This window comes from Panthera onca, chromosome C1, assembly GCF_046562875.1.
Source record: "Panthera onca isolate mPanOnc1 chromosome C1, mPanOnc1 haplotype 2, whole genome shotgun sequence".
Taxonomy (NCBI): domain Eukaryota; kingdom Metazoa; phylum Chordata; class Mammalia; order Carnivora; family Felidae; genus Panthera; species Panthera onca.
The window spans coordinates 197,397,900-197,469,988 of record NC_138346.1 but is presented as its reverse complement, the minus strand read 5'-3'; the positions used below and the strand labels follow the sequence as shown (position 1 = coordinate 197,469,988).

Sequence of the window (72,089 nt, the reverse complement as noted above, 5' to 3'; positions counted from 1 at the left end):
TTCGAGCCCCACGTCGGGCTCTGTGCTGACAGCTCGGAGCCTGGAGCCTGCTTCCGATTCTGTGTCTCCCTCTCTCTCTGACCCTCCCCCATTCATGCTCTGTCTCTCTCTGTCTCAAAAATAAATAAACGTTAAAAAAAAAAATTTTTTTAAAAAAAAAAAAGATTGAAAGCGAGAAGGTAGAAAGATCATGTCATGCAAATACTAAACAAAAGAAAGCAGATATAGCCAGATTAGTTGCAGAATTAAATAGACTGTAAAGTCAAAACCATTTCACAATGGGAAGGTAGAGGTCATCTCATAATGATAAAAATTCCCTTTAAGAAGATATAACAATTCTATGGGGCGCCTGAGTGGCTCAGTCAGTTGAGTGTCTGACTCTCGATCTTGGCTCAGGTCATGATCTCATGGTTCATGAGATCGAGCCCCGAGTCAGGCTCTGTGCTGACAGCCCAGAGCCCGCTTGAGATTCTCTCTCTCCCTTTCCCTCTGCCCCTCTCCCGCCCCCCCTCAAAATAAAGAAACTTAAAAAAAAAGAAAACATAACAATTCTGAATTTGTGTGTACCTAATAAGATGCCTTTAAAAGGTATAAAGCCAAAAAATGGTAGCAATGACAAGGAAAAACAGACAGATCAACCATCATAGCAGGAGATCTCAACATATCTCTTTCAGTGATTGCTAGGACAAGCAGACAGAAAACAGTAAGAACATAGGAGATTTAATGATTAACAAGTCTGACCTCGCAGGCACCTGTAGAACAGGGTATCCAGCAACTGTTGATTTCGTGTTCTTTCTCAGGACATGTGGAACATTCAGGACACGTCAGAAGTCAACCATATCCGGGGCGCCTGGGTGGCGCAGTCGGCTAAGCGTCCGACTTCAGCCAGGTCACGATCTCGCGGTCCGTGAGTTTGAGCCCCGCGTCAGGCTCTGGGCTGATGGCTCAGAGCCTGGAGCCTGTTTCCGATTCTGTGTCTCCCTCTCTCTCTGCCCCTCCCCCGTTCATGCTCTGTCTCTCTCTGTGCCAAAAATAAATAAAAAACGTTGAAAAAAAAAAAAAAAAAAAAAAGAAGTCAACCATATCCTAGGCTATTAAGTAAGTCTGAACAAGTGTCAAAGTATTGAAATCATACAGATTATGTTTTCAGGCCACAGTGCGTTTGTTACAAACTAATGAGGGAAAGGTAACCAGAAAATCCCTATATACTTGAAAATTAAGAATTATGCTTCTGGGGGCACCTTGGCTGGCTCAGGCAGAGGAAGCATGCAACTCGTGATTTCGAGGTTGTGAGGTCAAGCCCCACGTTGGGTGTAGAGATTAGTTAAAAATAAATTCTAAAAAAAAAAAAAAAAAAGAATGATGCTTCTAAATAACTCATGTTATCCATTGACGGCATACAATCATAATAAAAATGTCTTCTGGGGGTGACGAAGAAAAATAAGACTATAGAGGCTAGTTATTGGAGTGAGGGTGTTTTAAGGTTGTTGTGCCCGTTCCAGGGGGAAAAAAGGCATCGATTAATTTTAGACGTTGATGGGACGTTGACGGCAAGGTGAAAGTTACTAGGGTAACTACTGTAAGAATAGGATCAGAACGTACTTCTTCCGGACTGATGGAAGTGGGGAGAAAAAGAAGAAGATGAAATAACAGACCTCTCGTAATCGATAGAAGAAGCAAACAAAAGTATAAGTAACAACACGTCAGATTTGAATCCGTCTGGAATCCCACGTGGGTGGCAAAATGTTTCCAGCTGTTTCCGGGGACTGGGTGGGAAGGTGGCGCGGTGTGGGAAGATTTCGTTGCCAACAGAGCCCTGGCCCTGGGAGTACTGGCACCAGGATGTAGCAGACATCGCTGATTCCCCCTCCCACACCGCTCGGAGGGGTTTCTTCAGACGGCACCAGCCAGCTTCCGGTTTCCGCGTCACGTTATCTGAAGGCTTTTTCCAAACCTGCAGAAGACCCCTGTGCCCTGAGAGTGACGACAGGGTAGGTATATAAATACCCCAGCTCCCTCGCCCCTCTGATGAGCTCACTTAGCTCTGGTTGCCCAGTGTGGTAGCTGGTGATAACATACCCTTCCCTGGCGGCCTTCCCAGCCCTGTGGTGGGATTTCCCCCACTCTTCTGTTGGTGTTTCTTGCACTTTCTGAAAAACTGTGTGCACTTAAATCCATGTTTCAGGGTCTGCTTCTGGGGGAAGCAGGTACTGTGTTAGAGAGAGGCTACTGGACCCAAGTGGCTTTTGGACGCAAGAGCCGCCTCTTAGTGGCTGCTGTTCCCAAGGAAACCATGGACCGGGACCCGTGGGAGGACCTTGTCTTTTTGACTGGGAAGGGCAAGACTCAGGGTTGGGCTGGTCAGCGTCTAGGCCTCAGCTGGCAAGAAAACCTGGAGGGTTCAGGGCGCTTCTCCTGGGGGCAGAGAGGACAACAGGTGAATCTGCCTCTGAAGAGCGCATGGCCTCAGGCAGCCTGGGCCTGCTCGATGACAGGGATGGTCCAGATCAAAGACTTTCTGGACACAGTCCCCAGGGAAGACTGAGTGTCTTTGTTGGCAAGTACATAAACTTTCTTAAGGGGAAATGGATCCAGGGCTGTGGGGCCTCCATTTATGTTTCAAAAGAGCTAGATGGGGGACCTTCCAGGTTCCTTTCCTCCTAGGGCTGCAAGGAGCCCCCAAAAAAAGGATTTTATTTATTTATTTATTTTTTACTTATTTTTGAGAGAGAGACAGAGTGCGAGTGGGGGAGGGACAGAGAGAGAGGGAGACACAGAATGCAAAGCAGGCTCCAAGCTGTCAGCACAGAGCCCAGTGCAGGGCTTGAACCCACGAACCGTGAGATCATGGCCTGAGCTGAAGTCCAGCACTTAACCGACTGAGCCATCCAGGCACCCCTGGAAGAAAGGGACTATAAGGAGTCTTATTTTAGTAGTTGGGACACAACACAACTGAGAGGAAAGAGAGTGGGCTATAGAATGAGCAGAGCTCCACTCAAATCCCTGTGTTGTCACCTGCTGGGTGATGTAGACAGGTGACTTAACCTCTCTGAACTGCAGTTCGCTCACCTGTGATACCGGGATTACAACTGTATTACCTTATAGGATTCTTGCAAAGATTAAATTAAATATTGCTTATAAAGTGCTTGGTGTAGGGACCCCTGGGTGGCTCAGTTGGTTAAGCATCTGACTTGGGCTCTGGTCATGATTTCAGTTTGTGAGTTCGAGCCCCACGTCAGGCTCTGTGCTGACAGCTCAGAGACTGGATCCCACTTCCTATGCTGTCTTTCCCTCTCTCTCTGTCCCTTCCTCCACTTGCACTCTCTGTCTCTCTCTCTCAAAAATAAATAAACATTTAAAAAAATTTTAAGTGCTTGGCATAGTACCTGGTACATAAGTAGTAATCAATAGATCGTACCATAATTATTATATTTGCCACAAGCTTGCTTATAATAACGAAGAAGAATGGAAACAGCCTAAATATCTACCAGGAGGGGATTGGTTAAATAAAGATATTACATCCATATATACAGCGGGTTGCTGTGCAGCCATTAAAAATTATGACGCAGATCTATACTTGTTAATGTGGAAAACTGTTCCTGTACAGATGGTCCCCAACTTGCAACGGCTCGACTTTACGATGCTGGGAAAGTGATATGCATTCAGTAGACAGCGTATTTCAGATTTGAAATTTTGATCTCTTCCTCAGCTAGGGACACGCCGTACCATACTTTCTTGTGACGCTGGGCGGTGGCAGCCACAGCTTCCAGCCACGCGATCAGGAAAGGGAATAACCAGCCCATTTACAACCATGCTGCGTCCGTACGTCCATTCTGGTTTTCACCTTCAGCACACCGTTCAATAAATTACATGAGAGGGGCGCCTGGGTGGCTTGGTCGGTTGAGCGCCCGACTTCGGCTCAGGTCATGATCTCACGGTCTGTGAGTTCGAGCCCCGCGTCGGGCTCTGTGCTGACAGCTCAGAGCCTGGAGCCTGTTTCAGATTCTGTGTCTCCCTCTCTCTCTGCCCCTCCCCTGTTCATGCTCTGTCTCTCTCTGTCTCAAAAATAAATAAATGTTAAAAAAAAAATTTAAAAATAAATAAATAAATAAATAAATTACATGAGATAGTCCACACTTCGTTATAAAATAGGCCTTGTGTCAGAGGAGGCCGCCCGACCGTAGGCTAAGTATGTGTTCTGAGCACGTGTCAGGCGGACCAAGCTAGGCTATGATGTTCGTAGGTCAGGTACATTCAGTGCGTTTTCAACTGTACAATATTTTCAACTAACAGTGGGTTTTTTGGGATGTAGCGTCATCTTTTTTAAAAAAAAAATATTTTATCGGGGGGGGCGTGCCTAGGTGGTTCAGTTGGTTGAGCATCTGACTTCTGCTCTGGTCGTGATCTCACAGATCATGAGTTCAAGCCCTGCTTCGGGCTCTGTGCTGACAGCGCAGAGCCTGGAGCCTGCTTTGGATTCTGTGTCTCCCTCTCTCTCTCTGCCCCTCCCCCACACACACTCTCTTTCTCTCTCTCTGTCTCTGTCTCTGTCTCTCTCTTTCTCAAAAATAAATAAACATCGGGGTGCTTGGGTGGCTCAGTAGGTTACATGTGCGACTTCAGCTCAGGTCATGATCTCATGGTTCGTGGATTCGAGCCCCGCGTTGGGCTCTGTGCTGACAGCTCAGAGCCTGGAGCCTGCTTCGGATTCTGTGTCTTCCTCACTCTCTGTCCCTCCCCTGCTTGCTCTCTCTCTCTTTCTCAAAGATAAATAAACATTAAAAAATAGTTTAAAAATAAATAAACATTTAAAAAATTTTTAGGATATTATTTTTAAGTAATCTCTACAACCCAACGTGGGACTCAAACCCACAACCCCAAGATCAAGAGTCACAATGCTCCACTGACCAAGTCAGCCAGGCGCCCTGAAGATGTAACCCCGTCTTAAGTCAAGGAAGATCTGTATTTATTACAGAGGAAAAAAAGCAGGTTATGTCTCAGCATATATCCTTTGACCTGATTTTATGTTTATACCCAGCTTTGTATAACTGTGTATGGATGAATATGGAATGCTAGGTAGACGCACTTGGAAGGATGTTAGGAAAGAGATACACCAAATGGTTAACACTGGTTATCACTGCAGGCTGAGTACCTGAGTAGATTTAATTTTTCCTTCTGCTTATCTGTGCTTCCATCTTTTAAATAACTACCGTGTGTGATGTATGCAATAAAAATAATAAGAAGGGAAAAGATAAAAAATTTCTGGTCCAGAATAAGGGCTCCAAATGAGGTCTGCCCGACACAAAGCAGAGCCAAAATGGAATGAGGTTTTTGGGTTTTTTCCAAATGAAAGGGAAGCTTTATCCAGCTTATTTATTTATTTATTTATTTATCTTTGAGAGAGAGTGACAGAGACAGAGTACGAGCTGGGGAGGGACAGAGAGAGAGGGAGACAGACTCCGAAGCAGGCTCCAGGCTCCGAGCTGTCAGCACAGAGCCCGACGCGGGGCTCGAACCCACGGACCGCGAGATCATGCCCTGAGCTGAAGTTAGACACTTAACCAACTGAGCCACCCAGACGCCCCAACCCAGCTTGATTTTAATTGTGACAACGCATAACATACAGTTTACCATGTTAACCATTTAAAATGTACGGCTCAGTGACATTAACCATTTTCACACTGTTGTGTAACTACCACCACCATCCATTTCCAGAGCCTTTTCATCGTCTCGAGTCGAAACTGAGCCCCCACTAAATTCATTCCCTCCTCCCTTCAGCCCCTGCGACCCCCATTCTAATTTCTGTCTCCAAGAATCCGACTGCTGTAGATACCTCATAGAAGTAGAATCATACATTATTCGTCCTTTTGTGGCCAGCGTATTTCACTTAGCATTCCTTATTTTTGGAGGCTAAATAATATTCCATCGTGTGTCTGTACAGTTCGTTTATCCACCCACCTGTGGATGGACATTTGGGTTGTTTCCACCTTTTGACTGCTGTGAATGGCACTGCTACGGACAGCAGTGTTTTACCAGCTTTTAAATAAAAGGTCACCGTCCATCAGTCTCTGGCTGGCCTCTCTCCAATTGCTGATGAGGTTGAGACTCAGCTAACATTCAACAAGTAGCTCTGAGCTCCAGGAACGAGGCTAAGTGCTTTCAATCCATTGCTTTATGTAAATCCGCAAAACAGCCCTGTGAGGGAAGTAAGCCACAATTATTCCCATTTTATAGAAAAGGATACTCAGGCTCAGAGAGGTCCAAGTGTCATGTCCAAGGCCACCGTATCAGGATGGGCTAGGTTATGCTGTAAATACCAGATGCCTCTCCCCCCCAGTTCTCAGAGACAATTTTTCTTCTTTGACAAATATTTATTTCTCACTCGCGTTACATGTCCTCATAGGTCAGCTTGTCTGTCCTCCATGTGACCTTCAGTCCAGGCCTCTCAGGGCCATTGCTGGATTTACGGCAGAAAGAAAAGAAAAAGATGGCAATCCACAAGCTAGCTCTTAGCGTGGCTTAGCTGAGAAGCATCGTGGCCATTTACACCTGCAGTTCATTCACCAAATCAGCTAATAATGTGTAACAAATATATATAATATATATGTAAATGTATATATACAATTGTATATATATTTATAGATGTATATAGTGTGTGTGCATGTAATGATGTTGCCTGCCTACATTTTACATATATATACGTTATATGCTATATATGTTATATATTCTACATAACATATACTAAGTGCATATTATGTATATATAATATACGGGTGTGTATATAAAATGTAGGCAGACAAGACCAGTGGAAGAAGGTCAAGAAGGTTGTTTGCTGGTGATGTAATTATGGATATTTTGATTTTATGGATATATAGATATTTAGAAAAAAAATATTTCTGATGTGCCTTGACATGGGCATGAACTCCTAGGGCTCCTGCAGTGAAAAAGGAAGGCAATGAACAAGTGATTTCCATAAAGTGTTACGGAGTCCCAAGAACCTGAGAGTAGTTAAGAGTTTTCCCAAAATTGCCCAGTGACTCAGTGGTTAAGGACACTTAAACAGAGTGTTTAAGGCCAATAGCCTTAGGTCTGAATTCAAAATCTTGGTTCCATCACCTTAGCCATGTGAGCCACCCCTCCACTCCAGGCAAATTACTAAACCTCCCTCTCGGCCTCGGTTTTGCGCTCCGTAAAATGGGTGTTTGTAAGATTCGCTGAGATAACGCTTGTAAAATCCTGAGCTCTGTGCCTGGCGCACAGTGAGTCGCTGATATTTAAGAAGACGTTCGACCCAGGACTTCCAAATCCAAGTTTGTTGCCCTTCCCAGACCAGGGCCCTGCCTCTGGGGACTGGGCCTACTTCCTCAGTCACCACGGTGCTCCCTGCCTTGCGGTAGGGGCTTCATGTCTCTTCAAAGGTAATGACTGACAAGAAGCTGTTGTCTCGAGAGAGAGAGGGAGCTGGGAGGCAGGAGACAGGATGCTACGTATCCTTCTGAACTGTTCCAAAAGACCATTTACTTGTTCCCGAATTCCTTTCAGATTTAAAAATATGAGAATGAAGTTATTTTAATGATTTGAATTCATGAACTATTCAGTGATTCCTTCAGCGGAAAGCGCTTTTCCCTCTGCAGAGCACGGTTTTCCTCAAAGTTTATAGTCTGAGGACCCGCTTGTGTTAGAATTCTGTGCTCCCCCCACCGCAGGCTCCAGTGAAACAGAGTTTCTGGGGCGGTGAAGGAGAAGGAAGCCTCCTTAGCCTCACTTTTAATTAGCTCCCCTGGTAATTCTTAAAGACACCAAAGTTGAAGAACCACTGCTTTACGAATCCTCTGGCATATCAAGGGCTTAGAAATGTTACCTCCCCTTTAGTCTGCCCTCACTGAGATTATGTTACAGTTTGGTGGGCCGAGAGAATCCACCTGTAACTTTGTCGTTACCTGCTGTGCAAGCTAAAATTATTCACTTCCTCATCCCATGGTCCTACCAATACCAGTGGTCAAATGCTGCTGGACTGGTTAAATAATGGAATATTATGTAAACATAAAAAAAAAAAAAAAAAAAAAAAGAATAGGCAGGCCCTTTCCACTGTAGTGTGGATGAAGCCCTAAGATATGTACAGGGGAAAAAATCAAAGTGTACCACAGGGTGCTTAGCCTGCTAGCACTCGTGTAAAAAGTGCTATACGTGCACACACACACATACAAGATGTACACACGCCTGTGCTCATACACGCAAATCTTTGCACCTGCAGATCTCTGGAAGAACATACAAGGGACTGGGCGGGGGAAGGCTGTGGTTGTCTCTGGGGACGGGAGCTCAGTGGCTAGGGATGTGGGTAAGAGAAAGGCTTTTCTTTTTGTTTACATTTGTTTATTTTATTTTATTTTATTTTGAGAAAGAGTGCGGGCAGAGGAGGGGCAGAGACGGAGAGAGAATCCCGAGCAGGCTCTGCGCGGCCAGCACAGAGCCCCCACGGGGGGGGCTCGAACCCACGAACCATGAGATCATGACCTGAGCCGAAATCAAGAGTCAGACGCTTAACCGACAGAGCCACCCAGGCACCCCGAGAAAGGCTTTTCACAGCACTGTGTACCCACCCTCGCTCTTGGATTTTGAACCATCTGAGCGCATTCCTTTTTCAGAAATAAATTAAACGCCAGTGTAAAAACGTGTTGCCCAGGCAGTGCCGTCTTTAAGCTCTGAATGTTCGAGACTCGTTCTCAGCTCATCCTATGGCTCCCTGTCCCTCAGACCCTTTTCATCCCAGGCTGTCCTTGCCTGGAGTCCATCACTGTCGTCGTCTGTCCACAGACAGATGCTGATCGCACTGTTATGCCAGACGACTCTGCCGGCACTTAACATTCCAGTCCGGTGGCAGCGAGAGCGCGCTTGAAAAAGATTCCCTGATGTTAGATTTTGGCAAAGAGCAAGAGGTCAGTGTGCTTATGTAAGCCAACATTGCTCTCAGATGTGACGTGCCCAGGAAGCCAAGGTGTTTGCTCAGCCCGGTGCGACAGCAGGGCTTGCACAGGACCAGAGGCAGCGCAGGGGGAGGCAGGAGGGAGGGGACTGAGTCCCAGTCCTGCTGAGGGACCTTGACCAGTCCTAACCAACTGGCTTCAGCAAAAAGAGAAATATATTATTAAGAATAACCTAAGGATGGGGCTTACATCCTTACCTAAGGATGAGCCTGGGTGGCTCAGTCAGTTAAGCATCTGAGCATCTAACTCTTTCATTTCGGCTCAGGTCATGATCTGGCGGTTCTTGGTGGGGCCGAGCCCCGCATCCAGCTCTGCGCTGTCAGCTTGGGACTCTCTTTCTTGGGATTCTCCTTCTCTCCCTCTCTCTCTGCTCCCCATCCCAGAAAGAGAGAGAGAAAGAAAGAAAGAAAGAAAGAAAGAAAGAAAGAAAGAAAGAGAAAGGAATGAAGGAAAGAAAGAAAGAAAGAAAGAAAGAAAGAAAGAAAGAATAAGGAAATAAGGAATAAAGAAATAAGGAATAACATAAAGATACCATATGATCCAGCAATTCCACTCCTAGGTATTTACCCAGAAGAAGAAGAAATGTTATGTCCATACAAAGACTTGTACAGGAATGTTCATAGCAGCTTTTTATCTGTAATAATCCCAAATGAGAAACAACCCAAACGCCCATCAATAGATAGATGGATAAACAAATCATGGCATATCCACTCAACAGAGTACTACCCCGCAGTAAAAAAAGATACTTGCCAGAACACGGGTGAATCTAAAAGCAATTACACTGAGAGGGGAAAAAAAAAAAAAAAAAAGCCAGACAAAAAAGAAGGCACACTGCATAATTCCATTTATATAAATCTCTAGAAAACGCAGGCTCATCTACAGTGACAGAAAGCAGATTAGTGGTTGCTCAGGGGTGGGAGCGCAGGGGGCCGGGAGGGAGGGATTACAGAGAGGCAGGAGGAAACTCTGGGGAGTAGTGGAGATAGTGGTGATGGCTTCATGGGGGGGGGGGGGGGTCACGTGTGCCAAAACTTACGAAATGACTTTACATAGGTGCCGCTCACTGTATATCAAATACACCTCAACAAAGCTGTTTTTAAAAAAAGAATCTTGGGGTTACCATGTGAACTCCAGAAACAGGTTATGCATTTTGGGTTGAAGGAAATGTTCTATATCTTCACGGAGGACTTTACATTTGTGGGGTTTTGTTTTGTTCCGTTTTGAATTTTATTTTTAGGCCACCTCTATACCTACCATGGGGTTTGAATTTACCACCCCGAGATCAAGAGTCGCACGGTCCTGACTGAGCCAGCCGGGCGCCCCTGTGTATTTGCGAAAGCCCTTTGAATTGGGTACTTAAAAATCAGGGTTTCGTCACATACACGTTTTACCTCCACGAAACTGATTTTTAACCAACAGGACATACACATGAGCATGTGCACACACCCACCCAGAGAACAGGTTAGCAGCTGGACCCCAGGAACACCTGATACCCACCTCCCACTCCAGCAAACGTGCTTTCCCTCCGTCTTTCTCTCCTGTGTCTGGTTCTCCATATGCCCACAGCATTCTTCTCTCTCTCTCTAATCGTCTCACCCATCGATTCTTTTCCCGTTGTCTGGCCTAAAAGGTAGAACCTTTAGCTGCCAATACTCTCTGAGCTTTCTATGCTAAGGCCCAGGCATTTAAAAAAAAAAAAAAAAAAAAAGCTACAAAATTCTTGGGGAACGATTTGAGGTTGTACGTTGGGCTTTAATTCACTTATTCAAAAAAATATGGAGCAGGGACGCCTGGGTGGCTCAGTTGGTTAAGTTTCTGACCCTTGATCTCAGCTCAGGTCATGATCTCACAGTTCCTGAGTTCGAGCCCCATGTTGGGCTCTGTGCAGACAGTGTGGAACCTGCTTAGGATTCTCTGTCTCCCTCTCTCTCTCTGCCCTTCCTCTGCTTCCACATGTTCTCTCTCTCACTCCCTCCCAAAATAAATAAATAAACTAAAAAAAAAAAAACAAAAAACCAGAGTGGGGCGCCTGGGTGGCTCAGTGGGTTGAGCGTCTTACTTCGGCTCAGGTCATGATCTCAGGGTTTGTGAGTTCGAGCCCCGCATTGGGCTCTGTGCTGTCGGCTCAGAGCCCACTTCGGATCCTCTGTCCCCCACCCCTCTCTCTGCCCCTCTCCTGCTCATGCTTTCTCTCTCTTTCTCTCTCTCTCAAAAACAAATAAACATTTACAAAAATATGGAGGGGCGCTTGGGTGGCTCGTTCAGTTGGGCGTCCGACTTCAGCTCAGGTCATGATCTTGCGGTCCATGGGTTCGAGCCCCACTTTGGTCTCTGTGCTGACAGCTCGGAGCCTGGAGCCTGCTTCGGATTCTGTGTCTCCCCCTCTCTCTGCCCCTCCCCCTCCCCCACTCACACTCTGTCTCTGTCTCTCAAAAAATGAATAAATGTTAAAAAAAATTTTTTTTAAAATACAGAGCATCTCTTGCTGGCATTGTGCTGAGTCCTGGGGTCCCCTGGCGAACGACACCAATGAAGTCTCCGCCCCCGTGTGCCTTCCAGTCTAGTGAGGAGACAAAGCAAACTTCAAACCAGGATCAGCGCTTTAAAGAACAAAAATGAGGGTAAGGGCATAGGGAGTGATGGGGCATGGGGTAATTCTAGATAAGGTCGCCAAGGATGGTCTCTAAGGAGGTGACATCTGAATAGACATGGAGGATGAGAACTCAGTTCTCCGAAGATCTGGCTGAAGAGAAGTTAGGTCCGGGCAGAAGGAACAGCAGGTGTGAAGCTCCCGAGACAGGTGTGTGAGTCACTGCGGCTGGAGCTTCGTCAGGAGAACGGAAGGGGATGAGGGCAGATCTCTGAGGGCCTTGAGGGCAGCGAGAGGAATTCGCATTTCATTCTCTGTGGGTCAGAAAGCCTCTGGAGCCGCTAAAGCAGAGGGCTGGCTTGATGTGATTTTTTTTTTTTTTTTTTTTTTTTTTGTCATGGGTCAAGAGAGGAAGCAGGGAAACCGTAGTGGCAGGTGCTGGAGGGTTTGGCGAAGGGACTTGTGGATGGGTTGGGTGTCGGGGATGGGATGGGATGGGTTGGGATACGTTGGGAGGGAGAGGGGAGAAAGGTGGTGTGTAGGCAAAGGCAGGAATAAAGTGACTTAATGTGGCCAGGGCGGAGTCCCGCTTGCCAACAAGGCCCTTCCCACGGTGATCATGTGGCTGAAGACGGAGAGATGGGGCGAGCAAGCAATCAAAGGAATATGTGCCTGTTTTAAATTCTCTCTCTGAGTCCCAGTAACTAGGTCTGGAAAAGGAGATGGTTGGAATAGCTTCAGCGGTTCTCAGCGGGGGTGGAAACACTGGCATTTAGAGGAGGGGGCTGGGGATGCTACACATCCAGAAATATGTAGGACATCCCACACGACAACGAATGGTCGGTCCCATGTCCCACTTTCGAATATATGTCCCACTGCAAATTTATGAAGATGAGAAGCCTGTAAAGCTATCTGAGCCTAGAATCGAACTCCATTTTACATACTAGGATGGTATAAATTTTTTTTAATGTTTTTATTTATTTTTGAGACCGAGAGAGACAGAGGATGAGCAGGGGAGGGGCAGAGAGAGAGGGAGACGCAGAATCCGAAGCAGGCTCCAGGCTCTGAGCTGTCAGCACAGAGCCCGACGCAGGGCTCGAACTCACGGACCGCGAGATCATGACCTGAGCCGAAGTCGGACGCTTAACTGACTGAGCCACTGAGGCGCCCCAATACTAGGATGGTTTAAAAAAATATTTCCCAAGGGGGCACCTGGGTGGCTCAGCCGGTTAAAAGTCCGACTCTTGATTTTGGCCCAGGTCAGAATTTGACAGTCATGAGAGCGAGCCCCTCGTGGGATTCAATGTGGAGTCTGCTTGGGATTCTCTCTCTCTCCCTCTGTCTCTGCCCCTCCCCTGCTTGTGATCTCTCTCTCTCTCCCAAAATAAATAAACTTTTTTAAAAATAAAACAAAATACATTTTATAAATTACTTGCCTTTTATTTCTCTCTTTTTTTTTTTTACTGTTGAGATTGCACTCCTGAACACATTATATATGTCAACTCACTTACTCTTTAACACACTAGGATGAAGTAGACACTGTCATTGCCCCATTTTATGGATGAAGAAACTGAGGCACAGAGTAAGACCCCCCCCAGCTCACACAGCTAATAAGCAGCTGAGCAGGGATTCAAACCTAAGAAGTTTACTCCAAATTTTATATGCTCTAAAGCACAAGCACTATATCATATAGACTTTAGGTAGGTTTTCTGTGGATTTTAGTTCAGGATAGTAAGGTCGTTACTAAATATTGATAAGGATGAAACCCAGAGGGCATCTGGGCCCCTCCCAGCTCTAAAATCTGTTCACTCTGGCTGTGCTGCTACAGAAGTTCTAATTCAACTTAACCTTATGCTTGGAAGCTTGAGGAACTTCCTGAAGAGGAACAGTGTTATGTCAAATTAGTGAAGCTGGCTGGTGACCCGGCAGTGAGTGACCCCTTCTCAACAGAAGTTCGGTGCTATACTACGTCCTGTGACCCAGGAAAATCTTTCCTTGGGAAATATTTTTTATTGTGGTAAGACACACATTACAAAAAATTTGGCATCTTAACCATTTTATTTTATTTTTTAATGTTTATTTGTCTATTTTGAGAGAGTGAGAGCACGCAGGGTAGGGGGAGGAGCAGGGGGGAGGAGAGAGAGAGAGAGAGAGAGAGAGAGAGAGAGAATCCCAAGTAGGCCCCACACTGTCAATGCAGAGTCCCACACGGGACTCGATCCCACGATCCTGGGATCACGACCGGAGCCGAAACCAAGAGGCAGACACCCAACCAACTGAGCCACCCAGGCACCCTGCTCCTCCCTCACTCATGCACGCTCTCGCTCTCTCTCTCTCTCAAAAATAAAAAATAATAATAATAAAAATAAAGGGTACACTGCAGTAACGTTTAGTACCTTTACGATGTTGTGCAACCAGCACCACTGCCTTGTTCCAGAACATTTCATCACCCCACAGGGAAACCTGACATCCCTTACACAGAGCCACTCCCCCATCCCCCTCTGCCCCAGTCTCTGGCCACCATGAATCTGCTCTCTGTCTCTGAGAACTTATCTATTCTGGATATCTCCTAAAAGTGGAATCACGCAACACGTGACCGTCTGCGTCTGGAGTTTTCACTCGGAATAATGTTTTCAGGGTCCGTCACGTGTTGCAGCACGTGTCGATATTTCATGCCTTTCACAAATCTTTCCGTTGAGGTAAAGTTCACATAGCAGAAAATGGCACATTTTAAAGTGTACATTTCCGTGTCGCGTGTTGCTAGGTAGAGGAACTACCACTCTACCTAGTTCCAAAGCGTTTCATCGCCCCCAGATGAAACTTGTGCCCATTAAGCGGTTGACTCCCATTCTCTCCTCCTCCACTAGCCCCGGGCAACCATCCGTCTGCGTTCTGCATCTACGGATTTATCTCTTCCGGATATTTCTTATGAACGCAATCACATAGTAGGGGACCTTTTGTGTCCGGCTTCTTTCACTAAACATGATGTTTTCAAGGTTCATCCACACTGCAGCATACATCGGTACTTCATGCCTCTTTGTGGTTGAGCAACATTTCCTGGTATGTACAGACCACATTTTGTGTATCGTCTTCGTCCATTGATGGACACCTGGGTCATTTCCACCTTTCGGGCATTGTCAATAGTGCTGCTACAGAAAGATATTCGTGTACACGTTCTTGTTCGAACACCTGCTTTCCGCTCTTTGGGGCCGATACCAAAGAGTGGGATTTCTGTGTCATCCAGGAATTCTATGTGAGCTGCTAAGGAGCCTCCATCCGGTCCACCATATTGCACATTCCCAACAGCAATGTTCCGCCTTCTCCATCTCCACACAACCCCCCCCCCCCCGCCCCCGCCTAACAATTTTTCAAAAAAGTTACTATGGCTATCCTGGTGGGCAGGAGGTGGTGTCTCATTATGGTTTGGATCTATATTTTCCTAATGACTGGTGACATTGAGCATCTTTTCATGTGCTTATTAGCCATTCGTACATTTTCTTCGGGGAAATGTCTATTCAAGTCTTTGGTCCGTTTTTAAAAACTGGGCTGTGTGTCTTTTTGTTGCTGAGCTGTGCCTAAGGAAATCATTTTAAATTTGCAAAAGCATCTAAACATAAAGATACTCACCACAGTATTATTTGCGTTAGGGAAAAGATTGAAAGTGACACTAATGTCTGACAAAAGGGGATACGAAGACAATCCCTGTCCTCCAGGGGCACACTGTCCTGTCAGCAGACACAAAAAAAAAACCCCAATAAATTCAGCAAGTCCCATATTCAGGGTGTGCACCGGGTACCAAAGGAACTCGGGAGAGGGGTGGAGGGTGTCAGACAGGGGAAGAAATGTGAGGGTAGGTGAGTACAAGGCAGAAAAATGGTACTCATCCAGAGCTGTGAAAGAGAAGGATACAACTAGAGAAACACAAACAATTTGGGGGTTTGTGGTGTAAGTTTCAGGCAGAGAGGCAGGAAGGAGCAAGAAGGTCTTTTGTGCTAAACATTTACCTGAAAACTCAGGGAGCTTTCAAAGGGGGTGAATTCCAAACATCAGCTTCATGTTTTGGAAAGATCATTCTGACAGCCACATGGAGGATGTGCGACGGTGGGGCCAGACCAGGGTCTCGTCAGGAGGGGTGTCACAAGACAGAATGAACCAAGCAGTGGCTATCGGGAGAGAGGAGGTGAGAAGGCTGGGGATCAGATATGATTCCTAGATCATCGTTCCTGCCTGATATGGGTTTGATCAGGGCTTCCCCAACCCCTGCCCCCCCCCCCAAAAAACCAGATATGTTGAAATCCTAGCTCCCAGGACCCTAGGATGTGACCTTATTAGGAAGTTAGGGCCATTGCAGATGGAATTGTTAAGATGAGGTCATCCTGTACTAGGGTGGACCCTCATCCAATATGGCTAGTGTCCTGATAAGAAGACAGCATGTGAAGACAGAGACACACAGCGAGAAAGCGACGTGGTGACGAAGGCACAGACCAGGATGTGCAGCTGTTAAGCCAGGGAACACCAAAGATTGCCAGCAAACCACTGGAAGCTAGGAAGAGGTGAAGAGAGAGTCTCCCATAGGTTTCCGAGGGAACATGGCCCTGCCGACACCTTGATCTCGAACTTCCAGCATCCAGAACTGCGTGACAATAAATTTCTGTTGTTTAAGCCACCCAGCCCGTGGGACTTTGTCACAACAACCCTAGCAAACAAATACATTCCCACCTGTTCAGGATACCATCCTGGCATAGTTACTTAGCTCAATAAATACCAACAGCTAGCATTTCTTGAGTGCTTATTCCGTCAGGCTACGTTTTAAGTGTTCTGCTCAGAGCAACCCATCCCATCGCCTTAGTTCCCCGTGAGGAAGAGTCCATTACTATTTTCACTTTCTATTTAAGGAAACGGAAACCCAGAACGGTCGGACAAGTTTCCCAAGGTTACAAAGCTAGGTAAGTGGCAGAGCCAGGATTTGATGCTTGGTAGGCTGACACCAAGCTCTAGCGTTCTTGCACAGTATGCTACACAGCCGTTCTAATAAGTATTTGCTGAAAGGTTCAATGGATGGATGAATGAATGAATTAGTAAATCTGGATATAGTACCAGCGTGAAAGACGGGGATGATGAAGAAACGAGAGGGATCGAAGATCACTCCCTGGTGTCTGGCTCAGATGACTTAGTAAATAAGGCATCTCCGTTGTAGAGGAAGGAAAAAAAAGGGGGGCAACGTCAGATTTGAAGGGTGGAGGTTGAAAGCTGAAGAAGCAATGAATAAATACAGTCTTGAAATGCTGAGTTTGAATTGCTGTGAGACCAGCGAGTCCAATAGGCTGCTGGACAAAAGGCTCCGGCGCTCCAGAGAGAGATGTGGTTAGGAATTACAGATTCAGGAGCCCTCGGGGCTCTTCGTGTCAGGGAGTTGGATGAGATCACCGAAGCAAGCTGTGTGGGAAGAGACAAGCAGACCACCCACCACGGAGCCCTGGGGAAAACTGGAATTCAGGAGGCCAGCGCAGGAAAAGGAGGCTTCACCTACTAGCACAGGGTCCGTCACAGAAGGGACAGAAGTCAGCTCATGGTGGATTGAGGGTTGAATAGAAAATAAACCAGAGGGTAAACAGATGAGCTGCAAGTGAGAGAACGCCATGGCTTTGTGGTCTGGAGTTCACGAGTAGATGCAGAAATGACTTTCCACAGTGCCGTGCTGGAGTAGCTCCTACCCCGTGACTGGTAAATTTCAGGAATTGGGCCATTATTTAAAATTAAGTTGCAGGGGCGCCTGGGTGGCTCAGTCGGATGAGCGTCTGACCCCGGATTTCAGCTCAGGTCATGATCCCAGGGTTTGAGCCTCACATTGGGCTCCATGCTGAGTGTGGAGCCTCCTTAAGATTCTCTCACTCTCCCTTGGCCCCTCTCCCCTGCACACGCACATGCACTCTCTCTCCCGCTCTAAAATAAAAAATTTTTTTTAATAGTTTAAAAAATGTTTAAGAATAAGTTGCAAAAACTTACAATTAAATAAATCATATTGAAAGACAAAGGTCATAAACTCTTAACTCATCTCTTCCTAATTAGTGCATTTTACTTCTATCTGTGCTATTTTCTTGTCTCTGTATGGTGGAAATACTGTAACAGTGTGCCCCTGCACCTCTCTTTCCAGCTCTATGTTCAGTGACACCTATCGATAGCTTGAAAGTGGCCGTGGTGGGTGTATTTATACTGTGGAAACCAGCAAGTGCTACTGATCAGAGCTTGATTAATTTTTTGTCAATTGTCTACACTTAAGAAAGTAATAGAGGGATGTTTGGTGGCTCAGTCAGTTAAGTGTCAGACTCTTGATCTCGGCTCAAGTCATGGTCTCATGGTTTATGAGATCGAGCCCTGCATCAGGCTCTGCAAAGAACCTGCTTGGGATTCTCTCTCTCTCTCTCTCTCTCTCTCTCTCTCTCTCTCTCTCTCTTTCTCTCTCTCTCTCTCTCAGTCTCTCTCTCTCTCTTTGCCCCTCCCCAACTTGTGCTGTCACTCTCAAAGTAAATAAATAAACTTTAAAAAAAAGAGAGAGTTTGGAGCACCTGGGTGGCTCAGTCGGTTAAGCATCCGACTTTGGCTCAGGTCATGGTCTCGTGATTCATGAGTTCGAGCCCTGTGTTGGGCTCTGTGCTGACAGCTCGGAACCTAGAGCCTGCTTCGAATTCCGTGTCTCCTTCTCTCTCTGCACTGCCCCTGCTCATGCTCTGTCTCTCTCAAAAATAAATAAACATTAAGAAATTAAATAAAAAGAGTTTGGCAAAAGTCAACAAATCATTCTGTGAGAACCAGTTGGCTCCATGGAATTTACAATAAAGAGCAAAGCACATTTTATCATTTTTAAGTTATATGTTACACCCTTTATATCAGTAAAATTTACAGTAAATTATTGTACGTGGGGGTATACACACACACACAAACACACACACACACACACACGTTGTTCAACCTCCTGACTCCACAAGGGGCAGAGAAGTCTCACCCCTCTAGGAACGGATCATTGGAATTAAGGTAGCGAAAGCCTTCAATGCTGAGGGGCTAGAAGATGCACTGAATTTTCCCAGGAGGATCATGACTAGGGGTGGCCTTTAAGGCCCAAAGAACTCCATGCACTGAGTGATGGGGAGGGTGACAGAAGTCAGTAGCAATGAGGGGTAGTGGTTGTAAGAGTCTGATGGTAAACGGTCTCAAGCTGGTATTACCCAAGGGCAGAAGAGCAATGGTCTGAACATGGCCATGGATTGCCAAGCCCTCATCTCCCACTGGCCTTTGTAATACAAGGGTCATGGGAGAATGAGTAGCCTCCATTTTTGAGGTCCCAGGGAAAGCAGTATCCTCAGGGGATAACTTGGTTTCAGTTAATAACAGCTTTCTCTTACTGAGTGCAAGGGCAGTATAGTGTGGTGATATGATCAGGGTTTCTGAGTTAGACATTTCAGGCTAGAGTTCTGGGTCTGCCACTTCCTAGACACATGATACGGGGCCAGCTACATACCCTCTGAGCCTTCATGTCCTAATCCATAAAATGGAGATAATACAACCTCCCACTCAAAAGATAATATCCCTAAAACACTATAAGCACAGCTCCTGGCACATGATAAAGTTTCAATAAATTGCAAATATTTTTGTGGCTATGCACGTGAAAAAGCAAAATAGTCATAAAATTACAATTACACATGGCAGGAGGCGGGAGAGTGACAGGAATACATCGTGATATTAACAACAGTTGTCCCTGAATGGCAGGACCATGGGGTTTATTTCTTCACCTCCTCTGTATTTCCCAAAACTTCTACAACAACCCTACTTTGGCTTTCATTCGGAAAAAAATATTTTTAAGTTTATTTATTTATTTTGAGAGACAGCAAGAGAGCGCACCCAAGCAGGAGAGGAGCAGGGCGGGAGGTGGGGGGGAGAGAATCCCAAGCAGGTTCCATGCCCCCATCAGCACAGAGCCCAGTGTGGGGTTCCATCTCACAAATCCATGAGATCCTGACCTGAGCCAAAATGAAGAATCTGTCACTTAACCGACCAAGCCATCCAGGAGCCCCAGAAAAAAATACTTTTTTAAGCAAGCAAGGACAGTGTATAGCAAGGAAAATCCTCATTTAAAAAAAAAAAAAAAAAAGACCAGTGTTGTCTCAGGGCATGAGAAAAATTTTTTAAAGTCTTCTGTGGTATACACAGGCCTATCACCCTAGCAAATTATTGCAAAGGGCAGAAAAAATATTTGCAGAGTTTAGCATTCCCAAATCATCTTTTTTCACCAGTAAAGAAATGAGTAAGTTCAAAGACTGTCTCCTCTTCTCTATTTTCTGTCTCATCCTATGATTTTTACATTTCAGGAGGACTTTTCATGAATAAAAGTGCTATAAATTAATCTAAACATGATTCAAATCTTTAATTTATGTATTCATTAAAATTTTACCTGTTATCAATCTTAGGGTTCCAGGTGTTAATGGCAATTCTAAATGAAAGTCAAATGTAATAATTTGCATAAAAGCATTAGAAGATGATTAATTGGTATTTTCATACAGCTGTGATCCATTCGGCACTTCAAGAGCTGAAAAAAAATTTCCCCTAAAAACATTTACCTACAGTAATCCTCATGAAATTGCAGAACACCTTTCAGTTTTTCATGCACTCAGCTACATTTATAGCATGTTCATTACTGGAGTCACATTTCATATTTCCTGATTTTAAAAGACATTACAATTGTGCACCCTTGAAAATTAGGCTGATTTCCACACCATTCCTTGAATATTTATGTGTTCCATTCCTACAGGAAGATAAAGATTAAACCTACTTGTATGAACACATTCCCATTTGTGTGTTTTAGCATGATCTGGGGAATATATTCCAATTTCAAGGAGCCTAAACTTGACGGACCCTAAAAAAAATAAGTCACAGGGCTTAGGTAGAAAAGTGTTTTCAGAAAAGTGATTCATCTCTGCTGAATAAAAGCTGTGACCCTGGCAGCTCAGATCCTGTTACGATCGCTAAGGCATGTCCAGGCTGGTTATCTAATGCCTCTGCAGGAATTTAGGCCACGCATTAATGCACTGAAGATAAAATCAATTTAAAAATTTCTTAAATCAAATACCAATCCTGGAGTACGACTCTATGTGCAGGGGAAGCAGCCAACAGTAATAGGAAGCCAATTATAAACTATAAACCACTCTGCTCAAACATCCTGGTTTGTCACTGGTAGGGCCCATTACACAGTTTGTACAAGTTAAATCCACTGACTAGACAGAATGGCTTGCTAGACACACACATACGTGTGCTGCACACGCACACACACACACACACGCACACAAAGGTGCAGCTCAATTAACAGGGACTCATTGAGTGCAAAAACCCACAGCAACATCCTGAACATAAATATCGTCCCATTTTGCTATGGCAGTATAGGCAAGCATTTTAGAAATCAGGCCCTAATTCAAATACTGGCCTAGCCAATTACTTAGTATTTCCCTCCTCAGTTTCCTCATCTACAAAATGGGGTTAGCAATGAGTAGAAGCCCATGGAGATTACATGAGAAAATGCACGTGAGATTCTGAGCACAGCTGTACTCGGCCGATGTTGGCTAGGATTCACCCCGTGTTCCTTCATCATCCTGACTGCCCTGACCCCAGAACAGCAAAGGCATGGCACTGTGGTCACACGGGCCAGTGAATCTTCCAGGGTGGTTGACCAGGCTGCAGGCAGTGAGGTGTTCTAATTGCTTTCGTTGCATGTGTGATCTGCAGAGAAAACAAGAGGTGGGGGCCATCTTACAAATCTTTCCCCAAGGCCAGATATCACAGCTGATGAAATTACTCCCTTGAAATGTGAATGCAGATACACCAGTCATCGTTTCGTGTAATCCAGGCTGGTGGCTGACAGAAAAGATAGTTTTCTACCCTATTCCTCTGCGGCTCCCTTAGATGAGGCCCCAACACCTCTGTCCTGGCCTCCTGCAAGCCATCGTCAACTCACCGTCCATAAACGGTCAACTTCTCTCTGCAATTCATTTTCCTTCATTCAGCTGGTATTGGTTGCATGAATAATACGAATCAGGCACTGGGTTTACAGGTACGGTCTCTGAAGAGTTTCTTGGGGGCATGGGGTGGCTCAGGATGTTAAGCTTCTATTAATTTCGGCTGAGGTCATGGTCTCATGGTTCATGGGATCAAGCCCCACATTGGGCTCCATGTTTGGGATTCTCTCTCTCCTTCTCTCTCTGTTCCTCCCCTACTGGCACACTCTCTGTCAAAGTAAATAAATAAACATTTATTTATTTATTTTAATGAATGTTTATTTACTTATTTTAATAAATGTTTATTTAAAATGTTTTTTAATGTTTATTTTATTTTTGAGAGAGAGAGAGAGAGAGAGAGAGACAGAGCACAAGCAGGGGAGGGGCAGAGAGAGAGGGAGACACAGAATCTGAAGCAGGCTCCAGGCTCTGAGCTGTCAGCACAGAGCCTGACGTGGGGCTCGAACTCCCAAACCGCAAGATCATGACCCTTTCAAGTTTACACATGCTATTATGGCCACTACTTGAAAAGTGCCTCCAGCACCTTCACAGAGCATTGCACATAGTAGGCTCCTTTACCTTCCTCAGAGACCTTCCCTGACCATCCCATCTAACTCCATACATAACCCCAGTCACTAACCCCTTACCTGCCTTACTTTCTTCCAACTTTCAGAGCGTTAATCATTATCTAAACATATATTACTTGGTGGCCTACCTGTTTATCCTTTCATCTCAGCTAGAATTTAAGCCCTGTCAGGGCAGAACATTTCCTGCCATATCCTCAGTGCCTAGAACAGTGTGTAGTAAGTAGTGGGTACTCAAATACTTAGTGACTAGATCATCTCTCCTCCTATGGGTGCTTCGGGCACAGCACTTAACACGCCGTTTGTATCATCAAAGTCTAGGCTCTGTTGGTTATGAAGCAACGGACAAAAACTAGGGACAAGGGACACGAGGGACAAGGGAAGGGGCAGGAATCACCAAGAAGGCCTCATGGCAAAGTGGAACTTGGCTGGGGCCAAGGCATTTCTACCCAGCTCCCGGGCCATCGTCTTTATGTTTTGCTCCCTAAGCTGCAACTCCATCCTCCTCCTTGTCCTGTGTTTACTCAGCTCACCTATGACCCAACATATGCACCGGCCCTGCTGGCTTCTCAACATCCAAGAGTCTCCCTCAGTTAAAAGTAAGAATTTGCGGGCCGCTGGTTAGCTTTGGGCCAGCTGTCTATCTCTTGACCCAATTAGTTGTAGCCTTGGGGATGGAGAGGGAAGCACAAGAGAGGAGTGTCTAGCACGCTTCCTAGAATCTCAGGACAACCAAAGCTGCCTGGCATAAACCATGCCCTCCAGAGATATCAAATCATGCCACTTCTCCCAAACATACCTTCCTCTTTATCCACTCCCTTGTATTGTTTTTCCTGCCTGAAATGTATTTTCTTCAAAGCCCAGCCTCGGTACATTCAGTGTTGTGCAGCCATCACTATTGATTCCAGAACATTTCATCACTACAGAAAGAAACCCCATACCCATCAGCAGCCACTCCACATCCTCACCCCCACCCCAGCCCCAAGCAACCACTCATGTTTTCCATTCTCTCGGGTATGTATCTAGAACTGATATTGGATACATTGCAATTGCCGGGTTATATGGCAATTCTATGTCTAACTTTTTGAGGACCTGCCAGACTGTTTTCAAAAGAGGCTGCACCACACTGTCCATCCCCATCAGCAAGGTATGAAGGCTCCAGTTTCTCCACACTCTTGCCAGGACTTGTCACTGTCCACCGTTTTGTTTTTTTTTTTTTATTTTAGCCATCCTAGTGGACGTCAAGTGCTACCTCATGCAACAGCCTTTTCTACCTCACACGTCAAAGCCCAGTTCAAATGTGACCGCCATGGAACTTCCTAACCTGCTCCAGGCCAGATTGTCACTCATTCTCCATAATACCATCATTTATCTATTGATCTATTACCATTCCTGAGCACCCGGTACATGCCAAGCACTGTTCTAGGTGAAGATACAGTGAACGAAACCAAAAACCCCTGTGCCCTGTGGAGCTGGCAGAAAGAGACAAAGTTTGTGAAATGGTTGTTAAGGACTAAAGCATAGCCACACAGAACATGCCAATGGGGGGGGGGGGGGGGCAATTCTAAAGTGAAAGTCATGGAAGGTTTCACTGAAGTTAAGTTGAGCAGGAATTGAAATTGTCTGAACTATGGAACATCCATGAGAGATGTCAAGTAGGTTTTGAATAATGGGTCTGGAGTCCAGAGAATAGAGTCCAGGTAGATAAAGCAGAGGTGGAGATCATGAAGAACCAGAACCTCAGACTAAGGTGTGGCTGCTAAACTAGGTGAAACCTCAGAGTATGAGATCTGTCCTAGAAAGCAAAACTCTGTGTTCATTTTCTATTGCAGTTAACAAATTAACACAAACTTAGTGGCTTAAAACAACATAAATCTATCATCCTACATTCTGTAGGATGTCCCACATGGGCCTAAATCATGGGCAGGCTGAGTTCCTTTTTGAAGACTCTAAGAGAGAACGTTTCCTTGCTTTTTCCAGATTCTGGAGGCCCCCTTCCTCTATCTTCCAAGACAGCGACACTGCATCTCTCGGACCATTCTTCTTTAGTCCCATCTCCTTCTGATCTCAGCCAGGGAAGATTTTCTGCTTTTAAGGACTCACACAATTAGACTGGACTCATCTAGATAATCCAAGACAATCTCCCCATCTCAAGATCTTTAACCACAGCCAGAAGTCCCTTTTACCATGCAACATGTTTACAGGTTCCAGGGATTTAGAGTATGAACATGGGGTAGTGGGTTGGGAGGCATTACTCCTCCTACCACAATAAATGAAAGCATTTCAAAGAGTGATTAACTATGTCATATGCTAACATGTCAAAAAAAAGGTAAGGATTAAGAACTGACCATTGGACTGGGGCGCCTGGGTGACTCGGTCAGTTAAGCGTACGATGTCAGCTCAAGTCATGATCTCGCCGTTCTTGAGTTCGAGCCCTGCGTTGGGCTCTGTGTGGACAGCTCAGAGCCTGGAGCCTGCTTCGGATTCTGTGCCTCTCTCTCTCAAAAATAAACATTAAAAAAAAAAAAATTGACCAATGGATTAAGTACCACAGAGGTTCTAGTGATCTTTACATGGGCAGTTTCAGTGGAATCAAAATCTTCATTGGAATGGGTTCAAAAGACAAAAGTAGAGGGTACAGTTACATAACCCTTTTGAGTTTTGCTGTAAAGAGCAAAGGGGATGAGTGTGGGTCATACAGGATTTTAACATGGAAGAAATAATAGTACGTTCAAAGGCTGACAGGAGTGATCTAGCAGAGGTAAGTTAATGAACAGAAGGAAGAATGGCTGGATCTGGGCCCTTTGAACAGTGATGGAATCTAGTACACAAGTGTTAGAGCTTGCCTGAAGAAGGGCCAGGACAATCTGTCCATACAACCAAAGGAAAGACTGAGCATACAAACAGAGTTGCATGTAGGTAAGTAGAGATGCCATCAGGCAGGAGCCTGCGGAAATTTCCTTGTTTCTATTTTCTTAGTCTGGGCGGGGGAGGCCGCAAACTGAGACAAGGGGGAAAGAATTAACATTTAAGTGTTCTCGGGGAAAGTCAAGGAGTAAATAAATCAGAGAGAGAAATGAAGCAGGATTGTCAGACGGTACTAAGGTCTAAGGTCACGACTTTAAACACAGACACGGAGTCAGCGTGTCCAGTTGCACAAGTGCACACGTGCAGATAAGGGAGCGGACTGAACTTCACCAAAAATGGAGGTTAGCCAGGCAAGTAAAATGAAGCAAGAGATGCGGCAGGGCAATTTGCCATGTAGCCAAGTGAATGGAACAACAGCCCACTGAATGGAAGCTAGATAATGAAGACCAGAAGGTGGGAACTTTAAAACAGGGAGGAGGCTCAATGAACTGTAAGTCACACAGTACTGTATCTGCTTACTCTGTTCTTAACATCTACAGATCTAACTCCTCTCCTAAACTAAGGTCCTCACAGTGCGAACAGTGTCTTGTCTTCTCTTCCTTAGTACCCTAGCAGATAAGCTTGTTTTCTGAATGAATGGATGGATGCTGACCCATGGTTTGAAGGAAATTCCCCACCCCAGACCTAGGATATATAATGTTCCTCCTTCCTTACTGTTCTTTAAGAGTTCAAGTAAAAAATTGCAATGCTTCACCAAAACCTATGGTATAAACAAATCCTTTGGTCCTAAAAGCCAGCAAGTTATTGGGAACCCACCTCTTCCCGAGTAGCTTAAAAAAAAAAAAAAAAAAAAATCCCGTGGAATAAGATGCTGAATTCCTACAATGTTGTGTCCAAGAACTGATCCCCGAAATGTACCAGATGTATCCCAGCTGCAGTTAAGTTCGCCGTATTGAACACCTGGGTGGCATGAAATCTTTCAACTTCCCAGCCTCTAATTATTTCACCTCCTTGCAGTAATTAGCAGGATCCAAAACAGACCTTGAGAATACTAAGTTTTCTAAGGAGACATAAATGAAATTCAACCTGGGGTGGAGAACAATACACAGACAAAGAGCATGTAAAATATGTTTTATTGTTCTTTAAAAGGGTTCAGGGTTTGGTTTTCAATCAGGCTGCACACCTTTCATCAGTCTGACATCTCTCTCACCATGTCAAACTGGCTTCAGCTAGCAATACTTCATTAAATCCAAAAGAAAAAAAAAAAACTTTTAATTTTGAGGAAGAAAATCCAGTTCTGAGAACAATTAACATTAGTATGTAATTTAAAACAAAATGAGGGATAATGTTTCTTGTCGCTTTATACACCCTTCTCCTCATACAGAACCAGGAATGTAATTTTCCTAACTCAGGCAGGCACTGATACTGCTGGACACTGCACACACATATACACCCGACACATGCACGCACGCGCACACACACACACACACACACACACTCCCCACAAACAACAAAAATCAGAGCATGTCAAAGGGAAAAAGTTTGTTATTGTATTGATCAAAACCCTTGGAGTCAACAGACAGTCTGAGTTTAGATGGTATGCTGTTCTGATCTTGAACCTACGTTAATGGAATCTATTGTAATGTTCTGAAATAAAGAATTTTGGAGAGTACCATCATTTTTCACTTTAAAATTCTAGAAACAATTTCAAAAAGCATTATTTTGTTTTGTTTTCAGGGATGGGGGAGGAGAGAACCTACATACTTTCATTTAGTTAAAAATCAGAACAACTCCGGCACAGGAAATAGGCAGTTCACATAGCCAGCCAACGTCTGAGGTATCATCAGTGTGAGACAAGGTCCCGGTCCATTCCTACTGGCCTAGCTGATCCTAAAAAAAATGGGAAGTTTATGGCTCTGCATAGCAAATTCCAGCAAGACAAGATGACCCTAAGCCTTTATTCAAATCCTTAGCAGCAGAGCACTATTAAGTAATGTTTAGATGAAGGGTGCAAGAGCCCTGGATGGTGTCCTTCAACTTGCTTTGTGAGTGCAGCCCGGTCACGACTGCTTTCTGCAGAAGAGCAGAAAAACAGCTTCTCTAGATCAGCACAATGAACCCAGCAAAGAATCTGTAAAACTGATACTACACCATTTCATCAACAACACAGTCCCTTTGCTATTCACTGGGTTGCTTTAGGTCTCTCTGCCACCCTGGATGGCCTGTGGACACATACTCACTAGGCATTGTTGGTTTTGAACCAGCGATTTTTTTTTTTAATCTCATAAGAACCTAGTAAGAAAATAACAAGGCAATCAGTGGTTAAACTTAACTGTACATAGAGGGGGCAGTTTGGAAAATATGCATCACAGGCATTTCTCGAGTCCAAAATACCCCATCTTTGCTGTTACTCCTTCCACCATTCTCAAAAATTCATAGTACGAGTAAATCCTGAATAAAAATTTCAAACTATCGGCATTCTCTGATATCATGAGACAGAAAATCAGAGTAATGCTACGACCCACAATTTTCGGTGATGTACAAAGTATGCTCACTCTCCGCCTGGACACACCTTTAGTGATGGCCTGGAGCGCTCCCCTTCAGAAAGCAAAAGTTTCTGGGATACCTACTTAGCTTCATTGGTTGGAAAAGAGAAGAATTCGACTCTCAGCTAAGTTCTCTGAGAAGAAAGACTCTTTTTAAAATGCCATTTCCCCACTAATTTACCAAAACAAAACCAAAACAAAAGGCTCTTGGCTACGTTGCCTAATGTTGAATAGGGTTTTCAAGAAAAGAAACTAACATGAACACCCCATCATCAGTAAAGACTAAAAACCACCTGGATCATATAATATATATGCCACTGCTTTTTTTTTTTTTTTTTTTTTTTGGTGTTTTTTGTTTCTTTTTTTTGTTGGTTTTTTTTTTGTTTGTTTGTTTTTTCTAAAAGTGCCCAGGTGGGCTTAAGGCTGCCAGACTGCACACACGTCTACAGCAACAAGGGCTTCTCCTATTCCATCTACAACTTGTATCGGGGGTGGGGGGTGGGGGGTGGGGGTGGGGGGATGGGGAAAGAAGAGAAGAGAAAAATATACGCCCACCACCACCAAAAAGAAAAAGAAAGAAAGTCCCACAACAGGGAGACCTATGTGCCAAGCATAATGGAAAAGTGTGCTCCCCAAACAGATGGTTCTGCACAGGGTAATGTTCTGCTGGTTTTCCTTAGAGACCTAGTTTGAAAAGTTAAAAAAGACAGGGGATTTTGATATAATTCAATTCTGACAGAAATTCAAACTCCAACAATTAGGAGCAAACTCATCCTTCACTGAATTAATCCCTTTTTTCTTTCTCTTTTTCTTTTCTTAAACATTTTATTCATGTTATAGAGGGATTTCTTTTTTGCTTTTTTCCAATCATTAGGAGAGTGGTTGAGGAGTACTGAATCCATCGCTACTTTGGTGACACAGTTAAGATTCCAGATTCACATTTCCAGGTACCAAGAGTTCCCTCTAAATGCACAATCAAGTCAGCCTTCGTTTACACTTCTTTCTACTGAACACAGCAGTGCCCATTGGTGTCTCTGACACGCAATCGCATCTTAGGTCGGTATTTCTCCAGGTAAAGCAGCTGTTTGGAATTGAATGCTCCCCTTCTTTTTCTGAAAATACAAGAATGACAAACTTTATCATGGAAAAAAGCTATCTGATTCACTGAAATGCATTATTTATGGCCTAAGGCTTTTCTAACTTCACGCTGTGAAAACCAGCATATTCCTTGTACAGTATCACTTCTTAAGAGAAGGGGCTGATGAATGACCAAGTATTAAATGAAGCAGCAGGCACAGATGGCATTCCTTGAAATATGCCACCTTCCTAGAGCTGCTACCATACATTTCATGACCTCTTGTCACAGTCTTTTCTTTTCTTTTTTTTTTTTTTTTTTAAAGAAAAGGCTGAAAGGGAAAGGACAAGGTATTAACTGCCAAAGAATTCTGGACAACAAAACAACATGGCCCATTATTCCAGATTGATGCCAAGATTCTGTCTGGGCACTACCATCCCGATTTTGTGCCTGAACAGGTCACTTAAGATTCTTAAGTGATTAACTGCTCCTCTATAGATTCTTCCTTGCCTCTTGGTCATAGTTGCACTTGAAAGGTGTTTTGGACATCCACTAAAAGAGTCACTCGATCTCTGAGACTCTACTACCTATTCATTTTAAAGATTCCTAGATATTCAAGCCATATTGGGCAAATTCTTTAGCGTCCAAATTTGCCACTTAACTTAAAAAATCTTTAAATCTGGGAGCCAACAGTACTGTTACAAGTTTAGCACTTTTGATTTCTTTGATCAAACAATATTTTAAACCAACAAGTTACTCCATACTACAAAAGGGTACTTTCCGTAATTCCTTCTTCTTGTATGGTCTTGCTTTATGTGTTTCTGAACATAAAACTTCCTACTCACTGTCTTATAAACTGAACTGCATCTTCATACTTCATTCCACATTCAATCAAAGCAAGTGCAACCAGCACGGGTGCCCTATAGAGAGAAACACATCTGTAAATATCCACAAGTCTTTGGAATTAAAGGATTTTTTTTTTTTAACCCAGGATTACATATTACCAAAACAACACGAAGTTTGAGCTTCCCTTTTTTTCCGTGTACTAAAATAGCTGCTATTCTCCTTATACAAATGTCTGTATCATGATAGGGTCTATGGTGTTACCCACTTTTAGTAAAGCACTAAATTCTACACCTCGTTAAGAGATCTTTATTTAAAGCACCGTCACATTAGATCTCAAATTTTCACATTATATGTCATCAAAAATTCTTCATTGGCCTTTAACCAGTACTGTAGCAAAATAAGTGAACAAGTATGTCATCCATACTAAGCATCTCAGAATTTTCATTACAAATCCATTTTAATATCATTTCCTCAACAAATACTAAAAACGTGCTACATTTCTTCAACAAAATCCTTTCTGTGAGCTACGAGAGTGTCAGAAAATTGGTATTTACAAACAGTTTTCTATATAAGTATCTTTTTTTTTTTTTTTTTTTTTAAACATCTAACAAGGGACGTTGAGGCCTGAGCAGGTCCCAACCTGTCCTTGGTTTGGAGATGCTATCTGCCTCATAAAGCAAAGGAGAGGGTTTGTCTTCTGGGAAGACAAAGTTGTCTCCTCTGAAAAAGCCTCCTACATAGTTGGATTTGGCATCTTCCAGGAATGGGAAGGCAGGGATTGGGGCCTAGGGAGTCTGTGTTTTCAGCTGAGGGAGAGACAGAAGACTGGATCCTGATCAGAGAGTCCAGAGTGAGATATAGTTACCTCCAGGACTCGTTACTGTGAACCCAGCTTGGGCTTCATGACAGTCACAGAAGCAGACTCCTTAACAATAAAATAATACACAGAAAAAAAAAAAATCTAACAAGGGAAATGATGTTTGAAAATGTCTACTACCTGGGACCGCAAGCTGGTACAGCCACTCGGGAAAACAGCATGGAGGTTCCTCAAAAAACTAAAAATAGAACTACCCTACAACCCAGCAATTGCACTACTAGGCATTTATCCACGGGATACAAGTGTGCTGTTTCGAAGGGACACATGCACCCCCTATGTTTATAGGCGCACTATCGACAATAGCCAAAGTATGGAAAGAGCCCAAATGTCCATTGATGGATGAATGGAGAAAGAAGATGTGGTATATATAGACAATGGAGTATTACTCAGCAATCAAAAATAATGAAATCTTGCCATTTGCAACTACGTGGATGGAACTGGAGGATATTATGCTAAGTGAAATTAGTCAAGGAAAGACAAATACCATATGACTCCACTCATGAAGACTTTAAGAGACAAAAGAGATGAACATAAGGGAAGGGAAACAAAAATAATCTAAAAACAGGGAGGGGGACCAAACGGAAGAGACTCATAAATATGGAGAACAAACAAAGGGTTACTGGAGGGGGTGTGGGGGGGGAGGGGCTAAATGGGTAAGGGGCACTAAGGAAACCTACTCCTGAAATCACTGTTGCACTATATGCTAACTAATGTGGATGTAAATTTGAAAAAATAAAATTAAAAAAAAATTAAAAACTATATATATATATACAAAATTGCAACAAGAAAAAAAAAATCTACTACCTGGCACCAACTTTGGACTACCTGCTACAATAGGTACTAGTTACAAAACTGCCAAGTCCAGTTAGAACACTACCTTCACCCTCAGAATAAAGACTGAAGCTTCTGACCCTGAAGAAGAAACTGTAAGACACTGATATGGAAAAAAAGGAAAACAGCAAACAAAAGGGCTAAGCAGAGGTAACAGCCTGAGTCACCACCACCTTGAGGCAAGAGCAGCCTGCACTAATGTTCTGAGTCAAAGTGCACGTCATAAACTGGCATTTAATCTGCTGCCGATGAGAGTGTTGTGGCACCATTCCACACAGCGCTCCAGGAAAAAGGCTTTGAAATCAACATCATTTTTCATTCTCTCTACATCTCCTTTCAGGAGTTTGAAGCTCAGCCATCTTCTCTCCACCTATTAACTTCCCATTCATCTCAATCCAAAATTAACCCCATATAGATTCTTCAAAATCTAAAATTATTTTCATTTTGTTGCCTATTTCAAAGACCTAAGCCTTTGAATATGTGAAATAAGGGGGCGCCTGGGTGGCTCAGTCAGTTAGGCGTCCGACTTCAGCTCAGGTCATCATCTCACGGTCCGTGAGTTCGAGCCCAGCATCAGGCTCTGTGCTGGCAGCTCATGGAGCCTGCTTCAGTTCTGTGTCTCCCTCTCTCTCTGCTACTCACCACTCACACTCTCTCAAAAACGAATATTTTTTTTAAAAATTGAATATGTGAAATAAAGAGAAGGAAAAAAAATACTGAATTAAGACCATATTTTTTTTAACTCAAATAAGATAATTACATTGAATCAGTTTCAAAACAATTTCTGAGTGATCATCTACTAAACCTATTATGGCATTAGAATCAGACAACCAATGAAACACAAAAAGCTGTCTCAAGAAATCTACACCAGTTTTTGCTCTCATTTCCTTTTCTTTCAGGCAAATTAATATTTAGTGTCATAAATACAAATTTCTACCAAAGTGAAGTTTTTGATAATGAATTCACAGACAAAAAAGAAAGAGCTTACCTTCCCAATCCTGCAACACAATGCACTGCAACACAGCAACCTGGCTCTTCACGAAATTTGGTTTTTAACAGGTTCAGCCAATCGTCTACTATCTGATTAGGGGGTGGTGCTCCATCATCAAATGGCCAATCCTGGAAAGGAAAGATCTTTTACATTAAATTGTTATTTTCTCCAGGATAATATCTAATGCAGAATAGCTGCACAGTACACAGCGGGGATTTAAGTGAACTAACTGTACTTTATATACCTATTCTTAATACTGCAATTCTGATCACTATTGAAAAATGATCCAAGACCAAAATTCCTTCTCAAATACATGTAGTCAGCACTGTAAACATCTAGTTTTATCTGATGGAGATCTTTTATCAGAGTGATGAGAAACCAGTGTTCCTCAAATATTTTATCTGAATAAAGCAGTAATTAGACATAATAGAGAAAACTATAAAGCCGAGACAAAGAGAGGATAAACACCTGTCAGTATGATGTAAATGTCCACTCTGGCAAAGAATACCATCTGACCTGTACAAATATTTTGAGGATTATCCCCTCAAATAGCTCTAAGTTATGATGTCTTTCCTTTAGAGGAAGACTCTCAAGAAATCACCAGTAGTTGGCATATCGTAACAGAAATATACCACCATCTTTGTGCTTATATATTAAAAAAAAAAAAAAAAAGCCAAGTAGCAAATATTTTTAAAAGTTCTGCCTAAAGTAGACATATCCCATTTAACAAGCACAGACCAGATGATAGGGTCCTGAGCAAATGGAGAACTTTTTCTTAAGTATCCCTTTCTCTTTATATTCACCAATTTGTGCATTTTTGGTTTTTTGTTTTTTAAGTAATCTCTACACCCAAAGTGAGCTGAAACTCACAATCTCAAGATCAAGAATTGCATGCTCTATTGACTGAGGCAGCCAGGTGCCCCTTAGGTTGCTTTTTAATTAAGACCAACCCCATGTGCATTTATCATATAGGCAGAGGTTTATCTTCCTTTCTACCTAGCAAAAGACCTAAGAAACCAACATAAATCAGCTTTAAAGAAAGAGGGGAGGGGCGCCAGGGTGGTTCAGCTGGTTATGTGTCCAACTCTTGATTTCGGCTCAAGTCGTGATCTTGAGGTACATGAGACCGAGCCCAGCAATGGGCTCTGCTTGGACAGCGAGGAGCCTGCTTGGAATTCTCTCTCTCTCTCCCTCTCTCTCTCTGCCTCTGTCCAGTTCACGTGCAAGGTGCACACTCTCTCTCTGAAAATAAATAAACTTTATTAAAAAAGAAAAAAAAGGGGAAGGGAATTCACATTTTGCAGTCTCTCTCTTCCATCTAGCTTCAAGGACAGAAATGCAAAAACACTGGGAATTTTTTTTAAACATAAGATTATCCTAATGAGATTGGATAAGGACACTTTAAGACACTAGAGAAAGAAAAAGAAAAGTGACAGAACACTAAATTGATTCTACACTCATGGGCACCACTAGAACATTTCATGTAGCCCATTAGCAATGACAACACATTATGTTTGATTTGTCAACTACACCCCATTATTAAATGGCTGTCAGTGTTACCATTAAAAATGTCACCATAGAGTTTAACTGTAAATAGCAGTAAAACAAGTTAGTGCCTTAGTTGAGAGCTTATTTCCTCTAATACTTCCTAAAATGTACCTAGTTAAGTAACAGTAATATGAAATATGCTTCACTTATATAAGCAGTCTCTACCAAAAAAATCATTAAAATAATTTAGAATGGTCTGAACTTCAAACTGATGGACATAAATGAAACTACCATTATTAGTCTTCCAATATGCCTCTGATTTGTAAGAACATTAGTCAAAGGATTTGAAAAGTCTTTTTTTGGGGATATGCCCTTATAAAGTGTTCCAAACCCTCCTCACCTACCAAAAGTAGATTAACGATCCACTTAAAATCTCTGTCTGGGAAAAGGAAAGAAATTCCAAGCTTAATTCTAAATGTTCTGGTTTTTTATAAGCTTAAATTAGACCTTTAATTTTATCTGATCACAGCTATTTGAAACAAAAACAAAACAATAGCCTAGATTTAAGGGCCTAACATAAATCCCAGCCCTACCATTATCTTCTACAAACTAGTTCAAGTTCTTTAGTTCATTTCTCTTTCATAAAGGTGTTTACCAACACTACTGATTCAAACAGACTATGGTCAACCCACAGTTCATTTTCTGACCCATGCCATCTGTCAAAAACGGATTTCTCATCTGGCCACTGGAGATCATACTCACAACATAGGAAAAAGAACTTGTATTTAGCCTAGTTTCAGAAAAAAAAACATTTTTTTTTTAACACAGGGCTACATTTTATACAAGTTTCTACTTATTCCCCAGTGATTTACAGCCAGAGGACCTTAAAATCATTTAGAAATGGGAATGCAAGCAAATTATTACCATGCCATACTATTAAAATACATTTTTTTTTTTACAACATAATGCTTGGGGGCACCTGGGTGGCTCAGTTGGTTAAGCGCCTGAATTTTGATTTCAGCTCAGGTCTTGATCTCATGGTTCATGGGACTGAGCCTCAGGTGGAGCTCTGTGCTCGCAGTGCGGAGCCTACATGGGATATATTCTCTCTCTCTCTCTCTCTCTCTCTCTGCCCCTCCCCAGCTTGTGCGCAAGTACACATATACTTCTCCCTCTCTCTCAAAATAAATAAATAAGCATTAAAAAAACAGGGCGCCTGCATGGCTCAGTTGGTTAAGCGTCCAACCTTGGCTCAGGTCACGATCTCACAGTTCAGGAGTTCGAGCCCCACGCTGGGCTCTGTGCTGACAGCTCAGAGCCTGAAGCCTGCTTCAGATTCTGTCTCCCTCTCTGTCTGCCCCTCCTCCACTTGCATTCTTTCTCTCAAAAATAAATAAACATTAAAAAAAAATTTATAAACAGAATAAAAAATAAATAAATGTTTAAAAAAAAAAAAACCTAATGCTTGGTTGTTTTGTTTTTATGTTTTCACCAAAATGAAGGCGAGGAAACTTTACAGATCAGATATGAGACAGCTGCCTTACCAAGAAGGCATTTATTTCCTTTGCAACTGACTTTCCAACCACGGATGACCAATGCATTAAGACTACAAAAGTACCTCTCAATAAATAACCTTGTACCAATATCTTCTTTATTACTTTTTTCCTAAACAACTACTTACAACACCACAGTGTCTTCCCACAATCAAATCAAATAGCTCTAAGACACCTAAGACTACAAGGTCATTTCATTACATGCTCTTGCAATTTAGACAATTATTTAGGGAAAAATAGCCTAATGCTCCTGTTTCTGATACATGAAATAGTGTATTTAGGGGCTAAGGAGGAATTTAAAATAATTCCAAGCACTTTATGCTCAAACTGAGCATAAATAAATCTAATCACACATGAGCTTGTTAGAAGCCCACCAAAACGTGTCAGAACCTATGCTGATTACTCTAGAGCAAGATGCCTTCTCCCTCTCCCTTCTTAACCTCTTCTCCAACCTTTTTGTCCCCTATAAGTTATCCACAAAACATTAAATAACAAATAGCATTTGCAAAGTGAGACAGAATACAGCTGACCCTCACACAACATGCATTTGAACTGTACAGATCCACTTACATGCAGATTTGTTTTCAATAAACAGAGTACGGTACTTTAACGTATTTTCTCTTATTTTTTCTTAATGAAATTTTCTTTTCTCTAGCTAACTTTATTGTAAGAATATAGTACATAATACCTATAACATACAAAATACGTGTTAATGGACTGTTGATGTTATTAGTAAGGCTTCTGGTCAACAGTAGGCTTATTAGTAAAGTTTTGGGGAAGTCAAAAGTCATATGTGGATTGGTGTCTCTAACCCTGCATTCAAAGGTCAACTGTATTTCCACGTGACTTAATTCCTGATGGAAATTACTTTCAGCTAGATTCAAAACAGTAGCCTAGAAACAAAAACTAAATATTGCAATAATTTCCTAGAGAAACCAAAATCAAATTTCCATTTTCTTGAAATAAGTGTACATTAAATTTTGCTTTTCATTTGTTGAAAATACTTTGCATATATAGACTTTAAGGGCACAAATGAACAAAACTGCCAATCTAAAAAGTTTAAAAGACTGCTATCAACGTTGTACCTCCTAGAAGCTTAAAAAGCATACTGAATGTCCAGTTTTCAAAACAGCTATGTTTAAAAGGTACTACTAGTAGTTCGTAATGAAAAATGAAAACACTACACACTCACTAGAACGTGGATTCCTTCTTTTTCAACTGGAGCTTTATCATATGTAGCATCACAAACTCGAACCAAAGTTGTCACTCCATACTTCTTAAGTTCCTTTGAAGAAAAACAAATACAAGGGAACTTACTTTTAGAATCTGCAAACAAAACTTTAAAAGCATACAATTACGAATTGAAGCAATGAGACATCACTCTCAAAAGATCAAAATCATTCTCATTGTGGCAACATATAGAATGGACACTCAAGTTCTTAATGGAAGCATCATTATGATTCACCTTTATAAAGGGCAGTTTGGTAACCTGTCACAAAACCTTTGAAAGCACACACACACTATGACCTAGAAATCCTACCTCTGAGAATTTATAGTAACAAAGTAATTAAATATACACCCAAAGACTTAGGTACCAACATGTGCAGCATGGGCTGTTTGGAATGGTAAAAAGGTAGAAACATTAATGGTCCAAAAACAGGGGAACAGTTAAAGAAAGTATGGCATGGGGCACCTGCGTGGCTCAATCGGTTGGTTAAGCGTCCGACTTTGGCTCAGGTCATGATCTCGCGGTCCATGAGTTCGAGCCCCGCGTCAGGCTCTGTGCTGACAGCTCAGAGCCCGGAGCCTGCTTCGGATTCTGTGCCTCCCTCTCTCTCTGACCCTCCCCTGTTCATGCTCTGTCTCCCTCTGTCTCAAAAATAAATAATAAAACATTAAAAAAAAAAAAAATTACAAAAAAAAGAAAGTATGGTACATCCATACAGAATACTGTGACAGCTATAAAAATAATACTAAGAAGGTTGGGGGGATGATAAAATATAATGTGATCCTATGTATATGAACGTAAGCGAATATATACATATATGTAGAGAAAAACATCCAGAAGACAGGTATTAAGAAGAGTTAAGTATTTTTAAACTGTCTTTTTAAAAATTTTTTAATGTTGATTTTTGAGAGAGAGAGAGAAAGAACCTGAGCAAGGGAGGGGCAGAGAGAGGGGAGACAGAGGATCCGAAGCGGGGCTCCGTGCCAACAGCAGACAGCCCAATGTGGGGCTCAAACTCATGAACTAAGAGATCATGGCCTGAGCCAAAGCCAAAGGCTTAACCAATGGAGCCACCCAGGCAACCCTAAACTGTCTTTTGCTTATATGTATCTTCTGATTTTTACATACTAAGTACCACTGCTTTTTTAATTTAAAGAAACAAAAAGTGGGATGCCTGGCTGGCTCAGCTGGCAGAGCATACAACTCCATCTTGGGGCTGTACATTCAAGCACCATGTTGGGTACAGAAATTACTTAAAAATAAAATCTTTAAAGGGGCTTCTGGGTGGCTCAGTCAGTTGAGTATCCAACTCTTGGTTTCGGCTCAGGTCATGACCTCACAGTTTCAGGGTTCGAGCCCCACGTCTGGCTCTGCGCTGGCAGCACAGAGCCTGTTTGGGATTCTCTCTCTTCTTCTACCCCTCCCTTGCTTGCACTTTCTCTTTCGCTCAAAATAAATAAACCTAAAAACATTTTTTTTTATTTAAAAAAAATTTTTTTTTTTTTTTTTACATTTATTCATTTTTGAGAGACAGAGAGAAACAGAGCACAAGCGGGGGAGGTGCAGAGAGAGAGAGAGAGGAAGACACAGAATCCAAAGCAGGCTCCAGGCCCCGAGCTGTCAGCACAGAGCCCGATGCGGGGCTTGAACTCACAAACTGCGAGACCAAGACCTGAGCCAACATCAGATGCTTAACCGACTGAGCCACCCAGCGCCCCAAAAACATTTTTTTAATGAATAATAAATAATAAAATATTTTAAAAAATAAAAGGAAACAAAAGTAATTTTGAAATTAAGATTAAAAAGCGGTATCATGTTATAAAGCCAACAAACATATAATTACAGCCAGAAGCCTTGCTCCTTTAAAAATTTTCCTCCAAGGCGCCTGGGTGGCTCAGGCAGTTGAGTGTCTGACTTCAGCTCAGGTCATGATCTCACACAGCTCATGAGTCCGAGCTCCACGTCAGGCTTTGCCCTGATAGCGTGGAGCCTGCTTCAATCCTGTGTCTCCCTCTCTCCACCCCTCCCCTGCTCTCTCTCCCTCTCAAAAATAAACATTTTAAAAAAATTTTTTAACAAAAAATGAAAATTTTCTCCAGTAATGCCTAATCCAGTGACTACCTATCTTCAATGGGTCACCAACATCTTTTTATAGTTGCAGGACAGTGGCTTCTGCCACTCTCGGAGTCTATGGCCAAGGAATCCACAGGCTGAAAATAGTATCGCATAATTCAACCAGGCTTAAAGGTGACTGAACAAGCTAAGGGCACACAGGCCTGGAATCAACTTACACACTGTGTACACACAGTTAAGAAGCTCAGGGAATTATAAATATAAATAAGCAGGAACAGTGATATCCTACAAGTGTCCATCATTTGGTTAACTAAAGGGTAAAAGTTATTCTAATTGCTAAAGGACTTTATTTTTCAGAGAATGGCCTTCTTCTAAAACAGACTCAGGAAAGTTGTTGCTATTACATGGAGTCAGTAATTTTAAAACACTTCAAAATACAAATAAAATCCTATTAAAATGAACTCCATAGTAGCCATTCACTGAAAGGTTATGGTACAGTTTTTTATAGTAAATATTTGTGTCCTTATGAAAGTCAAAACCTCTTCTGAACTCCATTTTGCTATCTGTAAAATGAGAGGGGTAGATTTAGAATCCCTAGGAGTTCATCCAGCTAAGTTTACTCTATAAATACAGCAGAGAAAATGAAAGATCTGACATAAAAATGTTACCTATAATACCTTTCCTCCCCATAAGGTTTTGATCCTTGTAGATGATAGTTACGACTGGTAAGTAGTTCTGGAGTAGCTTTTTATCAAAAGTGGCTAGAATATTTGAGGCAGACCTGGGTTTCAGGGTCAGAGACAGTTCTACTATATGTTGTGTACCTCTAGCCAAATTACTAAATTACCAAATTGCCTTGAACCTCAATTTCCTCATCTGTAAGAGGAAGAAAATAACAGTACCTATACCTCATAGGGCTATTCTGAGTAGTAAATAATATAACGCCTAAAACTGCGCTTTTTTTTTTTATAAGACTGATTATAACGTTGGGTACATACTAAGTATTCAATAAACATTATTTTTATTATTAAAAATCTGACAAAAGAACTGCTAATTACGTAAAAAGGATATTAAAAAAACCAGCACTAGACAATCTCCCCAAATTCTATAAGTGTTCTTTTAAAAACTGTTGTAGGGGCGCCTGGGTGATTCAGCTGGTTAAGTGCCCAACTCTGGATTTCGGCTCAGACCATGTTCTCATGGTTCGTGAGATCGAGCCCTGCCCTGGGCTCTGCGCTGACAGCACAGAGCCTGCTTGAGATATTCACACACTTTCTCTCTCTCTCTCTCTCTCTCTCTCTCTCTCTCTCTCTGTCAGCCCTTCCCCTGCTCACTCTCTCTCTAAATAAATAAACTCTAAAAAAAAAATTGTTATAATTAACTCAACCCAATTTAAACAGAGACTGGGAAGGATGACCACCCATATTCCAATCACAGAAATAAATGGCTTTGTGGTAAGAGATTTCTTTACTAATGGTGTTCACTTATAATGAAACTTTACCTATAAATCGACCGAAAAAGTAGACCATACTACAATCTTACCTCTGTGAACTTGTTGAGGGTAGCATTGGTAGGGTTGTGAGTTATCAGAAAACGCATGTTCTCATAGGAGATCTCCACAGGGGCTGGACGGTTCATTATGGCAAATAAAAAGTGTGAGCGTGCGTGTGTAGGTGTGATGGGGAAAATGAAAAAAAAAAAAAAATCAATAAATCTTGAAATGTTTCACAGCAGAAAACATTAAAAAGACCACTAAAATGCCTAGTATCAATCAGTGTTTTCTCTATTCAACTTGTTTATTCTTTAAGAAGCTTCTCTCTTCAAGGTAAGCAGAAGTATTTAGAATCCACTTGAATCCAAATTCAACTTGGGCCTCAATGTCTGCAGATGGATACCTTCGGACTCCAAAAATTCCAACTACATACAAAACTGAAGTAGCCTTTACTACATTTAGGCACTAGTGAGACAAGTGAAAAGTGTAGGTTGCTTTCCACTTTTGTTTACTTGATGCTTAATTTTACTGGAGTCATTAAAAGAAATATGCTTGCAATAAAAAAAAAAAAAAAAAAAAAAGCCAACTGTTTCTGAGGCCAGTCTCGGTGTCCAGAGTCTTCAAGGCAATGTTAATTATGGCACATAGAAGCCCCAAGCTCACTTGTCAGCGAAAACGCTGTGCTGAGCCTGGCAGAAGTCTGCCCTCACGCTCAGAATCGCCATAAATGTGCAACGTATATTCCAACGAAAAACCTAGAGGAGAAAAGCAGAAATAAAATGAAGTGGAGGTTGACAGCATAGTAAACATGATGCTCAAAGTCATGAATACATTCTCTGTGAGCCCAAAGAGCTCTGAAATGCTGAAATGCCACCAAGTTTTAATTACTGTCATCTATGAAGACTAGGATAAAAATGTATACCAAGAGTTTTAAAAGTCCAAAATTCAAAAGTGTGTTTTTTCTTTTCTAAAACGGGATTCAGCAAAATTTCTGTGTCAATAAGATTATTTGTAACTCAAGTCATTTTTTAAATGACTGAATTTTTAAATTCACTTAAAATAATTACTAAAAGATCCTTAAAGAACCTTCCGTCCATAGGCTCCTCGTAAAGTTCACAGCAATCTTATTCTTCTGCTTTGATGGTTAAGTCTTTCATAGACACACTTTGCTTAAAATAAGATACATCTGTAAATGGATGAAGGATGTTTACCAAAATTCCACTCTGAGGACTGAATTCTTTCTATCCAAAGGATATGCAATGGCCCCCAATTATAACACTAGTCCATAAAGTACTTTTTGAAAAATTAGCTTATTTTCCTCACAACTGAGTACTTATTGCTACCTAGAAGGAATGAGGAAAGAGCATCAGAAAAGTGAAATGACTTGTCTAGGTAAATGTCTTCTGTTAATCCAATGTTTTTCCAATGTACCACACATAATGCCTGCTACCTCAACTAATGCATGAATCCCATCATCTCATTTCTAGCCCAGTTTACTTCTTTACTATTTCTCACATCACATCTCTTGATCTCCAGAGTACAAAGCATCTAAAGGTCATTGATTCACACAGCATTCTTCTGCCCAAATATTAATCCATCCCCAAAACAAGGCAAAAAAGTGGCAGAATTTTTTAATATTATTTTGGGCCTGCTGCTTTGAAACACAGTAACCTTTATAGTTAGCTCAGTCAGAGTATCAAGATAATCATAAATTGCTCTGGGGATGCCTGGTTGGCACAGTCCGTAAGGGTTTGGAAGTGAGGATTTGGGAGTTGGAGCCCCACCTTGGGGGTAGAGATTACTCAAATAAATAAATCTAAATAAATGCATAGCTCTGGAAATAGGGACAGGGTCTAAGTTCTTTCACTTGCCTCTTCTCAGCCACCAGTAAACGCTTATTTAGTAGTCTCTGAAAAGATGATTTGACCAGATAGAAAAAGACATGGAAGATAATGGCTACAGAACCATTTTCAGGAAGAAACTAAAATACATCTAAGAAAGAACCTAAGCTTACAAACTTTCAACCTATTCTATTTACAAGTCATCTTTTTATGATATTCTTATGGCACTGTATTTTGTTGTCAGTGACATACTTGTGACTATGTTAACCATGGACACAAGCACAAAACACATAAGAAATCCAAAATGGCATTCTAAGAACTTCAATACCTCAGCAGAAGTTATACACTACAGTAAAAACATGAAACTTCTATACTCAAACTAAGAAAAACAAGAATATACACCACCACTTTCCCAACTCCTAATTCTAACTCTAACCACAAAACACAGCCACCTTAGATTACACATTTCATAGAGTACTACTCCCTGTGCAGTCAAGGAATTTTAAAGCTACAAGAAACTTAGCAACTACTCTGACCTTTGGTTGGGGGGGCGGGGGGGGGGGGGGGGATGATGTTTGGGAGGCAGATTAAAATGACTTAACTAAGACCACATCCCTAATAAGTAGCAGATCAAGGACAAGAACCCAGATCTCCTAACTCCACTCATGTTTCCAATTTTGACTAGGAGGAACCCACATATTTTTCAAGTCATAATTTTTTTTCATGCAACTGTAACTTTTCTTCAAATATTTGCTTGGATGTTGATCTGCAACTCTGTGACCTTAAATAAGGGGAGAAAAGATTATTAAAGTAACCACTCAACAATGGTTTGCATGCAGTGAAAAGCAAAACACAAGGAAATTCTAACCTGTTTGAATCCCTTCGGTTTAACGATGTTATCACAGCTAATATGTGTGTCAGCTGAGGAAAAGCACTGAAAGACCTGCTTTGTAGGGATGGCCAGGCTTAAAAGGTTACAGCTCTAGCATTAAGTTTTCTACCTAGTCTCCAGTGTTTGTCTGCTCAGCAAACAAAACAAATGTTATCCCATCTTACTTCTCCAACTTCATTTTAGAAGAACCACTTCCAAGGATAAGGATAATTCGTTATTAGATTTTCAATTCTTAACACCATACTGAGATCCCCAGCAAAGGAATTTCTGCCAAATGAAACAGTATGTTCTATCAATGTTAACAGATACATGATAAAAACAAGCTTCTGCTCCTTCTCCAGCCCCCCTCCCCAGTTCAACTACACATCAACAGTTAAATGCTCTTGCACCTGTCAATTCAGATAAACTAATGTTAATTCCTGTAACAGACATAAGAACACAAAACAAGCAGTCTGTAAAAAAATCATAAACAACTCACCACAGCTGGAAAATACTCAAAAGTTACAAAGGCCTGTTATTTCAGCATAAACTTAGCACCTGCACATCTTACAGGAAAACTTTCTTCTAAAACTGTCTCACTGGCATTAATTAAGTAATGTTATCTTTTAGAGAACTTAACTTTTAAAATGTTGAATTTGGGACATTTCCTATACAACATTTCCATTTTTAACAAAAGATGGTAACTTCACTGCAGGATTAGAAGGAATGGTCTGTGACAGAAAAATCCATTTGATTTTTTTTTTTTTTTTTTTAAGAGACAGAGACAGAGCAGGAGCAGGGCAGGGTCAGAGAGAGAAGGAGACACAGAATCCGAAGCAAGCTCCAGGCTCTGAGCTGTCAGCACAGAGCCTGACCAAGGGCTCAAACTCACGAACTGTGAGATCATGACCTGAGCTGAAGTTAGAAGTTTAACTGAGCCACCCAGGCGCCCTGCAACCGTTTTAATTTTTTTTTTTTTAATGTTTATTTATTTTTGAGACAGAGAGAGACACAGCATGAGCAGGGAAGGGGCAGAGAGAGAGGGAGACACAGAATGTGAAGCAGGCTCCAGGCTCTGAGCGGTCAGCACAGAGCCCGACGCGGGGCTCGAACTCACGAACTGTGAGATCATGACCTGAGCCGAAGTCGGACGCTTAACCGACTGAGCCACCCAGGTGCCCCCCTGCAACCGTTTTAAATTAAGGAGACGAAGAGAGGAAAGAGGGAAAGAGAAAACAGAATAAAGAGGAGACTGGAAACAAGCAAGCAGAGGCCTACCAAGCTAAGATAGTGTACTGCCAGAAAGACTAAGTCAGTAACACAACAGAGACTACTTAAAGCTTTGAAAAGCAGTGTATTAGAGTTTAAATGTCCTGTGTCAAGTCTAGTCCTAACATCTACTTAGATGAGAATCAAAAACCAAAATACATGAAATTATACAATAACCATCAGTTAATCATGGTATATTCTTAAAAAGGAAAACTATGCCGAGGTTAAAAAGAATAAAACACATCTATGTGAAATATGGAAAGATGGCTAAGAGACTAATAAGTGAAAAGAGCACATGATAGTATGAACAGTATATACAGAAATATCTGTGAGTGCTGTACAGCTTTCATACCCATCAATTATCTGGAGAGTTACAAAGAAGTAACAGTGGTTGTCTAGGGGGTGGAAGGGACTGGAGCTGGAGGCCAGAACTCTGAATTACTCTACCATAATACATACCTTTTGAAATGTTTTGTTTTTCATATATATATATATATATATATATATATATATATAACTTTTATAAAATTCTAGGGTATGGGATGCCTGGGTGGCTCAGTCGGTTAAGCATCCGACTTTGGCTTAGGCCATGATCTCTCCATTCATGAGTTCGAGCCCCATGTCAGGTTCTCTGCTGTCAGCACAGAGTCCACTTCAGATCCTCTGTCCCCTTCTCTCTGCCCCTCCCTTGCTTGTGCATACACGAGTCACTCTCTCTCTCTCTCAAAAATAAATAAATATACTTTTTAATTAAAATGAAATTCTAGGGCGATAAAGAACCCTACAATGATTTACAATTTACGTTCTCAGGGCACCTGGGTAGCTCAGCCCATTAAGCGACTGACTTGATTTCAGCTCAGATCATGATCTCACAGTCGTGAAATGGAGCCCCACATCAGGCTCCACGCTGGGCTGTGAAGCCTGTTTAAGATTCATATTCTCTCTCTCTCTCTCTCTCTCTCTCTCTCTCTCTCTCTCTCCCCCTGCCCCTCCCACACATGCATACTCTCTCTTCCCTCCAGCCCCCCAAAAACTAAAAACTACAATTTACATTCTCAACAGTGCTATAACCATAGGATTACAAAGAGCCTTAAGAGAGAGCTAGTCACTCTGTCCCAGGCAGGGACACTCTGTCCCAGGCAGGCCTGTACCTACACAATTCCAGACAGTTTTCTTCTTTGTTAAAGATATTAAATTATTGGGGCACCTGGGTGGCTCAGTTGGTTAGGCATCTGACTCCTGATTTCAGCTCAGGTCATGATCTTAGTGTTTGTGAGATTGAGCCCCAAGATGGACCCACACTAACAGCCTGCTTGGGATTCTCTTTCTCCCTCTCTGCCGCTTCTCCCACTCACACATGCATGTGCACTCTCTCTCAAAATAAACAAACTTTAAAAAAAAGTATTAAATTATTGAGTAACATTCAGGTTCCTCTTTCGCAACTGTAATTCTAAGTTCAAACATCAATGAACAGAATTTGAGGGCAACCCAAACTTACTAGGCATCCTTTTAAAAATCCTGTCAATCCACTCACATCAAGTTTTCCACTGAGAAATTACCCCTATTTCCAAATTAAATAATACAATAAACCCTCTAATTTGATGGGTCACACCAGTATTCACCAAATTAAAACAGTAAATTATAACATAAATGCACAATAAAGAATTCTAGACCTAAGAAAAAAACTAAGAGCAAAGGTCTAGAAAAACAAGTAAGCATACGTTTACTGTTGCTTTTCTTACCAGAAATTCTACAGGAAGTCATGCAAATTTGAGTCAGCTTGGTTTGTACAAACAGGCAACATGAAAGCATTATACTGCATATAAGGCTAAAACCTTGCAACAATCTCTTCCTAAAACAAATTCATCTCACTTCAACAAAGACACCAGCACTTCTCTTAAACTAGAAATGAATAATCTGTCAACGGTAAAGAATTCATTCTTCTGAAGAGTTAAGACATCCTCCTTGCAATTTGGCTAATTAACAATTTATTAATAATTCAAGTATATATTAGACATTTCCTATGCATCATATACTTTTATAGATGCAGCAAGAGCAGTAAACAAAAATTCCTGTCAGGGTGGACCTTATATTTTAGTAGGCAGAAAAAGACAAACTATGCCACTGTTACAGAGGAAAATGCAAAGTAGGGGAATCTACAGTGCCAGAAAAGAGAGGCATTCCAATTTTAAATAAGGCTATCAGAAAAGGCCTCACTGAAAAAAGTGACATTTTATCCAAGACCTGGGGGTGTGAGCCAAATAGATATTTGAGGGAGCATTCTAGGCAAAAGGGATTAGCTGTTGCAAAGGTTATGAGGTGGGGCCATGCTTGGAGTGTTCTAGGAACAGCAAGGGGGCTAGTGCTACCAGAGCAGAGAAGGCAATGGAATGAATAGGGTCAGAGAAATAAGAGAGCCTTAAAGGTCAATGTAAGTATTTCGGTCTTGTTCCAAGAAAAATGATAAGGTTTCAAGGAAGATTGACAACTTATGTTTAAAAAGACCACTCTAGCTGCTATGTGGAGACAGATAATACGAGTAGTGAGGGCAGAAACAGGGAGATCTGGTAGGAACCACTGCTAGCCGTATCAGGAGAGAAAGAGCTTGGACCATGGTAATAGCAGTAGAGGATAAGGAGGGATCAGTTTCAAGATATACTTTGAGGTAGATCTGTCCAGACTGGATGTGGGGTCTGTGAAAAAAGAAGGCCCTGAGTAACTCCAAGAACTCAGAGAAGCCTAACTTAATATTCTGAGTCTATTCAAACAATGGACCATAAAATCACCACAACACCACGCAAGAAGAGTAGGGAAACTTCTGTATCTACTGCATCCTGACCATTTGTGGGAAAATGTATCTTAAAGACTTGTTAATTAAGGAGAACTCAACTTCGCTAATGAATCTTCTAGTTACCTGGTCTCAAACTGAAATCGTACTCTTCTTTCATACCCTACCAACTCATCAGAGCCTTGTAGAGACAACAGTTCTACTCTCTCTGCTACTTTGTTCATCCCTCGATGGTTGCCATTTATCAAGCTAAAATTGATTTATCAAGCTAAAATTGTATACATCTGGATCCGTGAACTTAGACAATTCAAATTAATGTTAGTTCCCCTCCCCTCCCCTCCTACAGTGGCAGGGAGTTGATAAGGAAAGAGGTATCATTAAATTCTACACAAATTAGGATCCAAAATATCTGTAAACAAGCTAAAAATACCAAGATGCTTCTTTACTGCTAAAAAAAAAAAAAAAGTTTCATAGTTACTGTCTTGGTTATTCCCACTTTTCCACTTCCTCATTTAAGGAGGGAACTTGAGAATCAAGTTCCAGTACAGAAATCAATAATCACTTATATAAAAAGAAATCATGACCTTGATGGTGGGAAAGTATCTTAACATTTCAGAACCAGCCTAAGATACATGGCCTGCCACTCAGAAAGGAAAGTCATTAACCAACAATCGCACCTGCTTCTGAGAACAGTGACCGTTATTTACTGAAGTCCTGTGGGCTCTGTTCCCACTCAAATGAAAAGGGAGTGGTTTTCAAATTTGTATGTGCCCTAGTGATTAGAAGTACTTGTCATTTTCTAGTAATTCTTACCTCTACAAATAACTATAAGATGAAAACTGCATTAAATATTTTCAATACCACACTTGAAAATACTTACTTTTCAATTTTGTACTTTACTGTTTCTCTAAAAATTAGCAATTCTCCAGCTGAATTTGTCCCAAAAATGTTATTTTTCCTTTAAATTTAAATAAAATGTAAACGGTAGTAACAGGACTATGGCCAGTTTTCAGTTTTTCCAAAATAGTCATTTGAGGGGCGTCTGGGTGGCTCAGTCGGTTAAGCGACAGACTTCAGCTCAGATCATGATCTCACAGTTCGTGGGTTCAAGCCCCAGATTGAGCTCTGCGCTGACAGCTCAGAGCTTGGAGCCTGCTTCAGGTTCTATGTCTCCCTCTCTCTGTGCCTCTCCCACTCATCTGTCTCTCTCTCTCTCTCTCTCAAAAATAAATAAACATTAAAAAAAATTTTTTAGGGGCGCTTAGGTGGCTCAGTAGGTTAAGGGTCCGACTTCGGCTCAGGTCATGATCTCACAGTTCGTGAGTTCGAGCCCCACATGGGGTGAGCTCAAGCCCCACTGTGGCCTCCGCACTCCACACTGTCTCTCTCCCTCTGCTCCTTGCTCACTCACGCTCTCTCTCTCTCTCTCTCAAAAAAAATTTTTGTTAATTTTAATAGTTATTTGAATACTGGTAATAACATTAAAAATCCTAACAGCACAATTCTAATATTGGGCTTAATCTTATTGATTTCAGTAAATCTTTTGTTATTTTTTATTATTATTTTAGAGAGAGTGTATGAGCAGGGGAGAGGGAGAGAGAGAAAATCCCAAGCAGGCTCCACACTCAGCTGAGAGCCCAACGCGGGGCTTGATCTCACAACCCTGGGATCACGACCTGAGCCGAAATCAAGAGTTGGGACGCTTAACCAACTGAGCCATCCAGGCAACCTTTAAAATCTTTTAAAAGTTAAGTTAAATAGCTCTATTAAATTGATTCTATTTATTCACACTTTTCCTTTCTAGGCAAAGATATTACGGCTATCGTCTTCACGGGCTTTGCATTTGAAGACTTTAGTTTACGTGCACTTTAAGACTCCCAATGTTATCAAGTTTAAGTTCACTGTTTTCCTAAATAACTGGTAACCTCCTTTATATAATAATAACTATCTCAAATTCAGCAGCACTCCCGTATAATTAAATTCTAATATTTGTTTTTTTCCTTTCTTACCTCCTTTAACCTCAAAAGGCTAAGTAATTTTCCTGGAAAACAATTTAAGTTTTAATCATTTTAATTTAGTTTCCAACATCACTATATGTACATTAACCCAGAACCACTGAATTGATTATTTCATTAATAAAGAAACACATTTGAGGTTCTGAACTTCAACTGTAATAATGCAAATTCAGTAGTGAAAATCCAGAAAAAAAGAAAAAGAAAGAAAGAAAATCCACAAGGACACCTGGATTCATCCTGTCAACACCACTTTGAAATATTTTCTGAGCTATATCAGGACAGTTAGAATGACTGTAACAGCTGTGAGTTCCCTGAGGTTGCAAAATAGATACTTGGGAAAAGGTTATTTGAATCACCTTTCAAAATAACCTACAGCACAGGAGGAGCATGCAAAGTAAGAACTTCCAGGCTATTGTTAGCATTATTTAAAATATATGTTTCAGAGCTGAGCAGTTTATGGGTCAGCTTAACTCTTTCATTTCCCCATTTTGTCAAATATATTGAACATTATTTAAAGGTCCTGTTTAAATATCCACCACTGACAGGGAGGGAAGGAAGCTATGCACAGGATACAGAATAAAAAACATTCCAAATTACATCTTGTCAGCATAAATTCTTTTGTTTGAGCCCCAGAAATTTTTCTGCTGTTAGGGCATTTTGGTCCAAGTTTCCCCTAAAACCGGTTAAGTTACACTTCACTTCCTCTCCTAAACTTGCTTTTTATAAATTACATTGTACTTCACGGCCATCTCTCTCTGTGTACTCACTGTAATACAAGACAGACAAGAACCCAAATCATTCTATTTGGAGCTGCCAGTGGCCTTTTAAAATATACTGTCTACCCACTAATTGTCCATGAATGGCTTGATGTTTATTTTCATAAAACACAACATTCACAATCTTTAAAAACCATACAGTGAAAGCAGTTGTTTCACATTAAAACACGAGAGTGAAGTAAAAATGGTGAAATACCTCTATAACACCATGTCAAGGGATTATTATTCTTTGCTCACCAGTTTAGGTCAACATGGATTCACCTTCCTTCTCTTCCAACTTAAAGAATGCAAAAGGTACTCTTTCTCGTCCTCTTCCTCCAAATGCTTACTGAGATGGGGGACAGTATGCCACCTCTGAACGATACTAAAGTGCAGCATATCCAATAGAACAACGAGCCTTTGTGGAGCTCTTTGTGCACACCATACAAACACTATCCAGGATCAAGAGCCTAAAAGAATCCACGTGGGTGAAAATATTTGATGAAGGACATTAAAATTTCATACTAATGCCACATACTTTGAAGACACAAGTAAGTATGAGCAGAATGGAGGAGGATTATGACTTCTGAGGAAAGGTAAAACTTTTCTGACAAGACTGTAGAAACAGTGAAGGGCCATGGTAGCATGCCTTGAGAAAGGAAAGGAGTCTTTGGTTAAATAACTCTAGGAGGCCTTGACCATGCTGAGAATTTCAAACCAATTTGAATGCAATAAAAGCTTTTAAGAATTTAAAAGTAGGAGTAGCAGTCAGGGAGTGACTCTTTACTCAATGACAGAAAACAAATACGTCACATTGGTGGACATCTTCTGATCTACGAGCACGTCCATAGTTACAAGCTTCACAAAAACAGACTCTCAACTTACTAACTCCTACCTCATAGGTGAATTATTTTTCCTAGTAAACAGAGAGAGGAGTTTAACTAAATTCTACTTGTTGACGACCTCCAAATGAAGATCTCATTTCACCAGAAAAACAATTCAGGGCATAGTCTATGACTTAAATTTGGACTGCTTCTCATCTTGAAAGATCTAAATTATTTGAGTAACTTAAACCAATCACCAAAGGAAACTTGTTTGCATCCACACGTGTGGTATGAAGAATAATGTCACTAGAATCTATTGTTTCTCCATCATATCCTTCTCAATTTGCTGACAAACCCTGCCGATGACTCATATCCTTCTGCACTAACCAGTCATTCTGCTCCCTCATGAGAGGCTTTTCATAAATAATGGAAAGTAAAAAACACATCAATTTGTTTTGCTACTAAAAACAGTAAATATCAGCATATGTCTATAAATCCAATTTACGGATACCGTGGTGATACAACCTAGTGAACGTCTCCTATAAGACTGCTCAAATCTCAACTAAAACTAAAAGAGGACTACAAGAAAGCAGACTGAATTTGAATTCTTGTCAAAGGATACATTAGTTAAGAGCCAACATTTTTGACCACTGCAGAAATAAAAACACAAAGTAATTTATCTGATCTGCTAAAGCAAATATATCATGTGTGCATTTTATAGCCAAAAGAATTAACATTTTCTGAGAAGAATGAAATTTCAACCCAAAAATACTATGAAAGGAATTAAATATCTCTAAAGGTAAAGACCATTCTAATGGTCAAAATATTTTTTCAAAACAGGCTCAACTAGAAAAGAGTCACAGAAAAGCTTAAAATCCTCTATCGTTTAAAAAGGCAATGTTGGGACGCCTGGGTGGCTCAGTCGGTTACGCGGCCGACTTCGGCTCGGGTCACGATCTCGCAGTCCGTGAGTTCGAGCCCCGCGTCGGGCTCTGTGCTGACGGCTCAGAGCCTGGAGCCTGTTTCAGATTCTGTGTCTCCCTCTCTCTCTGCCCCTCCCCTGTTCATGCTCTGTCTCTCTTTGTCTCAAAAATAAATAAACGTCAAAAAAAATTAAAAAAAATAAAAATAAAAATAAAAAAAATAAAAAGGCAATGTTGTGCAATGTAAATTTATATTCAAATGATGAAATTTAGTTTCTAGGCCCCTTAAAATGAAGTAGATGCTGTATTACAGAATGTATGGGTAAGAAATCCGTGCAGGCAAACAAAAAACATTTGTATTCAAGTAACAAAAAACTGTTGGTATAATCTGTCAACTCCTCACAGTCATTTTGTCAGGAAAGATTTTGTGCCCTGTCAATCTATGCTGATTGAACAAATAGTTCAGGGAAAACCACCGTAAGACGTGCAGAAGGGTCATTTTCTGACCCAGGTCCTGTTAACTCCACAGGGTAACTGTGGAAAGTGGACAGAGCCCACAGTGCTGTGCAGCTTCTTTCTTAGAGGTGCTAGACTAGTGACAATTTCCGTTCAGCCCAGATAGATCTCCACTACTCCAAGGAGAGAAAACATACATACAATACCTACTTGGGCTCTACATCAAGCAGTCCTATAGGGCTCCAAGTCCCAAGACAGTGGCCAGAAGTCAAAGGAGCTAGAGAATGTGGTTCAGTCAGTAAAACAAAGGGTAACTAGAGAAAGCGACCAGACACCTCTATACGTATGCACTAGCCCTAAGGATGAAAATGGATAAAAGGCTCTTCTAACATTCCAGATTAACAGACTCAAATCACCATTTCCCCCAAAATTTGTAATTGGTGGTATCCATTGTTCATTAACAAACCCAAGGTACAAAATTATGTGAACTGTAACATCACAGACTCTTGCTTTATTTTAGAAAATAATCAGGGGCGCCTGGGTGGCTCGGTCGGTTAAGTGTCCGACTTCAGCTCAGGTCATGATCTCACGGTCCGGGAGTTCGAGCCCCGCGTCAGGCTCTGTGCTGACAGCTCAGAGCCTGGAGCCTGTTTCAGATTCTGTGTCTCCCTCTCTCTCTGCCCCTCCCCTGTTCATGCTCTGTCTCTCTCTGTCTCAAAAATAAATAAGCGTTAAAAAAAAAAAAAAAAAAAAAAAAAAGAAAATAATCATCAGTCTCTATATAACCCAACTAGTGTCTGAAGAAAACTCTCAAAGCAACAATATCACCAAAAGAGCAAACAAAAAACATGCAGGTAACTGAAGTATCCTTTAAAAAAAAAAAAAAAAAAAGAAAAAAAGAAAAAAAACCCTAAAAACTACATTTCAAACAAAAGACCAACTTCTTTAAGTTCATCTGCTTATGTATTTATTTATTTATTTAAGTAATCTCTCTCTACCCAATGTGGGGCTCAAACTCATGACCTTGAGATCAAGAATCACATGCTTCTCCGACTGATCCAGCCAGGTGCCCCAAGGCCAACTTCTTTAACATCTACTTAACTCCTATATACCTCCCTATAAAATGACCAGAGTTAACTCAAAAATCAAGTTTAGCCAGAGATTTAAGTACCTTAAGCCTCAAGGGGAATTTTTTTTTTATCCACTGCCATCTATTTACCGATACTCTTTAACTTGGATTCCAAAACCTGGGATTCAACAACTGATTCTATAAATCAATTTCTTTATCTGTACAATTTAAAGAATGCCACTTACTCAAAGGATTATTATGAATTTTAAGTAAGATTTATGATTCAGCATACATAAGATTCTCAAGAAGGGAATGTTGAAATTTAAAGTGTAATAATGTTGGACATCACAAGTATCCTATGACCTCAAAATCTCTACCACTGCCCTACTCAATAAACATAACTAAATCTACCACGTTAAAATGATGGATCTTGATATTCAGTTGCTCAAAACGTTTAAAGATCCCCAACTTCTTGAAGAAATCAATCTAACTTGGGTTTCACTCTAACTTAAGTTTCACTCTTCCAAGAGCAACAGCTAAAAATTTATGCACTGCCCCTCTGCACCTTATCTGTAAATGTTTTTTCTAGAGGCTTCACTGGTTAACAATCCCATATTCCAACAAAAAGGTACAGTATAAAACCCTGTTAAATGAACCTTTACTAAATTTCAACTTTGTCTCAAAAATCATAAAAAGTTCTATAACTATTACATACAAAACTTCTACCTTTGAAAGAAAAAATGTTAAGGGGCACCTGTGTGGTTGTCAGTTAAGCCTCCAACTTCAGCTCAGGTCATGATCTCGCGGGGTCTGTGGGTTCGAGCCCCACGTCCAGCTCTGTGCTGACAGCTCAGAGCCTGGAGCCTGCTTCCAATTCTGTGTCCCCCTCTCTCTCTCTGCCCCTCCCCCTGCTCACACTGTCTCTCTGTCTCTCTCTCAAAAATAAATAAACAAAAAAAAAGTTAAGACAAATTGTTAAACAAAGAGCTAAATCTTAAGAAAAACAAATCTATTTTACCTCATTTCACACAAATATCTTTTCAAGGAAATATGAGACTTTCAAACTTTTTAAGAAAGTTATACACAAAAGCATTCAAACATTTACTCTTCCTAGTGCCACCAAAGTTCAATGATGTTGTAAATGATTTCTGCCTATAAATTTGGTTCGTTCAAATTAAATATTACTAGACTGACTCATGGAGGGAGTGGTTTGACTTTTGCTGTTCTGAGTCAGAATATACCCAGTTCAGCAGTTCTAAACAATTTTTCATTTGTATAGGTGTCCTAAATGCTAGCTTTTTCCAGTTACTAAATATGACAAACTGTTGCCTTAGAAAGGTCTTAATGGTGATAATATTTTGAATCTATATAGTTCAATTTATAATTAACAAAGTGCTTCCACATGTATTTGCTCACTTGCCTTCACAATCTGAGTTAAATATCTCATACAGCTGAACAGAAAAGACTTTCACATAGGAATGACAACTTCTAGTTGACTCTTAACCCCAGTAACTCTCTCTCTTTCCCCCAAAATAAAAAAACATAAAAGGCTGATGGGTTTCTTTAATCAGACTTTCCTCTCCCAGACATATCCCAGGTGCCTCATAAAAACTATGTCTCAAAGCACACACCCTGGGGCCCCAAGAGTTTCAAGGCAGAATCTCCACCCACATAAAAGCCTAGCTTAGGCCCCAAAGAGCCTCAAGTCAGCATCTCCTAAATGATCCCTTTGCCTCTGGCCATCTAGTCTTCTGCATTAAATTCAACATTTCTCATCTGTAGAAGCTGCTGGGTCACTGTGTGGTTGAGAAACCTCAAAGTGAGACAACCTACTGCGAGGGTGGTGATGGTGTAGTGGAAAAACCAAGGACACGAATCAGACAGACCTGGGTTTTTAATCCAGCTCCAATTCTTATTATCTTGTGACCTGGGACAAGTTACTTAACCTCTTTGCGTCTCTATTATCTCTTCATCTCATCACTGTAAGTCATTGAGGGCTCAGCACTGAATCCCCAGTGCCTAGCAAACAAAAACCACTCAGTATGTGCCAAATAAACGTAAGTGAGGATCGCTACAACCTTCACAGTAGCTGTGAGATTTAAATGAGAGTGTATAAAAAGTACCTGGTGCACAACAGGCACTTAATACTAATTAGTCCAGTCCCCCACTGAATATTAGTTAACAATACTATTCACTACTTCTGAAAGCAGAGAGCATGGCATGCTAGTGAATGAGAAGGACACTCTAGAAAAAATATAATTTCAGACTTCTAATTACACGTAGATGCTTTGGTCTATAATTCGATTATGTCTACTATCAAAAGGACTACCTTCCTCTTTGCTTATCATATTGAAAGACTCCCAACTTCTAAGAAACTTATCATTAAAGTGTAAAATCCATACCAAATACTCTTTATCAAAAACCCCTACTTCCACAACACAAGAATCTGGCAAAGTCCGTTAACAATGTCTATTCAAGGGGCGCTTGGGTGGCTCAGTCAGTTGAGTGACTGACTTCAGCTCAGGTCATGACAGCTCAGAGCCTGGAGCCTGCTTCGGATTCTATGTCTCCCTCTCTCTCTGCCCCTCGCCCGTTCACACTCAATCTCTCTCTCAAAAATAAATAATCATTAAAAAAAAAAAAGTCTTTTCACTATCCAATATGAAACAATTTTGAAAATGTCAGATCAAAATACAGGCAAACAACTTCTCACCATCTTCACCAACACAAGTGATTCTGGAGCCTTAATAATGTGTTGTTCCGCCGCCTTAATTTCCCTTCGCACATTGAACAAGGCATAACTTCACTCACTTCCTGTCTGAAACTACTGTAAATAACTACCATATTCTAATCCAGCACCAGTTGTAGTTTGGTGATTCCAAACAGACAAGGTCGTCTATGGTGATGCTAGAACTGCGGAACACTTTATATGTTTGTTTCTTGACAAACTCCAGGGAATAATAAACTAGCCTGTGGTTCATCATCATCATCATCATCATCACATTATTTTTCCTTAAGAGTTCTTCTCCAGAAGGGTAGAAAAGAACCAAAACCTAACAAAAATTCTTTCCACTTACCTAACAATAAAATACCTTTCACCTGAAAAACCAGCAGTACTTGTACAAAACCGTCTATGCCTCTGAACACTCTAAAGACAAGAGTCGAGGATCCTGGGCAATAGACAAGTTAGCGTTCAGAGGGCCAGACTAGGTTGGGATGAAGACCATGTCCTTGACAAATTTAGAAATTTATATGGATGTCATAAGACATGGGGGAAAACATTCACCCTCCCCCCCCTTCCGAAAAAACACGACCGTTCTTTTAGAAATCGCAGAACCAGAAGATTATAGTGCCATTGGAATAGACTCCTATACCGTTTCTTCATACTGGAACCCAGGAACAAGACGCTCTTGGACAGAACTCTCTAACCGAGGACACGCGGGTTCACTATCGCCATACACAGCGATCACGATCACGGGGAGTCTCCAGGATGCCCGCTCACACGCTGGACAATCGCAGGCACACCCTTCCACGCTCCCTCCTCTGCCATTCACCCTCTCCCCGTCCTCCCTCTCACGCACCACTCACATTCCCCCCCACTCTACCCCATACACTGACCGCTCTCTCCCTCTCCCGCTTCCTCACTCTCCCCCATTTACCCCTGTCGCCTACGCACACTCCCCCAACACACCCCCACTGCCCTCTACACTCCGCCCGCACTCACACACACACACATTGACCCCGGACACGGCCCCCAACTCTCCCATCCACACCCCCCACTCCGTCTTCCTCACCCCATATGCACACCCAGCCCTCTCCCCAACTCACACTGTCCCCCTCATGCACGCACATTCCCCACACACACACTCCACATTCTTGCACACGCACAGTCCCCCCTTCCCCACCCACCCTCGTTCTCCACGCTTCCCGGCTGCGCTCCCCCCGCCCCCGGCCCGGCCCGGCCCTCCTTCCGGGGACGTGTCTCGGGCCTGCACTAATGGCTGCGGCGCCTCCCGCCCTCCCCTTCCCCGAGGCCCCGGGAGCCGGCGCGGGGGCCGCCCGGGAGGAGCGCACTCACGCTGGCGAGCTGGGGACTGGGCATTGAAGTCCGGCGGCGGCGGGAGCGAGGAGGCGCCTCTCTCCTCAGTCACCTCGGCGGCGGCGGCGGCGGCGGTAGCGGTGGCGGCGGCGGCGACGACTCCCCCCCAGCCTTGGCGCGCGACACCCGGCCCGGCCCGGCGGCGGCGGCGGCGCGTGTCCACGAGTCCGTCTTGCTGCTGCTGCTGCGGCCGCTGCTGCGTCTCCTGCTGCCGCCGCTGGCCCCGCTCCCGCCGCTGCCCTGTGGCGTCACCTCGCGCCTTGCCCGGCCGCCGCTGCCGCTCCAGCCGCTACCGGACGGACGACGGTTACAGCCCGGCCGATCGCGCCGCCGCCACCACCGCTGCGCGCGCAGCCGGAACCAGCTCCTGCCACCGCCCCTCAGGGGGCGCTGCGGGGCGCGGCGCGCGCGCCCACTGGCCCGCCCCCCGCGCCCGCTGACTGGCTGACCGGCCCGCTCGCGGGGCGGTTGAGCCCGCCCACCTACCCCGCGGGGCGCTGACCCACTGCCCTCGGCGCCTCCCCAGCTCCTCCTCGTGGTTCGTTCCGCTCCGCGCTCCCGGCTGCGGAAGGCGCGTCCATGTGACCGGGGAGGGGGGGGAGGCGGAACGTGGCCTGGGGAGTCGTTCGCCCACGCCGCGGCCCCCTCAACCCGCACCTGGGCAGAGGCGAGGGCCGGTGGCCGCTGTGTAACGTGCAAGGTCGAAGGGCTTTTTCCCGCATCCCGAGCCGCGAAGCCTGGGGCCAGATCCTGATGGGACGGGGCGGCGACCGAGCCCTTTGCCCGGGGATTTCCAGCTCAGAAGTGACAACCAGGGCAGCTCAGTACTTGGCTGCCCTTTCTCGAGGCCCCAAATAAATAGCGTGTGCGTCTGCAATTGTGAAGGATGTTTCTGCTTCTCTCCCCGCCCAACTCCGCGCGACACACACACACACACACACACACACACGCACGCAAACACACATCCTAGGAACCCTCCTTGACAGACCAAAATTCAAACTTCCGGGACGGAACTTCTTGGGCAAGTTATTTCCTCTCTCTGAGTATTCTCAACTATTAAGTGGAAATAGTTAGCTACCTCATAGGGCTCTTTTCACATACCAGTGATAATAATGTATGAAAAATGCCTGGGTTTCCAACCCAATGTCCCCTGTAACGACAGAGATTATCCTGGAGAATCTACTATTCTCTCTTGTGTTTGGAAGGTGACCACAAATTCTTTAATTCTTTGCCAGACCACGAGTTCTGAGTTTGGGTTTGGAAAATGTGGTCACCGGTGAGTTGGGAGAGTGGTCTGGGCCACTACTGGATGGCAGCCAAAAAGAGGAATTCCAAACTGGCTTGGGAGGAAGAGGGGAGGCTCACCCATGAGGGTTGGGGAGGGGGGCTTGATCTCCCCTGTCCACCCTAAAATGTCTCACCTGCCCAGAAATGCCACCCGTCCAGAAGGGGCTCCTGCCCCTTAGGCTGCTTCCCCTCCACCACACACATGTTCATCTGGCCCTGTGAGGAGAAGCAGTGGTCAGCAGTCATCATTAGGCCATCCCCACAAGGTAGACCTGGAGCATTGCTCCTGACCAGAAGGCTTCCATTAGAGCTTAGCAGTAAAAAGAAAGGTCTTATGACTCAGCCACATTAAGCCACAGAACAGAACCCAAGATGTTCACCACCAGCAGGTGGCCCAGGAGAGGGTATTCCAGGGCAAGGCTGGCTGGCAGGACTGTGTGGGAGTTGAGAGGCCCTCAAGGCCCTTGGATGAGGAGCACAGGCTCAGCTGCCATTTGCACTCTGTCTGCCTCCAGCAGGCAGCATCTTCTACTTCCCGGAAGCACAGACTTGAAACAGAGAACTGCCTCCTCCACAAAACTTGCGCTGAGTTTCCCGGCCATTGATTCTTCCACTAAAGTCTCAAAACACCTTATGCAGTCCCCTGTCATAGCACTTATCATGTGTATTGTAAATGCCTATTTTCATGATTCTCCCCTCCTTCGATTGACCTACCTTGGGCAATCTAGTACATGGTTGAACAAACGAATGAATCTTCCCTCATCTAGCTCTCAGCCTGGCCCTAAGATGTCAGTGAATAATACAATATCAACTAAGGAAAACAATAATGGCTATGATAGTAGCTACCAATTATTAAGTGTCTACACTATTCTTTTTTTTTTTTTTTTTTTTAATTTTATTCATTTTCAGAGGCAGAGACACAGAGCCCGAGCAGGGGCCGGGGCAGAGAGAGAAGGAGACACAGAATCTGAAGCAGGCTCCAGGCTCTGAGCTGTCAGCACAGAGCCCAACGTGGGGCTCGAACCCACAAACCCTGAGATCATAACCTGGGCCGAAGCCGGGTGCTTAGCCCACTGAGCCACCCAGGTGCCCCACATGTACAGTATTCTAAGCCCCAGGTAAATTGTTTTTAAATATATTATCAAGTTTACTCTTCAAAATAATACTATAAGGAAGGTATCATTCTTATTTTGTCTTTTTTTTAATTTTTTTAATGTTTATTTTTATTTTTGACAGAGAGAGAGAGAGACAGAGCATGAGCGGGGGAGGGGCAGAGAGAGAGGGAGACAGAATCTGAAGCAGTCTCCAGGCTCTGAGCTGTCAGCACAGAGTCCGACACGGGGCTCGAACCCACAGACCGCGAGATCATGACCTGAGCCGAAGTCGGATGCTCAACCTACTGAGCCACCCAGGCGCCCCTTTTTTTAAAATTTTTTTAAGTTTATTTATCTATTTTGAGAGAGAAAGGGGGGGGGAGGGGCAGAGAGAGAGAGGAAAGAGAAAATCCCAAACAGGCTCTTCACTGAGCGCCAGGCCCGACTTGGGGTTCAATCTCACAAACCATGAGATCATGACCTGAGCCGAAATCAAAAAGCCAGATGCTTAACCAGCTGAGCCACCCCGGCACCCCTATTATTCTCATTTTAAAAGGGATTAGGGGTGCCTGGGTGGCTCAGTCGGTTGAGCATCGGACTTCAGCTCAGGTGATGATCTCGTAGTTTGCAGGTTCGAGTCCCACGTTGGGCTCTGTGCTGACAGCTCAGAGCCTGCAGCCTGCTTCGGATTCTGTGTCTCCCTTTCTCTCTCCCCTTCCCCTGCGCACGTCTGACTCTCTCTGTCTCCCCCCCCCCTCAAAAATAAATAAACATTTAAAGAATATTTTTTTAAGGGGCAATTGGAATTTCAGAGAGATGAAGTGGCAGAACCAGGACTCAACCCAGGCATCTGCCTCTGAAGCCCAAATTAGCATATTAGTCTCTGACTCCAATCAATAATGGGTGTCCCTCAGAGTAAGCTGGAAACCCTTCTGAAGTGTTAGAAACACTGGCCTCCGAGAGTGAAAGGCCTGAGACCATGATGCCACCATACCCCCAGGACAGCAGGGGAATGCTCTAACCCCTAACATGAATGACCTTGTCCAAACGGTTTCCCAAGGAAGGCTGCACACCTCAAACAGATCAGGAACTGGGCTGCAGGTGCCTTATTATAGTTATAAACCACCCTTGGCAGTGAGTTTCACACATAATGAGTGCCCTGACTTCATCCACTGCCTTTGCTGAAACCTTCCAAGTGCCATTAGCTTATTAATCTACCCAGTGCCCCTGTGAGGCAAAGCTGGCATTATTCTTGGCTGATTTTATAGAGTGTTAGCTTCTTAAGAGCAGAAGCTGTGTGGGCCTGCCACACACAGGAGTTAGACATAATGGTGATGTGGCAAAGAAACTGAGACCCTTGGAGAAGTGGTTTTAGATAGAGGTGGGGACACAACCCAGGTGCCTGGTTCCCACCCCAGGACTCTAGGCTGTTTCCTGTGGCATCTTTGCATTGCCATGTAGTTCCTGGGTGGCCTTGGGAAGTTACTTCATCTAGTCTCAATCTCCTCATCTGTAAAATTGAAATGGTAACAGTGCTTACCTCCAAAGGTAGTTTTGAGCATCACGGGAACCAGCGTATATAACTCAGGTAGAACCACACCAACACCAGACACATAGTGAGTGTTCGATAGGGGCGCCTGGCTGACTCAGCCAATACTCTATTGAGCAACTCTTGGTCTTGGGGTCATGAGCTCGTGCCTCACATTGAGTCCAAAAATTACTTAGATAAATAAAACGCAAAAAAAAAAAAAAGTGTTCAATAAATATTAGCTACTATTACAACTATGAGAATGGTACTGGGCACTGTGGAATGAATAAATGGAATAAGTTTTGTTACCCCTGGTTCTCAGAGTCTATTTCAAAATTGCAGGCTCTGTTCCTTATTACTAGCTTTGCGACCTTGGACACGGGGCTTCACTTCATGAATGAACCACTGTCTTCATCTGTGAAATGAGACAGTTCTGAAATGAAGATCCTGAAGGTGCTTTGTAAACGGTCAAGCACTGTGTAGACACGAACCGTGGTTTTGTGCTATGACGGTACAGGAATCCCAGTTCTGCCCCTGAAATCCCTGACCTGTAAAGTTCCTTCAGGTGTAATATGGGATGGGGATCACATCGCTCTCAGGGGGTCGTGGGGGAAAACATTAAATGATTAAAGGCGATATATTCTAGTGCCTAGCACGGTGGAGGTGGGCCATACATGTTACTTCCCTAACCCCCAACGAGTGTTGCTTTTCAACGTCCTAAAGTAAAGGAAGCTGCAGGATGTGGTGGGAAATGTATAAAACCAGTAATAGAGCTGGGATTATTCTTGCCACCGTGTGGCCTTGGGCAAGTTATCTAACCTCTCTGAGCTTTCAGATTCCTTGCCTCTAATAAGAGATAAGGTATGTCTACGTTGCAGTTTTAGGAAAACAAGACTGATTGACCAAGCACAGACCTTGCCTCAGAGGAGGGGCTTGCTCAATAAATGCGAACTACTAACCAATGTACTGACAGACCTATGAACTACTCTTATGAAAAGGACCCAGTTGGAAGCAACGACCAAAATTCCCCAACCCGACACCAGATGCGGTCATGAGCTGCAAAATAAACGATCCAGCCTCTACAAAGTTCAGCGGAGCTTGGGAGGTGCCCGCCCAGCACGGCTTAGCTTGTCTGGACCCCAAGGACCGGTCAGGAGAAAGCCAAGAGAGGACCCACCCCCTCCCAAAGTGATAACCGGGGAGGAGGAGGCAGGGGGAGGAAGGAATGTACTGATTCACCGCCCCACCCATCCCCTGCTTCTAATCTCTCTTCCGGAATTTTACAGCCCTCTTGTACTCGGGCGGAGGCGGAGGGGGCAGGGCCCCAGTTAAGGCCGGCAGCAGAAACCACCCCCCCCCCCCCCTCCGCACACACACACCCTGCCAATCAGCTGCTGCGGGAAGCCTGGGGATTCAAGCATGGACCCGTGCAGTTTGCTCCCTGCGGTGCGTGCTGTTGGAGGGGAGCCCCGCGGTGGGGGAGAGGAACTGTGAATTGCGACCGACGGCCAGGCTCGCTCCGGGTGGGTCTCCGGGTGGAGAGAGTTCCCTCGCCTCTAGCCGGTAGGAGCTGGAGAGCTGGAGCTGAATCCCGGCTGAGGCCTGAGTGCGCTGGAAGGCCGCGGCCTCCTTCAGGAACCTTCCCGAGGCCAATCGGCTCTCAGGATCCCCATCTCCACCGCAGTCAGGTGTAGCTGGATTTCAACCAGGAAACCAAAGAGAAAACGACTTCAGGACCTGGCGGCGAAGGAGTGGGAAAAGTTTAGAAACTTTGTAGAAAAGGTAGCTCAGCCACCTTTTTGGACCCTCCTAAGGATAGGGGCAACTGCTCCCGGACAAGGTGGGGATCTGCTCCAGGCGGTACGGAGAGTCAGCGGTGGACTCCCCAGAACTTGAACCTCTGAAGCTGCCCCGCCTTCTGGGTTCCGTTCGCAGCATTCTCTGATAACCTCGAGACTTAGTTTCCCCATTTGGCAGTCGGGAAATAAAAAAGAATTTATAACTGAAACAAGAGCTGTTGGAAATGTAACTCATCTCCTGACACAACAAAGGGTTTTGGAGGTAATGATGTTCACAACTAACACGTACTGAGCCAAGTACTGTTCTAAGCATTTTATATGTATTAACTAACTTAAATTTCTCAATATGCTAGGAGATGGAACATTTTATTATCCCCATATAGAATATGGGGAAAGTGTGATAACAGCAAAGCCACTTGACCAAAGTCTCCCAGCTAGTATATGATGGAGGCAGGATTTGAACCCAGGGAGTATTTTTCCAGGGCCTCACACCCTCAACCACAATGTCATCTGCCTCTCCTAATGAGAATGTGGTCACAGCCTACCCACCTGCACATTGGTTTAACAGTGTAAGCTCTTTTCATCATGGCAACCTCTTTCAGAGTGACTTAGATTATCTGTGTGAGCATAAATGTTTAATATGTGCTCTCTGACTGTGATAATGTTTCTACACACTGAGACATCAAAGCACTGGGTTAAATGGGGCAGTCAAGGTCACATTGTGAAACTGAGAAGATGCATTCCCCAATGGTACACAGTTGTCTTAATTCTGTCCAGTGCTATGGCCAGAATGTTGACTTCCCCCCCCGCCCCGATCCCACCCCAGCCACAGTGGGCCCCATCATACCTACTGGTAACCTGGAGTACCCATCTCCCCACCAGTGATCCTAATTTGACTACTGGTATGTTTTCAAAGGTGCTGAAAATGTTACCCTGCCCCCCACCCAAAATATATCCCCTACGCTATCCTTAGCTTGTGTGCCTATAAACTACAGAATTGGAGGTTTCTTTCTTGGTTTCAAGCCAAAATAGAGTTCATCTTTTGTTAAAATGCAAACATTACAAGGGAAAAAAAATTAACTGGATTTCACCAGCCATTTTCATGTAATGAGAACAAGATTATGAGAGCCTCCCTAAAAATGAGTTTTGGTGGGAGAGAGAGAGCTGGACTATGAACCTCCCTGAATTAATGTCTGAAAGAATGGCAGAAGTCACCCAGTGCAATGCCTCCTTTTATGAGCCCAGCTAAAGAAAAAGAATGTCCCAGCCACTCAGAGATATTGAGAGCCTGAGAAGGGGTAAGGGGACCCACTGTGGGGAAGGGAACAGACCTATAGGCAAAGGGACAAAAGACTAGATTAGCCTCAATGTTAGAAGCCTTTCCTTCCAGTGGTGGGTGTTTTGGTTTTTTTTTTCAAGCAAGCTCCATGCCCAGTGTGAGGCTTGAACTCACAACCAAGAGACCAAGAGTCACGTGCTTCACTGAATAAGCCAGCCAGGTGCCCCTCCAGTGGTGTTTTAAAAAAAATCTGCTCTCTCTCTTGGGGCGCCTGGGTGGCTCAGTCGGTTAAGCCTCCGACTTCAGCTCAGGTCACGATCTCACGGTCCGTGAGTTCGAGCCCCGTGTCAGGCTCTGGGCTGATGGCTCAGAGCCTGGAGCCTGCTTCCGATTCTGTGTCTCCCTCTCTCTCTCTGCCCCTCCCCCATTCATGCTCTGTCTCTGTCTGTCTCAAAAATAAATAAACGTTAAAAAAAAAAAAATTAAAAAAAAAATCTGTTCTCAAAAAAAAAAAAAATAATAAATAAATAAATAGATAGATAAATAGATAAATAAATAAATAATCTGTTCTCCCAGGGCACCTGGGTAACTCAGTTGGTTAAGCATCTGACTCTTGATTTCGACTCAGGTCACGATCTCAAGGGTAGTAAGATCTAGCCCCACCACATCTGCGTGGAGCCTACTTAGGATTTTTTTTTCTCTCTCTCTCTCTCTGCCGCTCCCCCACTTGCTCTCTCTCACTCTCTCTCTCTTTCAAAAAATAAATAAAAAATAAAAAATCTGTTCTCCCCCAGCCTTAAAAATAATACATGCATTTTATGGTATGTAAATTATGCTTTAATAAAGCTGTTAAAAAATAAGACATGCTTCTTATAGGGATGAATATTTAATAAAGTAAAAGTCCTCCACAATCATTCCCAGAAAAGGAACCACTATTAACATTTTGTGTTAGGGGCGCCTGGGTGGTTCAGTCAGTTAAGCGTCTGACTCTTGATTTTGGCTCGGGTCATGATCTCAGGGTTGGGCTCAGATTCTCTTTCTCACTCCCTCTCCCTCTCTGAAAAAAAAGTTGTATTATATTGTTTCTCTAGACTTTTCTCTCTGTACATTCAGATTTTTTTCTGTGTATTTATTTATGCATAAATGCACACACTCCCGCGCATGTGTATGTTTAACAAAAATGGGATTGTTTCTCTTAACAATATGTCTCGGACAGTTTTCCAAGTCAGTGCATATAGATCTACTTTATTCTTTGAAAGGCTGCCTACGTAGTATGGATAAACTATAATTTACTTAACCGGTTCCCTAGTGATAGATATTTGGATTGCTTCCAATATTTTGCTATTACAAACAGTACTGCAAGGGACATTTTTGCACATAGATCTTGGAGCCCTTTTAGGGGAATTCTGAATGATAAATTCCCAGAGAAACTATTCCTTTTAAAACACCACGCTTCATAAAGTATCGTTTTCGTCTAATTCCAAACGCCTTGACATAAAAGCCTGTTCCTGATCAAAATCACATCAACTGCTTAGGATATAGTGCACATTGAATACATTTTAGTTGTTTTCATGATTATTCTTACCTTTATGTCACACAATCATCGGCCTGGTGCCAAGAAATTCATTCCTTCAGTCAACAATTATTGATGAACTTCTGCCATGGGATGGGCCCGAGGAGCCAACCGTGAACAGAGGTGGATCCTGCCCTCCAGAAGTTGACAATCTCTTGTGGAGGAATGTGTCAACTGACAATTACAACACCTCTGAGATAAGTACCACAAAAGTGGTAACCTCAGGGGAGATGAGGGAGCATGTAGGAGGGACACTAAGCAGCCTGAAGAAGGGCAGGAATGATGAGAAAGAAGTCATAGCTTCAATTATCCAAAGACGTAAGGCAGTCAGTGCCCCAGCCACCAGAGGTATCCAAGCAAAGGCCAAGGCACCACCCCCAAGAAATACTGGTAGGAACCATAAACCAAATTCGGTTCTCAAACGGCCATCCTCAGACTCGCTCATGGGGAAAGGAGGAAAATAAAGTGGTGAGTTTTGGGGGCGTCTGGGTGGCTCCAGTCGGTTAAGCGTCCAACTACAGCTCAGGTCATGATCTCACGGTTCATGAGTTCGAGCCCTGTGTCGGACTCTGTGGTGACAGCTCAGAGCCTGGAACCTAATTTGGATTCTGGTCTCCCTCTCTGCCCCTTCCCTGCTCATGCTCCCTCTCTCTTTCTCTCTCTCTCTCTCTCTCTCTCTCTCTCAAAGAATAAATAAACACTAAAAATTTTTTAATAAATAAGTAAAATAAAGTGATGAATTTTTATATGCTACACTTGTTCAGTTTAAAGGACAGTCTTTCATTCTGAGAGTATACCTTTTCTACTTTTTTTTGGTATGAAAATGTCCTTTTATGAAGCAGTGGTTGTAGTCCATGGGAGTTATCTTTCTTTAATGTTCTTGTCTGGCCAAACTAAAAGCTGGCAACCAATTCTAGGTCCCCCTCCTCATTTTTTAAACTTTTGACTATAACTGACATCTAAAAGTCTGAGCCAGGTGATTTATTTTTTTTTTCAAGTGATTTATTTTTTAAAAATTATTATTATTGAACTATAATTAACATACAGTGTTATATCTGAGCCAAGTGACTCCTAAGGTTCTTTCTGTCCCTGTATAAGATTCTCTGCTCAATACTGGTTAAGTCATAAAGCTAAATTAAGTTTGAATCTGTGAATCAAATCTTTTTCAACAGACCCAAGGTAAAAATAAATACATAAATACCTGAATAAGTAAAAGAAAGAAAAACAATTTGGTCTTCTCTCACACACCTTTAGTTTTTGGTTCCCAAACCACATAAGAGTGCCTCAAGTTTTCATATAGACTTGCTCTCCTGTTCCCAGGAAATACAGCACTCGAGAAGAAAAACCGCAGAAATAACAGATAGGGGTGATATGGGAAAAATCAATTTGATGCAGTTTTCACAAACCTTTAAAATAGAGCAATTTAGGTGATGATGGGGTTTTGTGACCAGTGGCGACAGAGCCTCGGATGGGGATGCAGGTGTTTTTTTGGCATTTCTCTGAGTGGCTTGGGAGGAGAGGAAAATATTTGTTGTTGGTTTTTCTTCCCCCCTCCCCTTCCACTTATAAGAAAATGGAAGCAATGAAAAGCAAAAGTCTCCTGTAACGTCCCATTAAGAGGAACAAATGAAATGCAGCTCCCCTGTAGCCAGAAAATGCAAACCCTCAGACAGACAGGCACTGGGCAGGCCTTCCTCAGTGATGCTGCAGGAACTGAGTAAGTATTCACCACCACACCGGGCACTGCTGTTTCCATGGCGACTCCTCACCTTTTGCATTCTTTGACTTGGGGGTTGAGACTGGTTCAGGGCACATTTAAGCTTTCATGTTTCTCCTTGGCTTCTGGAGAAGGAAAGGGGAGGCAAGGGAAAGATTCTAAGCTAGCTTGTCTGCTGCCTTGGCTATTTGCTTTTGAGCTTGTGTAACTAAAGGCCTCCCTGGGTAAGAGGGGTCTGCAGCAAGGGAACAGAAATGGCTCTGGCAGAGCCCAAAAGGCCTAGGTTCAAATCCCAGCTCCTCAGCGAATCCATTCATTCAAACAAGCCCTCGTCTGGGCCAGCACTAGCAGGTACAAAGAAAAGACTTAACAGCCAGAGTTGACTTTCAGACAGGTGGTAGTCCAGAGGGAAAGCTGGGTCAGCAGAGCCAGTATAAGTGACTTTGCAGAGGCAGGTGCCGGTTCTATCACTGCCCAGAGAGGTGACCTTCCAGGGAGGAAAGAAACTATATGAAACCCACACTGCACTGAGAAGGACTCTTAGAAACGCTGGAGCAAGGATTCCTTCCCCCATTCCTTTTTTTTTTTTTTCATGTTTATTTATTTGGGGGGGTGGCGCAGAGAGAGAGGGAGGCACAGAATCCAAAGCAGGCTCCAAGCTCTGAGCTATTAGCACAGAGCCTGACATAGGACTCGAACTAACAAACCGTGAGATCATGACCTGAGCCAAAGTCAGACGCTTAACCGACTGAGGCACCCAGGCGCCCCAGGATTCCTTCGCCTTGAGCATGAAGGCATCAGATTAAGGGTGACAAGAATTGAGACTTGCACTATGACCCCAGGCAAATTAATTCACTGTCCTGTGCCTCACTTTCCCCATCTGTAAACCAAAGCTAATGATAACTACCTTACCTCTTGTTGAGAAAAGTTACATTCATTAATATATAATGATGAAGCAAAAAACAGGCCCAGATTCAAAGCTCAACTCTCCAATGCTCAACTGAGTGACTCTGGAGAATTCCGAACATTAACCCTTCTGAGCCAGTTTCCTCACCTTAAAAGGGTAATCACGATAGGGGCACCTGGGTGGCTCAGTCAGTTAAGCTTCAAACTTCAGCTCAGGTCGTGATCTCACAAGTCCTGAGTTTGAACCCTACATCAGGCTCTGTGCTAATAGCTCAGAGCCTGAAGCCTGCTTCAGAAGATTCTGTGTCTCCCTCACTCTCTGCCCCACTCCCGCTCTGTCTCTCTCTCCTTCAAAAATAAACACTAAAAAAATATTTTAGTGTTGGTTAAGCGTCCAACTTCGGCTCAGGTCATGATCTCGCAGTTCATGAGTTTGAGCCCCGCGTTGGGCTCTGTGCTGACAGCTCGGAGCCTGGAGCCTGCTTCGGATTCTGTGTCTCCCTCTCTCTCTGCCCCTCCCTTGCTCATGCTTTCTCTTTCTCTCTCTCTCTCTCTCAGAAATAAACAACATTAAAAAAATTAGTAATCATAATCACAGTAACTCATAAGAGTGTGCTAGAATTACATGAGATAATGTGCGTAAACCACATAGCACCAGCCGATAGCAAAATTCTAGTTACTTATTACAGAAGTAGAGCTCCTGTTCCTGATGTGTCCTAAGTCAGATATTATTGCTATTGTCACATGGCACCTGGCTCACATTCTGTAAACATTACTTTCCCAGCCTTTTTGGAGCCTTTCCTCTAGCCACGCTCCCTCTGTGCCTTCTCTAGATTTCAACAGTGTTGGCTATTTCTCTCCCAGGCCGAGGAAGGTGCAGCTTGAGGTCTACATCCCTCCCTCCCCAGCATCCCCTTTATCACCTTGGCCTTGTTAGCCTCTCTCCCAGGCTGAATGAAGGGGAGAGGGCCTGGGCCTGGCCCCATTGGCTCCCCTGCGAGTGAGGTGGGGAGAGGCAGGGAGTGCGTCAGTCCTGATGCAATCACAGGCTCATTGCTTGGCCAACTTCCTCCTCTTTGGGTGTTTACCGGAGGCTGGATTCCACAGGAACCCTTGCAAGTGTGCGCTGACAACAGGGCCACACAGCATATGAAATTGTGTGACAAAGCTACACTGTGCCCACCTGGGCCTCGTGTGCCCTGGCTCCGGGACACCAGAAAAAGATACCAGGTGTGAGGCCAGAGGGAGGGGCAGGGAAGGCGGGCTCCGGGAGGGAGGGACTAATCCCTGGCCGATGCCAGGGCCAACTTCCAGACCCAGCTCTCTGAGTCCCGATGAATAGGGCTTTTATCCCTGAACCTGGAAGCTTGTGGGGAGGGAGCCACGGGAAGGGGTCTCAGGTGACATGGAGCCTCTGAACAAGCTCAGAGGATCCTGTCCCTTCCTCCCCAATAGAAATCCTAGCTGGAAAGAAGTTTGTTTTCCTATCACTTATGCAGGATCTTCATCTGGGGGGGGCCCCTCACCAAACCCTCAGCCTTGCTGGGTCACCTAGAGACATCCTAAGAAGGGCAGTGGTGACTAGTGGTAAAGAACATGGCTTTTGGCAGTCAATTCTCAGCTCTTGCAGCTACTGGCTAGATGCCCCAGGCCAGCCACTTCCTGTCTCTCACTCTCAACTTCCTCTTGTCAAACAGGATAATGAGAGTAGTCGACTTCAGAGATAAAGCCCACAGGGCCCACAGGGCCACAGGGCCCACAGACAGTGCAGGGCCCTGTGAGTAAAAGCACTCAATGACTGTTAGATATTGTTATTTTTATTCAGACCTGGAGGGGGTGGGGAGGCAGAGAGGAAAAGCATCTCAGCATCAGCTGTTTGCTCCCAGATCCAAGCACTAGAATTCTCTAGTGCTTAGAGGACATTTTTTTTTCTCTGAAGCTGGGGCCCAATTGTCCTTCTTTCAATATCTAATGACTGTTTCCCAGTTATCAGGAAAGAATCTGACCTCCCCTCCCCCAGAGCTGTGAAACCAAGTAGCAAAGCTTGCTCAAACTCCTGAGTCATTCAGCAAAACCAGCCCAAGACAATCGGTGGGGTCAAGGAAACCAGATGCAGAATGGGGAAAACCCAGCCACAAAGTTAGGTTGCTCTCCTCTCAGGGCAATTCCCTCTGTTGGTCCCTAGGCTGAACTTTCATGCAGGTGCCACAAACAAGCCGGCACCTGACCCCAGGCCCTCCCGGGTGGGTGCTGGGAACAAGACATTAGCAGCCTGCCGCCAGGCCTTCCCACGGAATCTTGTTTGACACGAGCTCTTGGACAAACTTTCTCCGTCCCTCCACACCCCAGTCCTAGGGAGAGTGGACACCCTGCCTCCCAGCCTCCCCACCCACTAATTTCTCAGCCTCTAGCAACTTAACCCAGCCACTCCAACACCATCACGCTCATCAATGACCTCTTAATTGACAAAGACTGCCTCCAGGCCTTTCCTTCCCGCCCTCTCTAAACACCCAGCACTGACCCCACCCTAGTCTTTAAAGTCTCCTTCCTGGGTTTCTCTGAGGCCACAGCCAACCGGTTGTCCTCCTCCCTCTGCAGCCAGCACTTTTTGGTATGGGATATGGGTTTCTCTCCCTTCCTTAAAGGTTGCTCCCCGGTTCTGCTCTTAGCCCTTTCCCCTCCCGGTCTGCATTCCCCTTGCAGGGTTAACCTGTGTCCGGAGTCTTTAACTCCACCTCTTTGCTGGCGACTTCCCACACTGTATCTCCAGCCCCGATCTCTCCTCCAAATGTCACCTGCCTACCAACACCACCTTTTCACCGTGTTACCCAAGCCAGAGGCTCAAACGTCACCCTGCCTCCCCACCCCCCGCCCTGCATACAAAACCACCATGCTCTTCACATCTTCTCAGTCTCCCCTTTTCCCTCCCATCCCCCTGGTTTCTGCCTTCATCATGACCTGAAGCCTAGATCACCGCGCAGCTTATTATAAGTGGGCTCTAGGCCTTCAGTCTTCCCCCCGCTTTGACTGGACCTGTCTTCGAGTGTCTGCCCAGCTACAGTCCTCTTCCTGAAGACCCACTGTTACCCACAGACCTTGCTGAAGACTGTCCCCGAGATGCCCGCGTTGACCTCACCGAAGCCTGCCCTGCTATCCCCAGGATGTCTTGAACCAGAGGTGCACATCCGACCCACGCTGAGCTGAATTCTATCTCCTGGGACTATGAAACTGGGATACGGCCACTCTAGTCCAAATGCCCCCCAAGGGTTACGTCAGTAATAAAAACGCGTGAAAGAGCCCAAGCAAATGGAGAGTATGTGCCTCGTCTAAAGACAGCAGATGGTTGCCATGGGAATATAAGCCCAGGCTTGTCGCATATTCCGATTTTCCAGGTTTGTTTTTTTTTTTTTTTATGTGAAATTTACCAATTTTCGAATTTTGGGCACTAACTCATTCTTTTAAATGCCACCAGCTAAGCAGATCTTGTGCATCATATCTGGCATACAGGGCTGTCAGTTTGTAGTCAGCACCAGGGAGTAGGGTTTAAGCACCGGACCCAAAGCTGGGGACGGCCACTTTCTGCCGCGTGTATGGAGAAGCGGAGAAAACCCTCTGCACAGAGAGAACAAAGCCTGATCCTGCTGGCTCCTTGTCCCCCCAGGGATATGTGGTCCTTGCCCACATCTTCTGGCCCAGCATCTCATCTCCTGTTCTTCCTCCCAGGCCCAGGGTTTTTTGATAAAGTTACGGGCCCTGAAGTCAGACAGACCTGGGTTCAAGGGCCGAGTCTACGACTCCTCAGCTGAGTGACGGTGAGCAAGTCACTTCACCTCTATGAACCTCAGTTCCTTCCTCTGCAACATGGGGTACATTTTTAATAGGGTTGTTACTGGGATTAAAGGAGATATTGCTCAGAAAGCTCTTAGCCTG

General features: G+C 43.4%; 1 protein-coding gene across 2 annotated transcripts; it reads right to left on the bottom strand.

The window, feature by feature from the left end:
- Positions 1–26,180: 26,180 nt before the first annotated feature.
- On the bottom strand, positions 26,181–57,652 carry PTP4A2 (protein tyrosine phosphatase 4A2). Of its 2 annotated transcripts, none has more exons than XM_060624439.3 (6): positions 57,634–57,652; positions 40,117–40,821; positions 36,466–36,558; positions 32,230–32,360; positions 29,533–29,607; positions 26,181–28,724 (listed from the first exon to the last, which is right to left on the bottom strand). In XM_060624439.3, exons 2-6 carry the CDS (start codon positions 40,210–40,212, stop codon positions 28,616–28,618), a joined length of 504 nt encoding a protein of 167 aa, XP_060480422.1. In that variant the 5' UTR covers positions 40,213–40,821; positions 57,634–57,652; the 3' UTR covers positions 26,181–28,615. The 2 variants fall into 2 exon arrangements, with proteins under 2 accessions (XP_060480422.1, XP_060480421.1); XM_060624438.3 differs by lacking the exon at positions 57,634–57,652 and adding an exon at positions 56,956–57,340.
- Between the last annotated feature and the right edge of the window lie 14,437 nt (positions 57,653–72,089).

Excerpts from the sequence above, each read along its gene's own strand:
- PTP4A2 (XM_060624439.3), bottom strand. The coding sequence starts at position 40,212 with ATGAACCGTCCAGCCCCTGTGGAGATCTCCTATGAGAACATGCGTTTT. Across the intron at positions 36,559-40,116 it reads CCCTCAACAAGTTCACAGAG|GAACTTAAGAAGTATGGAGT; the intron begins GTAAGATTGTAG and ends TTTTCTTCAAAG. Across the intron at positions 32,361-36,465 it reads AAGAAGGAATCCACGTTCTA|GATTGGCCATTTGATGATGG; the intron begins GTGAGTGTGTAG and ends TTTCCTTTCCAG.